Consider the following 72,089-nt stretch of genomic DNA (forward strand, 5'->3'; position numbering starts at 1 on the left):
GTGGAGGTGATGGAATTCCAGTTGAGCTCTTTCAAATCCTAAAAGATGATGCTGTGAAAATGTTGTCCTCAATATGCCAGCAAATCTGGGAAATGCAGCAGTGCCCACAGGAGGGGAATACGTCAGCTTTCATTCCAATCCCAAAGAAAGGCAATGCCAAAGACTGTTCAAGCTAGCACACAATTGCACTCATCTCACACGCTAGCAAAGTAACGCTCAAAAGTCTCCAAGACACGCTTCAACAGTACCTGAACTATGAACTTCCAGATGTTCAAGCTTGATATGGAAAAGGCAGAGGAACCAGAGATCAAATTGCCAACAACTGCTGTACCATGGAAAAAGCAAGAGTTCCAGGAAAACATCTACGTTTGTTTATTGACAACACCAAAGCCTTTGACTGTATGGATCACAACAATCTGTATGCAGGTCAAAAAGCAACACTTAGAACTGGACATGGAACAACAGACTGGTTCCAACTTGGGAAAGGAGTACCTCAAGTCTGTATATTGTCACCCTGCTTATTTAACTTATAGTATATTCATGAAAATAACCTCAGATGAATACCTCTATATATGGTTAAAAGGATACATGAATGTGTACAATTACAATAAGGCCATTTGTTTCACTATGCATGGGACGAAAGATGATTATATGAAATGAACTGAGGCACACAGAGAAATACAAATACCAAATGATATCACTTAAATATGGAATCTAAGATGTGATATAAATGAACATATGTATGAAACAGGAAAATAAAAAAAAAAATAAAAAAAAAACACACTCATGGACATAGAGAACAGACTTGTGGCTTCCAAGGCAGAGAGAATTGGTGGAGGGAGAGTAAGAGATTGGGGACTATACATATAAACTAGAGTATATGGAATGGACAGATTAGTTCCTACTGTAGGGAATAGAGAACTATATTCAGTATCCGATGATAAATCATAAAGGAAAAGAATATATATAGGACGTCCCTGGTGGTCCAGTGGCTAAGACCCCACACTTCCACTGCAGGGGATGCAGGTTCAATTCCTGGTCAGGGAACTAATCCCACATGCTGCACATTGTAGCCATTAAAAAAGATTAAATAAATGAATATATATGTATATATGTGTGTGTGTGTGTGTATATACACACAATATATGTTAAGACATATATGTAAATAAATGCATCACTTTGTTGTAAAGCAATAATTCACACAACACTGGAAAGGAACTATACTTCAAATAAAAAATAACAAGACTGGGAAAAAAAGATGGGTGTATTTCATTGTACATAAAGCTTATATTTCAAAGAAAACTACTGTAAACAAACATAGCTCACTACTGAATGGCAGGCTTGCTAAAATACTTATGGAGATGCATACTGATGTCTGCAATTTATCACAAAATGCACCAGGGAATAAGAGGGACTCACGGATGGATAGAGGGATGGACACATGGATAAATACATGGCAAAGGAAGTACCTTAAAATGGTTACAGTAGAATCAAGGTGGGAAGTCTGTGTCTTAGCTAGAAAAAATTTTCAACTTTGTGGAATGTTTGGAAGATTTTATAATAAAATATTCGGGAAAGTACAGAGCAAAGAACAATGAAAACCAAAATGCACATGAAGTGTAATTCCAACTTTAAAAATATGGGCTGAACCATGATGGGGAGGAAATGGGGTAGAATGTGCACTGTGGTGAAAGGAATCATGGTTTCTGCTTACTTTTTCACACTCCGTGCACCGACCAAGTTCTTTTCCCAATAGCCACAGACTACATTTTCCATAATAAAAGAAGCATCACTTTCCCACTGGCCCAAGGGAGACAGGCTAACTGGGCAGCATCATCACCCTGCTTGTGCTTCCCTCCTCGTGACCTTGGCTCTGAGCACATGCTAGGGCTCCTGAGTCCTCCAATCACAGCTCAAGAGACGCGTCCCTTTTGGCTTTACAGGACTGACCAAGCCTATGGCTGACTCATCTGTTTGGAGTCCCAGGTGCAGCACCACCCCGTCCTGGTTTCATCTTTGCCCATCATGGCACTACCTGCCTTCACTTACTGTTTTCTCTATATATATATGTATATTTCAGTTCAAAGTAAATAGTTTATTGAAAAGTACATGTGGAAAGGCACACAGGTGAACTCAGAGTGAGTTGCCCGCCACCCCATAATTCTTTTAGTGTACACCCTCTAGCACCCTGGAGTTCTCTCAGTTATTTAAATTTCTTAATTTAAGTGATCTTTGTCCAGAAGCTAAAAAGGGAAAATTTACACTGTGTAGTAAAATTCCTGTAAATAAATAATAAACAAGGAATTATAAAAAGAGAATTGAGAAATATTTGGAAGATACTGGACAGAGGGCTCATTTACCTAATTAATGCAGAGTTAAAAAGTCAAAATAAGAAAAGAAGATGAAAAATCCAATAGGAGACTACCAGGAAGTAAACATTCAGTACAAACAAACACAAATTACTCAAAAGAAAAAAGAGAAAAATTACCAAAAAACAGGAGGAAATGTTGAAACTAATTAGAAATAAAAGAAAGACAAGCCAAAACAATCATGGAATGTGATTTCTAACCATGCAATTTGCCAAAGTTCAAAGAGAAAGTTGAAAGATCCCAAATGTTTCCTCCAAATTGAGGATGAGGGATTGGAAAATGAGTGCTCATGCAGTGTTGTGAAAACATAGTGTGATGCAACTTTCTGAAGGATACTTAGACACTATTTAGTAAATTTATAAATACATGGAGCCACTTACCAAGACCCTGTTTGGAATTTACACTGCAGAAATATTTATGCAATTTCACCAAGATTATATGATGCTCAGTGCAATTTTTTCTCAGTATCCTAGAAAAGCTCTTTGGTACCCTTGCCCACTTCTCAGTTCCATTAGTAGAGATTGCTTTTGCCTCATCTAGAACTTCCTATAAATGGAGCCTACAGTATGTACACATGCAGTTGCTTTACAATGTCCTGTTACTTTCTGCTGGACAGCAACCTAAATCAGCTGTGTGTTTGTGTGTGTGTATATGCCCTATTTTTTGAATTTCCTTTGCATTTAGGTCACCACAGATCATTGAGGACACTTACCTGTGCTACAGAGGTAGTTCCCATTAGTTATCAAGGCAGTATTCTCCAAAACATAAAAACAGCTCATGTACCCAAGTATAAAAAAAAAAAAAAACCTCAAAAAACAAGCAGATCTAAACAGACATTTCGCCAAAGAAGACATTCAGACTGAGATAAAACACATGAAAAGAGGCTCAACATCAGTAATTATTAGAGAAATGCAAATAAAAACTACAATTCAGACACTATCATCAAAAATTCTACAAAGAATAAATCTAGGGAGAGTGGGGAGAAAAGGGAACCCTCTTGCACTGTCAGTGGGCATGTAAATTGGCACAGCCAATATGGTGAACAGTATGGCAGCTCCTTTCAAAGTTAAACGGAATTACCATATGACCTAGCAACCCCTCTCTTGTGCATATTCCTGGAGAAAACCTTATTTCCAAAAGGTACATGCACCCCAATGTTCATCGCAACATTATTTTCGATAGCCACGACTTGCAACATTTTTAAGTCATAGCAATGTCACACACACACACACACACACACACACACACACACACAAAAAAAAAAAAAAAAAAAAAACCTCCTTGCAACAAAGAGTCTCTAAACAGGGGGTCAAATTACTAGGCATTTGTAAAAATAGAAGCTTAAAGATAAGTAAACAAAGCAAGAATCATGTATCAGAACCAAGTTCTACGTTAGCATTCAAATAGCAGAAAAGATGATTTTATACTAAAAGAACTAGTGCACTCTCATCTTTTTATCTCCCCTTCCCAGGAACTCAGAATTCTGAGGCAATGCTATATGAAATCATGGGTGATTTTTTTCTGTCTTTGTATTTTTCTAGCAACTTCACATTTTCTGTTATGAGCATGTATTATTTTTTTTTAATGTTATACAGTATCATTTCCAACATGTAAAGAAAACATCTGGTTTTTATAAATTGCTTGGGCCTGGTGCACTGGGAAGACCCAGAGGAATCAGGTGGAGAGGGAGGTGGGAGGGGGGATCGGGATGGGGAATACGTGTAAATCTATGGCTGATTCATATCAATGTATGACAAAACCCACTGAAAAAATAAATAAATAAATAAATAAAGGAGAAAAAATAAAATAAAATAAAATAAAAATAAAAATATAAATTGCATTCATAAGCACTCTTCTATTTCTCCACCAGAGGGCAGAATAAGCACAGTATATGTTTATTCATACCCACATGTACTTATGAGAGAATATATCTGGATTTTATATATTACATTCCAAAGCATTCTTCTATTACTCCATGAGATGTCAGCATAAGCACAGAAAATATGCATTCATACACACATATACATATGAGTGAATACCTTGGATTTTGTAAATTACATTCATTAGCATTTTTGTTTATCCTCAAGAGGGCATCATATGCACAGTAAATATTTATTCATACCCACATATACATATGTGAGAACATCCGTATTTTATGAACTGCATTCATAACCATTCTTCTGTTTCTCCACGACAGGGCAGCAAAGGTACAGTAAGTAATTATTCACACCCACATACTTTGGCCAGCTGATGTGAAGAGCTGACTCATTGCAAAAGTCCCTGATGTTTGGAAAGACTGAAGGCAGGAGGTGAAGTGGACGACAGAGAATGGGATGGTTGGGTGTCATAACCGACTTAATGGACATGAGTTTCAGTAAGCTCCAGGAGAGGTGATGGACAAGGAAGCCTGGCATGCTGCAGTCCATGGGGTCACAAAGAGTCAGACACACTGACCGACTGAACTGGACTCACATATACATTTGAGAGAACACATCTGGATTTTATAAATTACATTCATAAGCAATCTCCTCTTTCTCCACGAGAGGCCAGCATAAGCACAGTAAATGTTTATTCATACCTACATATGCTCTGGGGACTCCCTTGGGCTGTAAGGAAATCAAACAAGTCAATCCTAAAGGAAATCCGTCCTGAATATTCATTGGAAGGACTGATGCTGAGCTGAAACTCCAATAATTTGGCCAACTGATGGGAAGAACTGACTCATTTGAAAACTCCCTAATGCTGGGAAAGATTGAAGGCAGAAGGTGGGGGGCACACCAGGGGATGAGAGGTTTGGATGGCATCACCTACTCGATGGACATGAGTTTGAGCAGGCCCCAGGAGTTGGTCATGGATAGGGAAGCCTGGTGTCCTACAGTGCATATGCTCGCAAAGAGTCAGACACGACTGACCGACTGAACTGAACTGACTGACAAAAACGTATAAAATGCTAATACAGCTTCAAAATGGACGTGCTATTCCACGAGTGGTGTACTACACAAGTTTTCATAATATATCCGGGAAAATAACCACAGATTAATACCTCTATGTGTGGTTAAAAGAGTACAAGAATTTGTACAGCTACAACAATAAGGCCATTTGAGTCAACATGCATGGACTGAGAGATGATCATACTAGCTGAAGTGAGGCACACAGAGAAAGACAAACAACAAATGATATCGCTTAAATGTGGAATCTAAGATATAACACAGAGTGAAGGAAGCCAGAAAGATAAACACCAATACAGTATACTAACGCATATGTATGGAATTTAGAAAGATGGTAACGATAACCCTATATGCAAGACAGAAAAAGAGACACAGATGTATAGAACAGACTTTTGGACTCTATGAGAGAAGGCGAGGGTGGGATGATCTGAGAGAATAGCATTGAAGCACGTATATTATCAAGTGTGAAACAGATCGCCAGTCCATGTTGGAATGCATGAGACAAGTGCTCAGGGCTGGTGCACTGGGATGACCCGGGGGATGGGATGGGGAGGGAGGTAGGAGGGATGTTCAGGATGGGAAACACATGTAAACCCATGGCTGATTCATGTCAGTGTACGGCAAAAACCGCTACAATATTGTAAAGTATTTAGCCCCCACTAATAAAAATAAACCAAAAAAAAGAGATATAACACAAAGGAGCACATGTATGAAAGGGAAACACACTTGTGGACATAGAGAACAGACGTGTGATTGGGGGAGCAATTGAGTATGAGATTGGGGTTAAGAGATATAGACTAGAGTATACAAAATGGATTGACAAGTTCCTACTGTAGAGGACAGAGAAGTATATTCAGTATCCTATGATAAATCATGATGGAAAAGAATATATATGGGATATCCCTGGCAGTTCAGTGGTTACGACTCCACACTTCCACTGCAGGGCATGCATGTTCAATTCCTGGTCAGGGAACTAAACCCACATGGTTAAAGTGTAGTCAAAAGAAAAACAAAAATTAAAGATGAAACAAAAGAATGCATACATACATATATATATACATATACACAATGTATATATACAATATATGTGTTTAACTGAATCACTGTGCTATAAAGAAGAAGGGAAATGGCAAACCACTTCAGTATTCTTGCATTGAGAATCCCAGAAACAGTATGAAAAGGCAAAAATATAGGACACTGAAAGATGAACTCCCCAGGTCGGCAGGTGCCCAATATACTACTGGAGATCAGTGGAGAAATAACTCCAGAAAGAATGAACGGATGTAGCCAAAGCAAAAACAACACACAGGTGTGGATGGGACTGGTGATAGAAGCAAGGTTTGATGCTGCAAACAGAAATATTGCATAGGAACCTGGTATGTTAGGTCCATGAATCAAGGCAAATTGGACATGGTCAAATGAAATGGCAAGAGTGAACACAGATGGACTGGAATGGATGAATTTAACTCAGGTGACCATTAAATCTACCACTGTGGGCAAGAATCCCTTAGAAGAAATGAAGTAGACATCGTAGGCAACAAAAGACTCTGAAATTCAGTACTTGGATGCAATCTCAAAAATGACAGAATGATCTCTCTTCGTTTTCAAGGCAAACCATTCAACATCACAGTAATCCAAGTCTATGCCCCGACAAGTAACACTGAAGAAGCTGAAGTTGAATGGTACTATGAAGACCTGCAAGACCTTTTAGAACTAACACCCCAAAGAAATGTCCTTTTCATGATAGGGGACTGGAATGCAACAGTAGGACATCAAGAAACACCTGGAGTAACAGGCAAATTTGGCCTTGGAGTACAGCATGAAGCAGGGCAAATGCTAATAGAATTTTGCCAAGAGAACGCATTGGTCATGCAAAAACCCTCTTCCAACAACACAAGAGAAGACTCTACTCAAGGACATCACCATATGTTCAACACCGAAATCAGACTGACTGTGTTCTTTGCAGCCAAAGATGGAGAAGATCTATACAATCAGCAAAAACATGACCAGATTACAGCCAATAATGTGATGAACAATAATGAACTCCTTACTGCCAAATTCAGACTTAAATTGAATAAAGTGGGGAAAACCACTAGACCATTCAGGTATGACCTAAATCAAATCCTTTATGATTATACAGTGGAAATGAGAAATAGATTTAAGGGACTAGATCTGATAGACAGAGTGCCTGATGAACTATTGATGCAGGTTCATGACTTTGTATAGGAGACAGGGAGCAAGACCATCCCCAAAATAAAGATTTGCAAAAAAGCAAAAGGGCTGTCTGAGGAGGCCTTACAAATAGCTGTGAAAAGAAGAGAAGCTAAAAGCAAAGGAGAAAAGGAAAGATGCATCCATTTGAATTCAGAGTTCCAAAGAATAGCAAGGAGTGATAACAAAGCCTTCCTCAGCAGTCAATGCCAAGAAATAGAAGAAAACAATAGAATGGGAAAGACTAGAGATCTTGTCAAGAAAATGAGAGATACCAAAGGAATATTTCATGCAAATTGGGGTCAATAAGGGACAGAAATGGTATGCACCTAACAGAAGCAGAAAATAATAAGAAGAGATGGCAAGAGTACACAGAAGGACTCTACAAAAAAAGATCTTCACAAGCCAGATAATCACAATGGTGTGATCACTCACCTAGAGCTAGGCATCCTGGAATCTGAAGTCGAGTGGGCCATAGGAAGCAGCAATATGAACAAAGTTAGAGGAGGCAATGGAATTCCAGTTGAGCTATTTCAAATGCTAAAAGATGATGCTGTGAAACTGTTGCACTCAATATGTCAGCAAACTGAGAAAACTCAGCAGTGGCCATAGGACTGGAAAAGGCCAGTTTTCATTCCAATCCCAAAGAAAGGCAATGCCAAAGAATGCTTAAACTACCAGACAATTACACTCATCTCACACACTAGTAAAGTAATGCTCAAAATTCTCCAAGTCAGGATTCAGCAATACTTGAACTGTGAAATTCCATATGTCCAAGCTGGTTTTAGAAAAGGCAGAGGAACCAGAGATCAAATTGCCAATACCCATTGGATCCTTGAAAAATCAACAGAGTTCCAGAAAAACATTTATTTCTGCTTTACTGACTATGGCAAGGCCTTTGACTATGTGGATGTCAATAAAGTGTGGAAAATTCTGAAAGAGATGGGAATACCAGACCACCTGACCTGCCTCTTGAGAAACCTGTATGCATGTCAGGAAGCAACAGGTAGAACTGGACATGGAACAACAGACTGGTTCCAAATAGGGAAAAGAGTATGTTAAGGCTGTATATTGCCACCGTGCTTTTTTAACTTATATGCAGAGTACATCAGGAGAAACGCTAGGCTGGAATGAGCACAATCTGGAATCATGACTGCCGGGAGAAATATCAATAAACCCACATATGCAGATGACACCACCCTTATGGCAGAATGTGAAGAAGAACTAAAGAGCCTCTTGATGAAACTGAAAGAGAAGTGAGTGAAAAGTTGGCTTAAAGTTCAACATTCAGAAAACTAAGATCAAGGCATCCGATCCCATCACTTCATGGAAAATAGATGGGGAAACAGTGGCTGACTTTATTTTTGGGGGCTCCAAAATCACTGCAGAGGGTAACTACAGCCATGACATTAAAAGACGCTTACTCCTTGGAAGAAAGGTTATAACCAACCTTGACAGCATATTAAAAAGCGGAGACATTACATTGTCAACAAAGTTTCATCTAGTCAAGGCTATGGTTTTTCCAGTAGTCACATATGGATGTTAGAATTGGACTATAAAGAAAGGTGAGCCCTGAAGCATTGGTGCTTTTAAACTGTGGTGTTGGAGAAGACTCTTGAGAGTCCCTTGGACTGCAAGGAGATCCAACCAGTCCATCCTAAGGGAGATCAGTCCTGGGTGTTCATTGGAAGGACTGATGTTGAAACTGAAACTCCACCACTTTGGCCACCTAATGTGAAGGGCTCACTCCTTTGTAGAGACACTGATGCTGGGAAAGATTTAGGGCAGGAGGAGAAGTGGACGACATAGTATGCGATGGTTAGAAGGCATCACCAACTCAATGGACCTGAGTTTGGGTAAACTCTGGGATTGGTGATAGACAGGGAGGCCTAGCATGCTGCGGTTCACTGGGCCGCAAAGAGTCAGTCATGAGTGAGCAACTGAACTGAACTGAGCTGAACAAAACATTGTAAATAAACTATACTTCAATTAAAAAGCAGCATGACTGGAAAAAAAAAAGATTGGGACATTTCATTGTATATAAAGTTAATATCCAAAGAAAATTGCTGTAAACAAACACAGCTCACTACTAAATGGCAGGCTTGCTGAAATACTTCCAGAGAGACACACTGATGTCTGCCATTTACCAGAAAATGCACCAAGGAAAAAGGTCAATTGATGACTGGACAGAGGCATCGGCAAATGGATAGCTACACGACAAAGGAAGTATTGTAAAATCGTTACAAAAGCAGACCCCTAAACTTGCTGTCCACAAGGGACCCACCTCATACCAAGGGAAACATACAGAGTGAACATACACGTTTGCAAAAAGGTATGTCATGCAAATGGAGACCAAAAGAAAGCAGGAGTATCAATACTCATATCAGATAAAATAGACTTTGAAAGAAAGGCTGTGTAAAGAGACAAAGGACACTACATAAGAATCAAAGGATCAAACCCAGAATATATATATATGTACCCAACATAGGAGAAGCTCAATATTCATAATGCAAATGCTAACAAGCAGGAAAGGGGAAATTAACAGTAACACAATAAGAATAGAAGACTTTAATACACCATTCACACCTATGGATAGATCAACCAAACAGAAAATTAGCAAAGAAACACAAATTTAAATGATACAATGGACCAGTTAGACCTAATTGATATCTATAGGACATTTCACCCCAAAACAATGAAACTCACCTTTCTCTCAAGTGTACATGGAATATTCTCCAGAATAGATCACATTCTGGGCCATGAATCTAGCCTTGGTAAATTCAAAATAATCCAAATCATTTTGAGCATCTTTTCTGATCACAATGAGGTAAGATGAGATGTCAACATCAGGAAAAAAACTATTAAAAACAAAAACATGTGGAGGCTGAACAACGTGCTTCTGAATAACCAACAAGTTACAGAAGAAATAAAAAAGAAATCAAAATATGCATAGAAACAAATGAAAATTAAAACATGAGAACCCAAATCTATGCCATTCAGTAAAGCAGTGCTAAAAGGAAAGTTGATAGCAATAAGAGCTTACCTCAAGAAATGAGAAACATCAAATAAATGACTTAACTTTACACCTAAAGCAACTAGTAAAAGAAGCAGTGCAGAACCCCAGGGTGAGCAGAAGGAAAGACAAGATAAAAATCAGGGCAGAAAGAAGTGGAAAAAAAAAAAAAAAAAAAGGAGACTATAGCAAAACTCAACAAAACTAAAAGCTGGTTCTCTGAGAAGACAAATAAAATAGACAAACCACTAGCCAGACCCATCAGGAAAAAAAGGGAGAAGAATCAAACCAGTCAACAAAATTAGAAATGGAAATGGAGAAATCACAACAGACAACACAGAAATACAAAGGATCGCAAGAGACTACTATCAGCAGCAGGAAGAAATGGACGAATTCTTAGAAAGTATAACCTTCTAAAACTGAACCAGGAAGAAAGAGAAAATTTTACCAGACCCATCAAAAGCATGGAAATTGAAACTATAATAAAAAATCTTTGGACAAACAAAAGCCCAGGACCAGTTGGCTTCACAGGTGAATTCCTCCAAACAATTAAAGAGCTAACACCTATCCTACTCAAACTCTTCTAAATTATTGCACAATGTAAACCCCCAAACTCATTTTATGAGGCCCCCATCACCCTAATCCCCAAACCAGAGAAAGATGCCACAAAAAAAGAAAACTACAGGCCAATATCACTGATGAACATACAGGAAAAGTCTTCAACAAATTCTAGCAAACAGAATCCAACAACATATCCAAAAGATCAGACATCATGACCAAGTGGGTTTATTCCAGGGATGCAAGGATTCTTCAATATCTGCAAATCAGTCAATGTGATAGATTGCATTAACAAACTGAAAGGTAAAAACCATATGGTTATCTCCATAGATGCAGAGAAAGCGTCTGACAAAATTCACGCATTTATGATAGAAACACTCAAGAAAGCAGGCACAGAAAGAACACAAATCAACATAATAAAAGACATATATGATAAAATCATAGCAAACTTTATCCTCAAAGGCGAAAAATTGAAAGCATTTGCCCTAAAGTCAGGAACAAGACAAGAGTGTGCACTCTCACCACTACTATTCAACATAGTTTTGGAAGCTTTAGCCATAGCAATGAGAGAAGAAAAAAATTAAAGGGTATCCAGATTGGAAAAGAAGAAATGAAACTCTCACTGTTTGCAGATAACATGATCCTCTACACAGAAAGCCCTAAAGACACCACCAGAAAATGACTGGAGCTAATCAATGAATACAGAAAAGTTGCAGGATATAAAATTTATACACATAAACCCTTTGCATTTTGATACACTAACAATGAGAAAACAGAAAGTGAAATGAAAAAGCAATCCCTTTCAGCAATGCAGTGAAATGAATGACATACTTAGGAATAAAACTACCTAAAGAAACAAAAGACCTATATATAGAAAACGTTAAGACACTGATGAAAGGAATCAAAGATGACAGAAATAGATGGTGAAATACACCTTGTTCATGGATCTGAAGAGTCAACATAGTGATAATGAGTATACTACCCAAGGCACTCATAGATTGAATGCAATCCTTATCACGCTATCACGGGTATTTTTCACAGAACAAGAACACATAATTTCATAATGTGGATTGAAATACAGAAAACCTCGAAGAGCCAAAGCAATCTTGAGAAAGAAGAATGGAAGAGGAGGAATCAATCTGCCTGACTTCAGACTATACTACAAAGCTACAGCCATCAGGACAGTATGGTACTGGCACAAAGACAGAAATATAGATCAATGGGACAAAACAGAAAGCTCAGAGATAAATCCACACACCCATGGACACCGTATCTTTAACAAAGGATGCAAAAATATACAATGGAGAAAAAAACAATCTCTTTAACAAGTGGTGATGGGAAAACTGGCCTACCAAATGTAAAAGAAGGGAACTAGAACATTTTCTAACACTGTACACAAAAATAAACTCAAAATTGATGAAAGATGCAGTACTAGACACTATAAAATTCCCAGAGGAGAACATATTCAAAACACTCCCTTACATAAATCACTGTAGGATCGTCTATGACACACCTCTGAGAGTAATGGAAATACAAGCAAAATTAAACAATCTGGACCTGATTAAACTTAAAAGCTTGGGAACAACGAAGGAAAGTATGAGAAAGGTGAAAAGACAGCCTTCAGAATGGGAGAAAATAGTAGCAAATGAAGCAACTGACAAAGAATTAATCTCAAAAATATACAAGCAGCTCCACACCAGAAAAATAAATGACCCAATCAAAAAAACGGAACAAAGAACTGAAGAGACTTTTCTCCAAAGAAGATATACAAATGGCTAACAAACACATGAAAAGATGCTCAGCATCACTCATCATCAGAGAAATGCAAATCATAACCACATGAGGGATCATCTCTCGCTGGTCAAGATGGCTGCTATCAGGAAGTCTACAAACAATAAATGCTGCAGAGGGTGCAGAGTAAGGGAACCCTCTTACACCGTTGGTGGGAATGTAAACTAGAATGGCCCTATGGAGAACAGTGTGGGGATTCCTTAAAAAACTGGAAACAGAACTGCCAAGCAACCCAGAAATCCCACTGCTGGGCATACACACTGAGGAAACCAGCACTGAAAAAGACATGAGTACCCTAATGCTCATCGCAGCACTGTTTACAATAGCTTGGATATGGAAGCAACCTAGATGTCCTTCAACATACAAATGGAAAAGAAAACCATGATACACATGACTCAGCTATTAAAAAGAATGTATCTGAATAACTTCTAATGAGGTGGATGAAACTGGAGCCTATTATAAAGAGTGAAGTATGTTAGAAGGAAAAAAACCCATAAAGTATATTAACACATATATATAGAAATTAGAAAGATGGTAATGATGACCACATACGCAAGGCAGTAAAAGAGACACAGATATAATGAAGAGACTTTTGGACACTGTTGGAGAAGGCCAGGGTGAGATTATTTGAGAGACTAGCAGCGAAACGTGTATATTACGATATGTGAAATAGATCACCTGTCCCAAATTTGATGCATGACATAGGGCACTGAAAGCCACTGTAGTGGGGAAACCCTGAGGGGTGGGATGGCAAGAGAAGCGGTAAGGGTTTCCGGATGGGGAAGACATGTATGCCCATGGCTGATTCAGCTCAATATATGGCAAAAACCACCACAATACTGCAAAGTAAGTAGCCTCCAATTAAAATAAATGCATTAATTTAAAAGAAAAAGACCCATGTACCTGCTGTCTATAAGAACCCCACTTCAGACCTAAAGACACATACAGACTGACAGTGTCAGGATGGAAACATATGTGCCATGCAAATAGGAATCAAAAGAAAGATGGAATAGCAATCCTCATATCAGACATTAAATGAAAGAAGATTACAATAGATAAGGAAGGACACTACATAGTGATGAAGGGATCAATACAAGATGAAGACATAGCAATTGTAAACATCTATGCCCCCAACAAAGGAGCACCTCAATACATTAAGACAAACATTAACAGACATTAAAAGAGAAATTGACAGTAAAACAATCATAGTTGACTTTAACACCCCACTCACAACAATGGACAGATCATCAAAAAAGAAAATTAATGCAGAAACACATGTCTTATATGATACATGATATGAGATGAATCTCATTGATATCTTCAGGACATGCCATCCAAATGGAGAAGAATACACCTTCTTCTCAAGTGCACAGGGAGCATTTTCCAGGAGAGACCACATCTTGGGTCCCAAATCAGATCTCAGTAAAATGAACAAAATTGAAATTGCATCAAGCATCTTTTCTTACCAGAACACTATTAGACTAGATATCAATTAGGAGAAAAAAAGAAAACTGTAAGAAACACAAACACATGGAGATGAAACAACACGTTTCTAAATAACCAACAGGTTGCTGAAGAAGTCAAAATGGAAATCGAAAATTTTCTAGAAAAAAATGACAATGATAAAACAACAACTCACAATCTATGGGATGCAGGAAAAGAAGTTCCAAGAGGGAAGTTTGTAGCAATACAGTCCTAACTCAAGAAACAAGAAAAGCATTGAATAGACAAGCTCAACTGACTCCTAAAACAACTGATAAAGAAAAACAAAACAAAACAAAATAGCCAAAATTAGTACATGGAAAGAAATAATAAAAATCTGAGCTGAAATAAATGAAAAATAAATGAAAGAAACAATAGCAAAGGTCAACAAACTAAAAGCTGGTTCTGTGAGAAGATAAACAAAATTGACAAACCTTTAGCCAGACTCATCAAGAAACAGAGAGAGAAGAATGAAATCAACAAACTTAGAAATGAAAAGGGAGAATTACAACAGAAAATGCAGAAACACAAAGAATTATAAGAGACCATTAAGAACAACTCTATGGCAATAAAAGAGATAACCTGGTAGAAATGGACAGATGCTTAGAAAAGCTCAATCTTCCAAGACTGAAACAGGAAGAAATAGAAATTATGAACCACCCAATTACAAGCTCCAAATCGAAGCTGTGATCAACAAATTCCCAAAAGACAAAATCCCAGGACCAGATGACTTCACAGGTGAATTCCATCAAACATTCAGAGATGAGCAAATGCCTATCCTTCTAAAACTCTCTCAAAAATATTTCAGTGGAAGGAACACTTCCAAACTCATTCTACAGGACTACCATCACCCTGATACCAAAACCAGGCAAAGACAAGACCAAATAAGAAAACTACAGGCCAATATCACTGATGAACATAGATGCAAAAAATCCTCAGCAAAATTTTAGCACACAGAATTCAACAACATATCAAAAACCATGATCAAGTTGGCTTTATTCCAGGGATGCAAGGATTCTTCAATATTCGCAAATCAATTAATGTGACACACCATATTAACCACAGGAAAGCTAAAAATCATATGATAACCTGAATAGATGCAGAAAAGGCCATTAAATTTAAAATTTTACAATTATTAAATTAAAAAATAATTTTAAAAAGAAATAAACTTGAAAAAGGAAAACAACATTGAAATAACTCAAATGACCATCAACTGGAGATCGAATAAATAAAACATGCAATACAAAATTATTTGGCCATCAAATGAATGGAGTTCTTATATAAGCTATAACATGTTAGAGCTCTGAAATGATCATGTTAATTAAAAGAAGCTGGGAACAAAAGGCTGTGTATTGCATTATTCTGTTCGTGTGAACACGTATGTCTTAGATTAGGTAATTCTCTGAAGACCGAAAATAGAGGAGTGAATGCAAGGGCCCAGATGAAGGGGGAAATGGAAAATGTCTGCCAGCAAAAGAGTGTTTACCAATTGGAATGATAAGAATATTCTAGAATGAGGCTGTGGTTATGGTTATTCAACCTATGAATAAGTTACAAATCAATGAATTATACAGCTTAACTAGTATATTCATGCTACAGGTACAACATTTCAATAAATCAAACGTATTTTTTTTCTTTTAAAATACTGAAATTAACTTCTACATCCAGGACTATTATCCTTCAAAAACAAAGGAGGAGGAGATATTTTCATATGAACAAAACATTGGGGAATTCATTCTCAGCAGATACCTTGTCTGTAAGAAATGTTAAAAGAAGTTATTTACACAGAATAAGATGATATTTAAGAGAAACTATGAGTTAAGAAAGACTGTTATGTTGAGGTTTGACAGAAAACAAAAAAAATTCTGGAAAGTAATTATCCTTCAATGAAAATTTAATTGAAAAAATAAATGAATGCAAATTGAAATGAAGGTTTTTATTCTTATTATTAATTGGTTAAAGATAAATGCTTTTTTGGGCTTCTGTATCTTTGTTTTTCACTGACTATGAATCTTCATAATTAAAGTGGGTTTCACGTATACAAGATCCAGTTTCACTCCGTGGTAAAGAATCCGCCTGCAATGCAGGAGCTGTGGCACATGCGAATTCCATCTCTGGGTCAGGAAGATCCCCTGCAGGAGAGAATGGAAACTGACCCCAGCATTCTTGCCTGGAGAATCCCCGTGAACAGAAGAGACTGGTGGGCTCACAGTCCATGGGGTGGCAGAGAGTTGGACACGACGGTGCAAGTAAGCAACAGCAGACACACATTCCTAACAGAAACTCTGAAGATACTAAATACAGATGAGAAAATTCTCAGCCTAAACAAAGGAAAACAAACAAACAAAAATCCTAGATTGTAGAGCTGAATTAGAAAAGGTTTTAGGCAATAAAATATCTTCCAACACTACTGTAAACAGTGTGTTCCACACAAAAGAGAGGAGTCATTTTTAATACTCACTCAATAGAAAAACATTCTAGTTACATTCATAAATTAAAGGAAATGGAAATGTCCAGAAAACATAGTATAAAATCGACTGCTCATTTTATATCTAATTAAGATGTTAAAACTGTAAGGGAATTTTTAAGAAAAAAAGTCTGTGAAAATTTAAGCAGCACCCAATGAAAATTGTTGGACATGACTGAGTGACTGAACTGAACTGAAGCAGTCCCAATGAATATAAATTTATTTTCTTTTCTCCATAGGCTCAAAATAATTGACAATTAAGAATGAATTTCACTTTAACACATATTTTTCAATTTCAGCAGGATGTTTTACAATCAAATATAAGATTTTTCAAGCTAAAAAAGTATGTACCTTGCAGTGAATATTTTGTTTCACTGACTTAAACATACATAAAATCACATCGTGTGTCTCTATCTTGACCATCTTTGTGGTATCACTGTGCATTAAGAATCAACTGTTTGAATGTGGGGTCTGTGAAGTTCTCGGGTCACATATTGTTGAAGCCTAGCTTGAAGGCTTTTGAGCACTATCTTGCTAGTATGAAATATGAGTGCTGCCATGTGGTAGTTTGAACATTGTTTGGCATTGCCCTTCTTTGGGATTGAAATGAAAACTGACCTTTTTCAGTCCTGAGGCCACTGCCAGGTTTTCCAAACTGGCTGGCCTATTGAGTGCACCACTTTAACAGCACCGTCTTTTAGGATTTGAAAGCTCTCAGCTGGAATTTCATCACCTCCATTAGCTTTGTTCATACTGCTGCTTCCTAAGGCCCACTTGACTTTGCACTCCTGGATGTCTGGCTCTAGGTGAGTCATCACACCATCGTGGTTATCCAGGATAATAAGATCTTTTTTTTTTAAATTTGCAGTTCTTCTGTATATTCTTGCTACCTCTTCATCTCTTCTGTTTTAGTTAGGCCCATAACGTTTCTGTGCTTTATTGTGCCTGTCTTTGCATGAAATGTTCCCTTGGCATGTCTAATTTTCCTGAAGAGATCTCTAGTCTTTCCCATTCTACTGTATTCCTGTGGTTCTTTGCTTTATTCAAATCCCATGTGAGTATACTCTGGAAGGGACAAATAGACCCAAGGGTTAGGCCTGGCACACACGGCACCAGAAGACCTATGGATGGAGGTTCCCAACATTGTGCAGGAGATGGTGATCAAAAGCATCCACAAGAAAAAGAATTGCAAAGTGGCAAAGTGATTGTCTGAGGAGGCCTTACAAATAGATAAGAAGAGAAGAGAAACATAAAGCACACACGGAAAGATATAGCCACTGCCATACTGCCTCCCCCATCTCCCAATCTGGGGGTCACTGTCTGCTGCTCTCGGTGCCAGGGGGAGGGGACAACACAGACTCTCCTACTGGGAAGCCATGGACCGGGTGTGTCTCCCTGAGGATGTGATTGTATAAATCATACACTCACCGTTAATCATCACCTCACACTCTGCATTCACCAAGAGACACACGGAGGACCTAGGAGACCATGGACCCTGCTATCTGGCCACACCCCTGCAGTCTCCAACGTTCAGTGGACGGGCGGACGGATGACCAGCTACGCAGGACAGGGCTGAGAATAGCCTCTGCAATGCCCAGCTCCTAAACATGCCGTACATCAGCACCAAAGCGGCTACCGGTTTCGGCCAGTGACGGCACAGGACGTGACTGAGACGGCAGCCTCAGTGACACCCAGCTCCACCCACGCGCCGTCCGGCGGCCTCGAAGCAGCTTCCGGTTCAGCCCAGTGACGTCACAGGATGTGAACCAGGAGTGGCCTCGCAATGCCCAGCCCCTCAGTGCGTCGTCCGTCAGCCCCGAGGCGGTTTAGTTTCATGCTGGTAACACGAACGTGACTGAGACGCAGCCTCCGTGATGCCCAGCTCCAGGTGCCATTTTTCAGCCCTGAAGCAGCTTCTGTTTCAACCTGATGACATCGCCAACAAACCCGACGGCCCAGATGAAGTCGCCTGCGATGGTGTTGGTATAGCCGGCAGCTGACCCCGGGCACTGGCCCCACACCCATGCGCAAAGGTAGTGGAGCCAGGGACCAGGCCGGGGGGATGAGGACAAGCTGCAGGTTCTCTGTGAGGTTGATGCCGGCCATGAACAGCCTGCCTGGGACAAGACAGGGGCTGCAGTTCATGGTGCCAGCTGTGGGGTCAGCCGCCTACATGTGAAGTCACTAACCCACAGAGTCATGTGACAAACCAGACCATGTGGTCACTGACTCACATGGTTGGTCACCCACCCATGGGGTCACTTCATAATGTGGTGATCCCTCCAAATGGCCACCAACCCACGTGGTCACCCACCCATGGGGTCACTAACCTGCGAGGTCATGTGGTCACCTGTCCACGTGATTACCCCCTCACACCATCACCCACCCACTCACCAGGTCAGCAACTCACATGGTAACCCACCCTGCTGTCAGGAGTTCAAACCAGTCACCCACCCACATGGTCACCCACCCACAGGGTCACCAAGCCACACATCTCCTGCCCATGTGACAAATAACCTATGGGGTCACCAGCCCATGCAGTCACCAAGCTGTGACATCGCCCCCCAGACTCTGGCCTCTGCAGGGGTCAGAGATTCAGATGTCCGACAGAGACCCAAGTTGACACAGCAGGGACTCACAGGGGTGTTGACTGATGAATTTCTCCTGTTACAGAGGGCAGGCGGGCTGGACAGTGACCCCAGAGATGTCCATGTCCTGGCCCCGTATAGTGGATACAATAATGTCCGCACGGATGTTCACATCCTGTCTACATCCTGACCCCCTGTGGTAGACACAGTAACATCCCCAAGAATGTCCATGCCCTGTTTGCCATGTGTTGAACAGAATAACGTCCCCTAATATGTCCTGTTCCATTTATCCACTTGAACTAGGACATCCCCTTGTGCTAGGACATGCGTGTGATCAGGTGTTCTGGTATGAAGGCGGCACTCACCTTGGTGGCTGCAGCTCTTCATGTGCTCCAGGTAGTGGACGAGGTCTAGGTGATTCACCTGGTTCCCCCACCAGTAGGGGATACCAGGCCACAGTTCTGCATGCTGACTCATGGATGCCCCGTCCTTGTATGGCAGGATGACCTGCTGGCCCCGGGACCATGGCTGGCGCAGAGTTGGCACCTCCTGTGGGGAGAATCATCCAGGTGCCCATGAGACGTATGCACAGGGGTTATTGGGGTGCCTTGTGACACGATGTGTTAGGTATTGGGGGTGTCCCAGAAGCTACAGCAGTGTGTGGATTATTGGGGTGTCTATGAGAAGTGATGGAATGGTTATTGGGTTCTCTGTGAGAAGAGATAGGAATGGGTGGAATAATGGCATGTCTGAGTAGAGACACTAGTGGGTAGATTACTGGGGTGTCTGAGTGGAGAAGGTGATGAGTGAGTTATTGGGGTGTCTTGAGCAGTGATTGGTAGATTTTTGGGGTGTTTGAGTGGAGACAGTGGTGGGTAGATTACTTGGGTGTCTTGAGCAGTGATGGGTCAATTATTGGGGTACATACCTGAGTGGAAACAGAGGTGGGTGGATTATTGGGATTTCTGATAGGAAATGGCAGGTGAATTACTGGGGCAACTTGAGGCGTGATTGATGGATTTTGGGAGTGCCTGAATAGAGACCAGGCAGGGTGGACTATTGGGCGTGCCTGTGACCAGTGATGGGCTGGTTACTGGGGTGTTTGAGTGGAGACAGTGGTGGGTGGATTACTGGAGTTCTGTGAGCAGCATCACCTGGAGTCTGAATCAGCTTCATGCAGCGAGCAGATAGTTGGATTACAGTGAAGCCTAGTGCTCCTGCTGACAAGAGTATGGGGAGCCTGTGGCCCCTGCTCACCCCACGGGGACACAGGATGTTCCCAAAGATATTCTTGATGCAGCCCATCAGGTTCTCGTGCAGGTCCTCCATCATGCCCTCGAAGTTCCTGCATGCCAGGATAACCACCTCCTGGGGGTTGTTCTCCAGCCACTCCGAGATCTCCAGGAGGGCATTCTTGGAGAGGGTGGAGGAAAGGGGCCTTGTATTGAGAGACAGATGGGCGTGGATGGGGACTTCCCCCAGCACAGCCATCTACAGACTGGTTGGGGAGTCCTGACTCACAAAGACATAAAGCATGGCGCCTGCTCCCAAGGGACCCAACCTCTTCTGAGTTGAAGTGGGGAACTGTGGCATTGCTCTGGGGGGTCTGTGTGTGTGTGTTTCTGTGTGTGTATGTACACGCTCCTGTAGGTACAGGTGCACACATATGTGTGCATGTGTTCAGGGTCTGTGTGTGCACAGATATGCATGTGTGTGTGTGTGTGTGTGTGCACAGCAACAGAGAGCAGTGCTTATAATACTGTGAGAAGTCTGTACTCCAGGGAGCATGGGAGGCCAGCAGGGTACATTCACAGTGAGGCCCAGGCCGGAACCTCCAAGGGTCATTAGGTTTTGTGGTGGGGGCACTGGGGGCCGAGGCCAGACTGAAACATTAAGTGACTTGTCCAGCAGCCGAGAGAATGGACTGGACACCCCAAAACGGGACACAGGAAAAGACGTGTCAGGAACCTGGTTTAGCCAAATTCTGGGAGACACCCCAGAGGCCAGGGCTAGAGGTGTGAGTTCAGAAATGCATGTTGGTCAGGAATTCTGAGTGCCTGATGCCAGAGGTCAGCCCTCTCCTGCCAGGAGGAGTGTATCCGTCCCCTTAGAGATCAATGTCTTCTAACGGGAGTGGACCTGTGTTGTCCCCTTAAAGGTCAGCCTCTCCTGCCTGGAGTGACAGTGTGTCCATCTGAGTGGACGTGTGTCCATCTGAGTGGATGTGTTTTCATTCCCTTAGAGGTCAGCATCTTCTGACTGGAGTGGACCTGTGTTTTCCCCTTAGAGGTCTGCCTCTCCTGCCTGGAGTGACCAGATGTCCATCTGAGTGGACGTGTGCCCATCACCTCAGAGGCCCTCCACGTCCTGCCTGGACCAGACGTGGGTGTCCCTGGCTGGCGAACCCCCATCCATACCCCCTGCCCCCACCCTTACCTCCACGAGGGCCATCGTGTACACCATGTGGTAGAGTGCAGGTTCCCCTCGGTGCCCTCTTCTGTGTGTGCCATCCGCAGGTCCTCACACCCAGCATCCAGCTGCTTCATGCTGCTCAGCACCTGCACACAGAAGTCGGTCACCTGTGCTGGGCACAGAGGGCAGCCCCCCGCTCAGGGGCTGGGCATGCACTGAGGATGCCCAATGAGGGCCACATCATCCACTGTGAAATCAACAGTGTTGGTGTTGCCAGGACTGAGGCCCTGCTTCTGGGAACAGGGTCTCCAGGGTCACTGGTCACATGGAGCACACAGCCCGGGTCCAAATTGTGGTTTTGGGGGGGTGTTCCTGCAGAGTCCAGCCTCACCCTCCTCTCAAGCAGTCCCTGGGTGGAAGCACCCTGTGGGTTCAACAGCCCAGGCTCCAAACACCCAAGCTGGACCCTTGAACATGAGGACACACAAGACCCACAAAGGTCTGTGCCCACCCCCAGAAACAGTACTAGGAAAGGCAAGAAGGAATCAAGCGGGGAGAACGAAAGGAAGAAACATCTGTCCGCCACACAAATAAGACAGGAAAAAGCAAAAAATAACTAACATAAATTGAAAAGTGAAAGTTGTTCAGTTGTTTCCAACTCTTTTCTATCCAGTGGACTGTAGCCCACCAGACCCCTCTGTCCATGGAATTATCCAGGCAAGATTACTGGAGTGGGTTTCCATTCCCTTCTCCAGGAGATCTTCCCAACCCAGGAATCGAACCCATGTCACCAGCATTGCAAGCAAATTCTTTACCAACTGAGCCACAAGGAAGCCCTAATATAAATTTGTAGCAGAAAATGTACTGTGTCCTCTACAAGGAGTCATAATGGAAAAACAAGAAAACATAAGGATTAAAAAAAAAAAAAAAGGAAAGAAAATAATAGATTCTCTCCATCCAAAATAAAAGAAAAAGCAAAAAACTAATATTAACATAAACTAGTAGCAGAAAATGGTACTGTGTTCTCTCTAGAGAGTCATGACGGACAAAAAAAATATGAGGATAAAACATGGGGAAAAAATGGGAAAGGAAGTCACAGTGCCCCCACTCAATCCAAATTAAAAGAAAAAGCAAAGACTCATATGAATATTGTCAGCTACACACAGGCACTTGCCATCCACCTCTACAAGGATTAAATTAGGTGCTGCTGCAGCAAATGACCTTCAACACCCCTTGAAAGACCACCACCCGTGTCCCCCACCCTGCACACAGCCCACTTCTTCTTGGCAACCATACCACTTGAGACCACTGCACTGAGGCCCCCCAGGATGGAGGGATCCTGCCCTGGAGGGACATAGAACAGAGAGACCCTGGCACCAAGGGACCCTCAGAGCAGAGGGACCCCAGTCCTGCAGGACTCCCAGGTTCTGGTGGACGCCCTACTGCTCACTCCCTCCTCTGGGTGTGAGCTCTTAAGGCCAGGCTGCAGGCACCTGATGCAAGCAGGAATGAGGTTTGCCCATATTCCAGCCCTGGCTCTCTGCCCATCAGATCCCCTGAGAAGGATTCCAGCAGCTGGGGATCTCCCAGGAGGAAGCAATTACACAAGGCAAGAGCTGTGTTTGACAGCCATCTGTCCCCTCCAGGTGGGCCCCTGCTCCTGGGGGCACCTGGGCCCAGGTGGGTTCTCTACCTCAGTCTACCGCATGAGGTCACACAGGGCCTCCTCCAGTGTCTCACTGTGGGCCGGCGGGGGCAGAACCTGACCTCACCGGCATGCGCCCCACCTGCTCACCTGAGTGGGCTGAGAACTCAGAGGGGGCGGCTGACTCACAGGAGGAAGCGCCATCAGGGTGTGCAGGGGCACCCGGCTTGCTCCCTGGGGTGCTGTCCGAGGCCTCATGGCTGGGTGGCACTACTGCTGAGCACTCCTGAATCTGCACTGGGAAACCAGACAGCTGGGGTTCAGAGACAAGGAAGAGAGGACAGGTGACCCACACCTATGTGCCTGGGAGATGGGAAAGTGTCTTGCAAGTACAGGATTGGTGTCCACAGGCGATGGGACATTATTCCTCCCATCACAGTGAACCCACCACCATCTCAGGCCAGTGCGAATGGGAAGATGAAGCCCTTGTGACACCCTGACCCGGATTATGACGGAACAGAGGTCCAGGGATGTGGAGATAGGACGACTCGGGAGTGGGCAGGTGACCTGTGCTAGGTGGAGAGTTGTGGAAAGGACACCCAGGAGGCAGGTGACCTGTATTATGGGGAGGTCTCCTCTGTGAGGGGAAGACAGACACACACCCTCAGGTGTCCCCAGGATGGTGACACAGACACACCAAAGGAGCCCTATGTGGCGGGGCACACACATCCACAGGGGTCCCCATGGCGTGGTGCTTGGGGTTCTGACATACTGTTTTGCTGTGTGTTCTACTTGCATCTTGTTGACTATTCAGATTAGAGAAGAGACTTTTATTCTGAAAGGTTATTGTGACGAGGAAAGGGGAGTATTACAGGAGGATGAGCTCTTCAGGGAGAAGGACTATTATTCTAGAGAGGGGGTGATTACATAGAGGTAGGACTTTATTTGCACAAGGGGCACCATTACTGTAGAGAGCTGACTAATATGATAGAGGGGAGATACAACAATAAATAGGGCTATGACCATGTAGGGGGGATGTCACTGTGGAGAAAGTGAAAGTTGATCAGTCATGTCTGACTCTAGACAGGCCATGGAATTCTCTAGGCCAGAATACTGGAGTGCATAACCTTTCCCTTCTCCAGTGGATCTTCCCAACCCAGGGACTGAACCCACGTCTCCCACAATGCAGGCAGAATCTTTACCAGCTGAGCCACCAGGGAAGCCCTACTGTGGAGAGGGGATTCATAATCAAGGAGGACCCTTACTGTAGTGGGGGACTATTACTGTGGAGGGGGGAAAGTTATAATAGGATGACTCTGATACCATGGGTCTTGTGTGTCCTCATGTCCAAGGGTCCAGCTTGGGTGTTTGGAGCCTGGGCTGGTGAACTCACAGGGCGCTTCCACCCAGGGACTGCCTGAGAGGAGGGTGAGGCTGGACTCTGCAAGAACACTGCCCCCAAGACCACAATCTGGACCTGGGCTGTGTGCTCCATGTGACCAGTGACCCTGGAGACCCTGTTCCCAGAAGCAGGGCCTCAACCCTGTTCCCAGAAGCAGGGCAGCACAAACACTGTTGATTTCACAGTGGACGATGTGACCCTCATTGGGCATCCTCAGTGCATGCCCAGCCCCTGAGCGGGGGGCTGCCCTCTGTGCCCAGCACAGGTGACCGACCTCTGTGTGCAGGTGCCGAGCATCATGAAGCAGCTAGATGCTGGGCGTGAGGACCTGCAGATGGTGCACACAGAGGAGGGCACCGAGGGGAACCTGCACTCTGGCCACATGGTGTACACAACGGCCCTCGTGGAGGTGGGGGCGGGGGCAGAGGGTATGGACAGGGGTCCGCCAGCCAGGGACACCCACGTCTGGTCCAGGCAGGACATGGAGGGCCTCAGAGGGGATGGGCACACATCCACTCAGATGGACATCTGGTCACTCCAGGCAGGAGAGGCAGACCTCTAAGGGGACAACACAGGTCCACTCTAGTTAGAAGACACTGATCTCTAAGGGTACAGACAGACGTCCACTTCTGGCAGGAGAGGGCTTACCTCTGGCATCAGGCACTCAGAATTCCTGACCAACATGCATTTCTGAACCCACAGCTGTACCCCAGGACTCTGGGTTGTCTCCCAGAATTTGGCTAAACCAGGTCCCTGACACATCTTTTCCTGTGTCTACCAGTTTTGGGGTGTCCAGTCCATTCTCTCGGCTGCTGGACAAGTCGCTTAATGTTTCACTCTGGCCACTGGCCTCCCACGCTCCCTGGAGTACAGACTTCACACAGTATTATAAGCACTGCTCTCTGCTGCTGTGCACACACACACACACACATGCATATCCGTGCACACACAGACCCTGAACACATGCACACATGCTTGTGCACCTGTACCTACCACAGCATCTGCATACACACACAGAAACACACACACACACACACACACACACACACACACACACACACCAGAGCAATGCCACAGCTCCCCACTGCCACTCAGAAGAGGCTGGGTCCCTTGGGAGCAGGCACCGTGCTTTATGTCTTTGTGTGTGAAGACTCCCAACCCGTCTGTAGAGGGGCTGTGCGGGGAGAAGTCCCCACCCACGCCCCTCTGTCTCTCACTACAAGGCCCCTCTCCTCCACCTCCGTCCAGAACGCCCTCACAGAGATCTCAGAGTAGCTGGAGAACCATCCCCAGGAGGTGGTCATCCTGACATGCAGGAACTCTGAGGGCATGATGGAGGACCTGCATGAGTACCTGATGGGCTGCATCAAGAACATCTTTGGGGACATGCTGTGTTTCCATGGGGTGTGCAGGGGCCACAGGATTCCCATGCTCCTGGCAGCAGGAGCACTAGGTTTCACTGTAATCCAACTATCTGCTTGCTGCATGAAGCTGATTCAGGTGATGCCGCTCACAGAACCCAAGTAATCCACCCACCACTGTCTCCACTCAAACACCCCAGTAACCAGCCCATCACTGGTCACAGGCACCCCCAATAATGCACCCTGCCCGGTCTCTATTCAGATACTCCCAAAATCCATCAATCATGCCTCAAGAGCCCCAGTAATCCACCTGCTATTTCCTATCAGAAATCCCAATAATCCACCCACCTCTGTTTCCACTCAGGTATGTACCCCAATAATTGACCCATCACTGCTCAAGACACCCAAGTAATCTACCCACCACTGTCTCCACTCAAACACCCCAAAAATCTACCAATCACTGCTCAAGACACCCCAATAACTCACTCATCACCTTCTCCACTCAGACACCCCAGTAATCTACCCACTAGTGTCTCTACTCAGACATGCCATTATTCCACCCTTGACTGTCTCTTCTCACAGAGAACCCAATAACCATTCCATCACTTCTCATAGACACCCCAATAATCCACACACTGCTGTAGCTTCTGGGACACCCCCAATACCTGACACATCGTGTCACAAGGCACCCCAATAAGCCCTGTGCACACGTCTCATGGGCACCTGGATGATTCTCCCCACAGGAGGTGCCAAGTCTGTGCCAGCTGTGGTCCCGGGGCCAGCAGGTCATCCTGTCATACAAGGACGAGGCATCCATGAGTCAGCATGCAGAACTGTGGCCCGGTATCCCCTTACTGGTGGGGGAACCAGATGAAGCACCTAGACCTCGTCCACTACCTGGAGCACATGAAGAGCTGCAGCCACCAAGGTGAGTGCTGCCTTCATACCAGGACACCTGATCACACGCATGTCCTAGCACATGGGGCTGGGTTTGGGTTCAAGAGGAGAAATGGAACAGGACATACTGGGGGATGTTATTCTGTTCACTACCTGGGGACCATGGCATGGACATCCTTGTGGATGTTACTGTGTCTACCACAGTGGGTCAGGGTGTAGACAGGACGTGAACATCCGTGCGGACATTTTTGTGTCCACCACACGAGGTCAGGACATGGACATCTCTGGGGTCACTGTCCAGCCCGCCTGCCCTCTGTAACAGGAGAAATTCATCAGTCAACACCCCTGTGAGTCCCTGCTGTCTCAACTTGGGTCTCTGTCGGACATCTGAATCTCTGACCACAGAGGAGGCCAGAGTCTGGGTGGGTGATAGCACAGCTTGGTGACTGCGTGGGCAGGTGACCCATGGGTTACTGTTCACATGGGCAGGAGATGTGTGGGTTGGTGACTGCGTGGGTGGGTAAGTGTGTGGATGGGTGACCGGTTTGAGATCCTGCCTGCAGGGTGGGTTACCATGTGAGTTGCTGACCCAGTGAGTGGGTGACCACATGGGTGGGTGATGGCGTGAGGGGGTAATCATGTGGACAGGTGACCACATGACCTCTCAGGTTAGTGACCCCCATGGGTGGGTGACCAATCATGTGAGCCGGTGACCACATGGTTTGGTTGGCCACATGACTCCATGGGTTAGTGACTGCACACGTGGGCACCGGACCCCACATCTCGCACCATGAACTGCAGCCCCTCTCTTGTTCATGGCCAGCATCAACCTCACGGAGAACCTGCACTTTGTCCTCATCCTCCCTGCCTGGTCCCTGGCTCCACTACCTTTGCGCATGGGTGCGGGGCCAGTGCCCGGGGTCAGCTGCCGGCTATACCAACACCATCGCAGACGACTTCATCTCGGCTGTCAGGCTTGTTGGTGATGTCATCAAGTTGAGCCGGAAGCTGCTCCAGGGCTAACAGACTGGTGCGTCTGGAGCTTGGCAGCGCTGAGGCTGCGTCTCAGTCACGTTCTGTGATGTGACCAGCCTGAACTGGAAGCCGCCTCGGGGCTGACGGACGACGCACTGAGGGGCTGGGCATTGCGGACGCCACTCCTTGTTCAAATCCTGTGACGTCACTGGGCTGACCTGGAAGCTGCGTCGAGGCCGCTGGACGGCGCGTGGGTGGAGCTGGGCCTCACGGGGGCTGCGTCTCAGTCACGTCGTGTGCCGTCACCAGCCTAAACCGGAAGCCGCCTTGGTGCTGATGAACGGCGCGTTTAGGAGCTGAGTATTGCGGAGGCTATTCTCAGCCCTGTCCTGCGAGGCTGGTCATCTGTCCGCCCGTCCACTGAACGTTGGAGACTGCAGGGGTGTGGCCAGATAGCAGGGTCCTTGGTCTCCTCGGTCCTCCGTGTGTCTCTTGGTGAATGCAGGGTGTGAGGTGATGATTAACGGTGAGTGTATGATTTATACAATCACATCCTCAGGGAGACACACCCGGTCCATGGCTTCCCAGTAGGAGAGTCTGTGTTGTCCCCTCCCCCTGGCACCGAGAGCAGCAGACAGTGACCCCCAGATCGGGAGGTGGGGGAGGCAGTATGGCAGTGGCTATATCTTTCCATGTGTGCTTTACGTTTCTCTTCTCTTCTTATCTATTTGTAAGGCCTCCTCAGACAATCACTTTGCCACTTTGCAATTCTTTTTCTTGTGGATGCTTTTGATCACCATCTCCTGCACAATGTTGGGAACCTCCATCCATAGGTCTTCTGGTGCCGTGTGTGCCAGGCCTAACCCTTGGGTCTATTTGTCCCTTCCAGTGTATACTCACAAGGGATTTGAATAAAGCAAAGAACCACAGGGACACAGTAGATTGGGAAAGACTAGAGATCTCTTCAGGAAAATTAGACATGCCAAGGGAACATTTCATGCAAAGACAGGCACAATAAAGCACAGAAACATTATGGGCCTAACTAAAACAGAAGAGATTAAGAAGAGGTAGCAAGAATATACAGAAGAACTGCAAATTTAAAAAAAAAAAAAAAAGATCTTATTATCCTGGATAACCACGATGGTGTGATGACTCACCTAGAGCCAGACATCCAGGAGTGCAAAGTCAAGTGGGCCTTAGGAAGCAACAGTATGAACAAAGCTAGTGGAGGTGATGAAATTCCAGCTGAGAGCTTTCAAATCCTAAAAGATGGTGCTGTTAAAGTGGTGCACTCAATAGGCCAGCCAGTTTGGAAAACCTGGCAGTGGCCTCAGGACTGAGAAAGGTCAGTTTCCATTTCAATCCCAAAGAAGGGCAATGCCAAACAATGTTCAAACTACCACATGGCAGCACTCATATTTCATGTTAGCAAGATAATGCTCAAGATCCTTCAAGCTAGGCTTCAACAGTATGTGACCCGAGAACTTCACAGACCCCACATTCAAACAGTTGATTCTTAATGCACAGTGATACCACAAAGATGGTCAAGATAGATACACACAATGTGTCTTTGTGTCTAAGTCAGTGAAACAATATAGTCACTGCAAGGTACAAACCTTTTTAGCTTGAAAAATCTTATATTTGAATGTAAAACATCCTGCTGAAATTGAAAAATATGTGTTAAAGTGAAATTCATTCTTAATTGTCAATTACTTTGAGCCTATGGAGAAAAGAAAATAAATTTACATTCATTGGGACTGCTTCAGTTCAGTTCAGTCAGTCAGTCGTGTCCAACTCTTTTCCTTGGAGGCTGCTTAAATTTTCACAGACTTTTTTTCTTAAAAATTCCCTTAATTTTTTTTTTTTTTTTATTAGTTGGAGGCTAAAATTAGATACAAAATGATGAGTAGATTTTATACAATGTTTTCTGGACATTTCCATTTCCTTTAATTTGTGAATGTAACTAGAATGTTTTTCTGTTGAGTGAGTATTAAAAATGACTCCTCTCCCTTGTGTGGAACACAATGTTTACACTAGTGTTGGGAGATATTTTATTGCCTAAAACCTTTTCTAATTCAGCTCTACCATCTAGGATTTTTGTTTGTTTGTTTTCCTTTGTTTAGGCTGAGAATTTTCTCATCTATTTTTAGTATCTTCAGAGTTTCTATTAGGAATATGTGTCTGCTGTTGTTTACTTGCACTGTCGTTTCCAACTCTTTGCCACCCCATGGACTGTAAACCCACCAGTCTCTTCTGTTCATGGGGATTCTCCAGGCAAGAATGCTGGGGTGAGTTTCTCCTGCAGGGGATCTTCCTGACCCAGAGATGGAATTCGCATCTGCCACAGCTCCTGCATTGCAGGTGGATTCTTTACCACTGAGTGAAACTGGATCTTGTATACGTGAAACCCACTTTAACTATGAAGATTCATAATCAGTGAAAAACAGAGAAACCCAAAGAAGCATTTATCTTTAACCAATTAATAATAAGAAGAAAACCTTCATTTCAATTTGCCTTTATTTTTTCAATTAAATTTTCATTGAAGGATAATTACTTTCCAGAATTTTGTTGTTTTCTGTCAAACTTCAACATAACACTCTTTCTTAACTCATAGTTTCTCTTAAATATCATTTTATTCTGTGTAAATAACTTCTTTTAACATTTCTTACGGACAAGGTATCTGCTGAAAATGAATTCCCCAATTTTGTGTTCCTGTGAGAATATCTCCTTCTCCTTTGTTTTTGAAGGATAATATTCTGGGACAGAAGTTAGTTTCAGTAGTTAAAAAAAAATTTTTGATTCATTGACATGATGTACCTGTACCATGAATTTACTAGTTAAGCTGTATAATTCATTGATTTTTAACTTATTAATAGGTTGAATAACCATAACCACAGCCTCATTCTAGAATATTTTCATCAGTCCAGTGGGAAACACTCTCCAGTTGGCAGTCATTTTCCATTTCCCCCTTCATCTGGGCCCTTGCATTCACTCCTCTATTTTCGGTCTTTAGAGAATTACCTAATCTGAGACACACGTGTTCACACGAACAGAATATGCAACACACAGCCTTTTGTTCCTGGCTTCTTTTAATTAACATTATCTTTTCAGAGCTCTAGCATGTTATAGCTTATATAAGAACTCCATTCTTTTGATGGCCAAATAATTTTGTATTGCATGTTTTATTTATTCATTTTGATGGACATTTGATTTATTTCAACGTTTTTTCCTTTTTTTAGTTTATTTCTTTTAAAGTTTATTTATTTTTAATTTAATAATTGAAAATTTTAAAATTTAATGGCTTTTTCTGCATCTATTCAGGTTATCATATGATTTTTAGCTTTCCTGTGGTTAATATGGTGTGTCACATTGATTGATTTGCGAATATTGAAGAATCCTTGCATCCCTGGAATAAAGCCAACTTGATCATGGTTTTTGATGTGTTGTTGAATTCTGTGTGCTAAAATTTTGCTGAGGATTTTTTGCATCTATGTTCATCAGTGATATTGGCCTGTAGTTTTCTTATTTGGTCTTGTCTTTGTCTGGTTTTGGTATCAGGGTGATGGTAGTCTTGTAGAATGAGTTTGGAAGTGTTCCTTTCTCTGCAGTTTTTTTGAGAGAGTTTTAGAAGGATAGGCATTTGCTCATCTCTGAATGTTTGATGGAATTCACCTGTGAAGCCATCTGGTCCTGAGCTTTTGCATTTTGGGAATTTGTTGATCACAGCTTCGATTTGGAGCTTGTAATTGAGTGGTTCATAATTTCTATTTCTTCCTGTTTCAGTCTTGGAAGATTGAGCTTTTCTAAGCATCTGTCCATTTATTCCAGGTTATCCATTTTATTGCCATAGAGTTGTTCATAATAGTCTCTTACAAGCCTTTGTGTTTCTGCATTTTCTGTTGTAACCTCTCCTTTTTCATTTTTAAGTTTGTTGATTTCATTCTTCTATTTTTCTCCATGAATCTGGCTAAAGGTTTGTCAATATTATCTTCTCAAAGAACCAGCTTTTAGCTTATTAATCTTTGCTTTTGTTTCTTTCAATTATTTTTCATTTATTTCAGCTCAGATCTTTATGATTTTTTTCCATGTACTAATTTTGGCTGTTTTTTTCTTGCTGTTGTTATTGTTCTTCGTTATCAGTTGTTTTAGGAGTTAATTGAGGTTGTCTATTTGATGCTTTTCTTGTTTCTTGAGTTAGGATTGTATTGCTATAAACTTCCCTCTTAGAACTTGTTTTCCTGCCTCCCATAGATTGTGAGTTGCCGTGTTTTCTTTGTCCTTGTTTTCTAGAAAATTTTCGATTTCCATTTTGACTTCTTCAGCAACCTGTTGGTTATTTAGAAACGTGTTGTTTCATCTCCATGTGTTTGTGTTTCTTACAGTTTTCTTTTTTTTTCTCCTAATTGATATCTAGTCTCAGTGTTGTGGTCAGAGAAGATGCTTGATACAATTTCAATTTTGTTCATTTTACTGAGATTTGATTTGGGACCCAAGATGTGGTCTCTCCTGGAAAATATTCTTGTGCACATGAGAAGAAGGTGTATTCTTCTCCATTTGGATGGCATGTCCTGAAGATATCAATGAAATTCATCTCATCTCATGTATCATTTAAGACATGTGTTTCTGCATTAATTTTCTGTTTTGATGATCTGTCCATTGGTGTGAGTGGGGTTAAAGTTGACTATGATTGTTTTACTGTCAATTTCTCCTTTAATGTCTGTTAGTGTCTGTCTTATGTATTGAGGTGCTCCTGTGTTGGGGGCAGAGATGTTTACATTTGTTATGTCTTCATCTTGTATTGATCCCTTCATCACTATGTAGTGTCCTTCCCTATCTATTGTAATCTTCTTTCGTTTAAGGTCTGATATGAGGATTGCTATTCCATCTTTCTTTTGATTACCATTTGCATGGCATATATGTTTCCATCCTGTCACTTTCAGTCTGTATGTTTCTTTAGGTCTGAAGTGGGTTTCTTGTAGACAGCATGCACATGGGTCTTTTTCTTTTAAATTAATATATTTATTTTAATTGGAGGCTTCTTACTTTGCAGTATTGTGGTGGTTTTTGCCATATAAGGAGTTGAATCAGCCATGGGAGTACATGTCTTGCCCATTCTGAAACCCCTACCACTTCTCTCCCCATCCCATCCCTCAAGGTTTCCCCAGTACAGCAGCTTTGAGTGCCCTGTGTCATGCGTCAAAGTTGGACTGGTGATCTATGTCACATATCATAACATACATGTTTTGATGCTAGTCACTCAAATCATCTCACCCTGGCCTTCTCCCACAGAGTCCAAAAGTCTCTTCTTCATATCTGTGTCTCTATTGCTGCCTCGTGTATGCAGTCATCATTATTATATTTCAAGTTTCCATAGATATGTGTAAATATACTCTATGGGTGTTTCTCCTTCTGACATACTTCACTCTGTATAATAGGCTCCAGTTTTACACGTTCTCATATTGCATTTGATTCTTTCATCCATTTTGAGTTTATTTTTGTGTATGGTGTTAGAAAGCACTCTGGTTCCCTTCTTTTACATTTGGTAGGCCAGTTTTCCCATCACCACTTGTTAAAGAGATTGTCTTTTCTCCATTGTATATTTTTGCATGCTTTGTTAAAGATACGGTGTCTATGGGTGCATGGGTTTATCTCTGAGCTTTCTGTTTTGTTCCATTGATCTATATTTCTGTCTTTGTGCCAGTACCATACTGTCCTGATGGCTGTAGCTTTGTAGTATAGTCTGAAGTCAGGCAGATTGATTCCTCCTCTTCCATTCTTCTTTCTCAAGATTGCTTTGGCTCTTCGAGGTTTTCTGTATTTCAATCCACACTGTGAAATTATGTGTTCTTGTTCTGTGAAAAATACCCGTGATAGCTTGATAGGGATTGCATTCAAACTACGAGTGCCTTGGGTAGTATACTCATTATCACTATGTTGACTCTTCAGATCCATGAACAAGGTATATTTCACCATCTATTTCTGTCATCTTTGATTTCTTTCATCAGTGTCTTAACGTTTTCTATATATAGGTCTTTTGTTTCTTTAGGTAGTTTTATTCCTAAGTATGTCATTCATTTCACTGCATTGCTGAAAGGGATTGCTTTTTCATTTCACTTTCTGTTTTCTCATTGTTAGTGTATCAAAATGCAAAGGGTTTATGTGTATAAATTTTATATCCTGCAACTTTTCTGTATTCATTGATTAGCTCCAGTCATTTTCTGGTGGTGTCTTTAGGGCTTTCTGTGTAGAGGATCATGTTATCTGCAAACAGTGAGAGTTTCATTTCTTCTTTTCCAATCTGGATACCCTTTAATTTTTTTCTTCTCTCATTGCTATGGCTAAAGCTTCCAAAACTATGTTGAATAGTAGTGGTGAGAGTGCACACTCTTGTCTTGTTCCTGACTTTAGGGCAAATGCTTTCAATTTTTTCGCCTTTGAGGATAAAGTTTGCTATGATTTTATCATATATGACTTTTATTATGTTGATTCGTGTTCTTTCTGTGCCTGCTTTCTTGAGTGTTTCTATCATAAATGCATGAATTTTGTCGTAGGCTTTCTCTGCATCTATGGAGATAACCATATGGTTTTTACCTTTCAGTTTGTTAATGCAATTTATCACATTGACTGATTTGCAGATATTGAAGAATCCTTGCATCCCTGGAATAAACCCACTTGGTCATGATGTCTGATCTTTTGGATATGTTGTTGGATTCTGTTTGCTAGAATTTGTTGAAGACTTTTTCCTGTATGTTCATCAGTGATATTGGCCTGTAGTTTTCTTTTTTTGTGGCATCTTTCTCTGGTTTGGGGATTAGGGTGATGGGGGCCTCATAAAATGAGTTTGGGGGTTTACATTGTGCAATAATTTAGAAGAGTTTGAGTAGGATAGGTGTTAGCTCTTTAATTGTTTGGAGGAATTCACCTGTGAAGCCAACTGGTCCTGGGCTTTTGTTTGTCTGAAAATTTTTTATTACAGTTTCAATTTCCATGCTTTTGATGGGTCTGGTAAAATTTTCTCTTTCTTCCTGGTTCAGTTTTAGAAGGTTATACTTTCTAAGAATTCGTCCATTTCTTCCTGCTGCTGATAGTAGTCTCTTGTGATCTTTTGTATTTCTGTGTTGTCTGTTGTGATTTCTCCATTTCCATTTCTAATTTTGTTGACTGGTTTGATTCTTCTCCCTTTTTTTCCTGATGGGTCTGGCTAGTGGTTTGTCTATTTTATTTATCTTCTCAGAGAACCAGCTTTTAGTTTTGTTGACTTTTGCTATAGTCTCCTTATTTTTACTTTTCCACTTCTTTCTGCCCTGATTTTTATCTTGTCTTTCCTTCTGCTCACCCTGGGGTTCTGCACTGCTTCTTTTACTAGTTGCTTTAGGTGTAAAGTTAGGTCATTTATTTGATGTTTCTCATTTCTTGAGGTAAGCTCTTATTGCTATCAACTTTCCCCTTAGCACTGCTTTACTGAATGGCATAGATTTGGGTTCTCGTGTTTTAATTTTCATTTGTTTCTATGCATATTTTGATTTCTTTTTTATTTCTTCTGTAACTTGTTGGTTATTCAGAAGCACGTTGTTTAGCCTCCATATGTTTTTATTTTTAATAGTTTTTTTTTTCTTGATGTTGACATCTCATCTTACCTCATTGTGATCAGAAAAGATGCTCAAAATGATTTGGATTATTTTGAATTTACCAAGGCTAGATTCATGGCCCAGAATGTGATCTATTCTGGAGAATGTTCCATGTGCACTTGAGAGAAAGGTGAATTTCATTGTTCTGTGGTGAAATGTCCTATAGATATCAATTAGGTCTAACTGGTCCATTGTATCATTTAAATTTGTGTTTCTTTGCTAATTTTCTGTTTGGTTGATCTATCCATAGGTGTGAATGGTGTATTAAAGTCTTCTATTCTTATTGTGTTACTGTTAATTTCCCCTTTCCTGCTTGTTAGCATTTGCATTATGAATATTGAGCTTCTCCTATGTTGGGTACGAGTATATATTCTGGGTTTGATCCTTTGATTCTGATTACACCATTTTGTTTATCTGGGTCATGAAGATCTTTCTTGTGTAGCTCTTCTGTGTATTCTTGCCGCCTCTTCTTAATATCTTCTGCTTCTGTTAGTCCATCCTCTTTCTGTCTTTTATTGTGTCCATCTTTGCATGAAATGTTCCTGTGGTATCTCGAATTTTCTTGAAGAGATCTCCAGTCTTTCCCATTCTGTTTTCCCCCTCTATTTCTTTGCATTGATCGCTGAGGAAGGGCTTCTTATCTCTCCCTGCTATTCTTTGGAATTCTGCATTCAAATGGGTATACTTTTTTTTTTCTCCTTTGACTTTAGCTTCTCTTCTTTTCTCTGCTATTTGTAAGGCCTTCCCAGAGAACCATTTTGCCTTTTTGCATTTGTTTTTCTTGGGTATGGTCTTGATCACTGCCTCCTGTGTAATGTCCCAAACCTCATTAGTGGTCAAGGCATTATTCTCCAAATTATACAAAAGGCTTAGGTAGGCCAGTATAAAAAAAAAAAAAAAAAAAAAAAAAGCAATCAAAAATGGGCAGATCTAAGCACACATTTCTCCAAAGAAGACATACAAGTGGCCAAAAAACACATGAAAAAATGTTCAACATCACTAATTATTAGAGAAATGTACATCAAAGACGGGATAGAAGGGGACGACACAGGATGAGATGGTTGGATGGCATCACAGACTCAATGGACATGAGTTGCTAGATCACGAAAGGGTGTGTGTAGGTATGATGTTATTATTTTACTCAAGATAATGAGGGAAAGTCTCCCTGAAAGATGGCAATTAAGCAGAGATCTGGAGGAAGTGAGGGCAGGCCGTAGTGTTACCTAAGGGAAGAGGATTCCAAGCAGAAGGAACAATAAAGACAACACTTTAATGTCCTGGCAGGGAAATACACCTGACATGGTTCTGAATGTCAAGGATTCCTGTGATACTCTGGGTTTGGCATGTTTCAGTGGGCTTAGCACTCATTGAAAGTGGTCTGGAGCTGCTGTCTCTTGTTTCACCCACAATTTGTGGTCATCCAAATTTCACAGATGAAGGACTCAAGGCTCCAACATATGCTCTGCCCAGTCTCTCCTAGCTATACCTGAAATTAGGAGTGAAACCTTCTGGTATGATGCGATACAGAGAGCTTGAGTATACCAGCTGCAGGGGATGATAGCATCCATGCTGAATGTCAGTCAGCCAGTGGATATCAGTTTTAATGTGGGAATCATGCCTCATAACCGTGCTACTCTTGATGGAGGGCAGGACTTAAGAAGGTGAAAGCAACTAGGGCAAAGGAGGGAGGCAGGACGTGGAAGCTGGAGGACAATGAGAAAATAAAAGCCAATGGCTTCATCACATTGCTTGGATTTGGCTCAAATATCTTGAGTGACTGATTGTATTAGAATATATTCACCTTTTTCTGTCCCTACCCACTTTTTCCCTCCCTTTCTCTTTTGTGCCATGGGTACCACATGGGCCTGGAGATTTCTGCAAATTTTTCAACTACAAGCTCGGTTTTTAAACAGATTATCAATTTCTTTTTTGCTCAACATAGTTAGTTATTTCCTTTCACCAAAATTGCCAGATGTAGTTATGTAGAATCAGTCATAGAATCCTTGTAATCTCTGTGGGATCTGAAATCTATTTTACTCCCAATATTTGTAAGTGTCGTCTTTAGTTTTCTTGCCTTTTTTGGCCTATATGAGTAGAAGTTTATGAATTTGTACTGAACTTTTTACATTGCCACCTTTGAGTTTTGTCGATAATCTCAATTTTTTTTCTAATATCTGTTCTGATCACTATTTCCCTTATTTTGCTGACAGTCTCGGTACTAAAGGGGTTTAATAAAGTCCCTGAGAGTTTCCCAAGCTGAGTGAAAACTCACAGATTCTAGGGCACTCTTGGAGCTGTGAGATTCTCTGAGTGAAGGTCGTGAAATCTGCAGTTTTTTCTTTCTTTTTTTAAGAATCCCTCAGTTCTGATTGGCAAGGACAACTTGTCTGGGCACTACCAGAGCAGAGGAATGGTCTTATGTTGCCTACTTCCATGCTCTGTCTCCATTAGGAGCTTGTGTAGGTGACAGGGGTTTACTGCCTTCTCTGACACACAAACCCAAGACCTCCAGTCTAGCAGACTCACTGCCATTCTGTCTGCTGTTCTCAGGAGACTCTCAGACCATCATTTCTACAAAACATCCTGATTCCAGTCTTGCCAAGCCTGTATCTGAAAGATTTCTGAAGAAATCAGATTTCTATTTAGTGTGTTTTTCCATAATGTGATATATATTTGTGTTATGTGGTAGCTTTCTGCATATTTTGCCATAGCCGTTGGATCTTACCCTTGACTGAATAAATAGAAGCACACAATGTTCCACAACGCATCCAGAACAGTGGCTCCGTTATTGCTGGGTGACACTGAGCTAGTTACTTAGCGTCTCTGTGCCTCATTCCTCCATTAGCCCCATGGAAACACTAGCTTGGAGTAAATTTAACTACTTCATGGGGCAGTATAGAACACTGACCATGTTAAGACATGGGAAATCATCAGAACAATATTTGACATATGGTACGTTCCAGTCAATTCTAGCTGCTGTCATTACTGTTGTTAATATTATTGCTGTTCCACATTTCCCTGTTCCATGGACGCAGTGTCAGCAGCACCTTTGACTCACCGCATGGACCTAGCACTGTCAATTCAGCCCTTCAGGGCCTCAAGAACCGAGTGTATTAGGCATGGGGGAACGAGGGAAGGATTTTTCTTTTTCAGCATAATGAGTATTCGCCTCTTCTTATGGGGATATTGTGAAGCCTAAATGCAACACTGAGGTTTCATTGTGTGCTCGTAAGGAAACGTTTAGTGCATATTCTCTATGAAGTTACAGGTCTATTGACCCCTTCACATGATCTGTATAATGATAGGAAATAAGTGGGCATGGGACAGTAGTAGAACATGAGTATATAAAGTTTTAAAAACCTTGTAGAGGGATATTTAAAGGCCAAGAAACCTCATAACATCATTTTTTATTTTTATTTTTTGCCATTATTTCTATCAAGTATAATTCTCTTGTATCAAATTCTGAAAATCTGAATCTGACGAAGATATGAAAATGTTCATAGTCAAACTTTCACCAACAATGCTTTATTTCTTGTGTAGTTTTCACACTGCCAGTTTTAGTGGGTTTCTGATTTCTTCCACTAATATTCATGATTTTTGTAATCCAAGGGTGATGGTATGGATATTTTCTGAGGTAAATCATGAGATTTACAGCCATGTTTTTGGATGTAGAGTCTCAGGATGGGGCACAGGTGAGAGAGAGTGGAGTTTGGCTGGGAGGGGGAAAGGGTGGGGCAGGGACAAGGGAATGTGAGTACAAGCAGAAATGGAAGTGAAGAGAGGCAAGGAGATAAGCTCACCCTTCTGAACTGTGGTTAGCTCTCCATGTGTACACGTATAATAAAATCTTTTGAGTACTCAGAGCAACACTATGAGGTTAAGCATTTTTACTGCTACCATCCTTTTCAGCAGCTGGGGAAGCAGAAACACATAGCGGTTAACGGATGAATGAATTTGCCCAAAGTCACCTTCCTGGCAAGAGCTGAATCAGATCGGTGCCCAGGCCAGCGAGAAACAGAGACGTGTTGTATCTGACCCCCAATCTGGAATACAGTGCCATGTCTAGTGTCCTCTCGATCAAAAGAAAGATCAACATGTCCATCTGCAGGAAACTTTACTGTGTATGAATCTGTGTATGGATTGAACACAGTGTCTCCTAACTGAATGAAATACCATGGGGTTTCATGTCAACAGGCACACATCACAGAGAAGAGTTCCTGGTCCAAATGAAGGCCTCAACATGTGTTTCCTGTGACCAACATTAGTGGAGCACGCTCATTATTATGGAAAGTGGCATAACCATTGTATAATGATAAACAGAACAGCAGAGACAGTATCATGAAGACATTAACTCCCGTATCTCGTACTTTTTTAAAATGAAGAGAACAGAACCTGGAAGGCAATAGACCACTTACTAAGTTTTATTTTTTTCTCACAACTGTGACATTCTAAATAATTTCCGAATAATGATTTTTTAGCTTTTTAAAAAATATTTTTTCATTGATTGATTCTTATTTACAGTATTGGTTTGATTTCTGTCATACATCAACCTGAATTAACCATAGGTGTAGGTGTCCATATGTCCCCTGCCTCTTGAATCCCTCCCACTTCCCACTCATTCCCACCCCTCTTATTACAGAGCCCCCATTTGGGTTCCCTGAGACATCCAGCAGATTCCCATTGGCTCTCTATTTACATATGTTAGTGTATATGCATCCATGCTACTCTCTTTCCATTGATCTCACCCACTCCCTCTGCTCCCCCACATTTGTGCCTAAGTCTGTTCTCTAAGTCTGCATCTCCATTGTTGCTCTGCAAGCAGGTTTATCAGTACCATCCTTCCATAGATTCCACATATGTGTGTTAATGTATATTTGTTTTCTCGTTCTGACTTACTTCACTCTGTATAATAGGCTCTGGGTTCATCCACCTTCTTAGAACTGACTCAGATGCATTCCTGTTTTTCTATGGCTGAGTAGTATTTCTTTGTATATATACACCAAAGCTTCTTTCTCCATTTCTCTGTCAATGGACATCTAGCTTACTTTCATGCCTTGGCTGCTGTAAATAGTGCTGCAGTGAACACTGGGGTGCGTGTGTCTTTTTAGCTTTGGATTTTGAAGGATGTATGCCTAATAGTGGGATTGATGGGTCATATGGTGGTGTTATTCCTAGTTTTTTGAGGAATTGCCATACTGTCTTCAATAGTGGCTCTATCAATTTACATTCCGACCAGCAATGCACGGGGCTTCCCGTTTCTCCACACCCTCTCCAGCACTTGTTGTTTGGATTTTTTGATTATGCCCATTCTGTCTGGTGTGAGGTGATACCACATTGTAGTTTTGCTTTGCATTTCTCTAATAATGAGCTTCCCCGATGCCTTAGGGGGTGGAGAGTCTTCTTGCAGTGTGGGGGACCCGGGTTCAGTCCCTTGGTCGGGAAGATCCCCTGGAGAAGGAAATGGCAACCCACTCCAGTATTCTTGCCTGGAAAATTCCTTGGACAGAAGAACCTGACATGGGGTTGCAAGGAGTCGGACACGACTGAGCGACTAACACTCATTAATAATGAGTGATGTCAAGCATCTCTTCATGTGTTTATTAGCCATCTATATGTCTTCTTTGGAGAAATATCTATTTTGGACTTTTGCCCACTTTTCGACTGGGTTGTTTGTTTCTCTGGTAGTGACGTGTATGAGCTGCTTGTATGTTTTGGAAATTAATACTTTGTCAGTTGTTGCCTTTGCTGTTATTTTCTCCCATTCCATGGGCGATCTTTTCACCTTGTTTATAGTATCCTTTGCTATGCAAATCTTTTAAATTTAATTAGCTCCCAATTATTTATTTTTGTTTCTATTTCCTTTATTCTAGGAGGTTTGTCATAGAGGATGTTGCTATGATTTATGTCCTTCAGAGTTCTGCCTATGTTTTCTTCCGAGTTTTATATTTTCTGGTCTTACATTTAGGTCTCTAGTCCATTTTGAGTTTACCTTTGTGTATGATTTTAGGAAGTTTTCTAATTTCATTCTTTTGCACTTACTTGTCTAGTTCTTCCAGCACAACTTCTTGAGGATGCCGTCTTGTTCCCATTGCGTATTCTTGCCTCCTTTGTCAAAGATAAGGTGCCCATATGTGTGTGGGTTTTTCTCTGGGCTTTCTCTCTTTTTCCACTGGCCAATACTTCTGTTTTTGTGTCAGTGACATACTGTCTTGATGACTGTATCTTTGTAGTATAGTCTGAGATCAGGTAAGTTGATTCCTCCAGTTCCATTCTTCTTTCTCAAGGTTACTTTACCTATTCAGAATCTTTTGTGTTTCCATACGAACTGTGAATTTTTTTAATTCTAGCTCCATGAAAAATGCCATTGGTAATTTGCTAGGGATTGCATTGAATCTGTAGATTGCAGTTGGTAGTACAGTCATTTTCACAATATTGATTCTTGCAACCCAGGAGCATGGAATATCCTTCTGTCTGTTTATATCATCTTTGATATCTTTCATCAGTGTCTTATACTTTTCTGTATACAGTGTTATTGCCTCTTTTGGTAGGATTATCCCTAGGTATTTTATTCTTTTAGTTGCAATGGTAAATGGGATTGATTCCTTAATTTCTCCTTCTGATTTTTCATTTTTAATATATAGGAATGCATGTGATTTGTGTGTATTGATTTTGTGTCCTGCAACTACTAAATTCGTTGATTAGTTCTAGTTATTTTCTGATGTTATCTTTAGGGATTTCTATGTACAGTATCATGTCATCGGCAAATAGTGTGAGTTTCACCTCTTCCTTTCTAATCTGGATTCCTTTTATTTCTGTCTTTTCTCTTATTGTTGTAGCTAGCACTTCCAAAAGTATTTGAATAATAGTGGCTAGCGTGGGGACCCTTCTCTTGTTCCTGATCCTATAGGAAGTGCTTTCATTTTCTCACTAGTTAGAATAATGTTTGCTGTGGGTTTATCATGTATGACCTTTACTATGTTGAGTCAGGTTATGTCTATTCTCATTTTTGACGAGTTGTTTTCATAAAAGGGTGCTGAAATCGGTCAAAAGCTTTTTCTGCATCTATTGAGATTATCACTTGGATTTTGTCTTTCAGTTTGTTAATATAGCTTATCACATTGATCAATTTGCATATATTGAAGAATCCTTGCATCCCTTGGATACATCTGACTTGATCATACTTGTGATCTTTTTAATGTGATGTTGCATTCTGTTTGCTAGAATTTTGTTGATGATTTTTGCATCTATGTTCATCCGTGTCATTGGCCTGTTATTATTATTATTATTTTTAATGATATCTTTGTCTGGCTTTGGTATCAGGGTGGTTGTGCTGTCATAGAAGGAGTTTGGAAGTGTTCCTTCCTCTGCATATTTTGGGAAGAGTTTCAGAGGATAGGTGTTAGCTTTTCTCTAAATGTTTGATAGAATTTACCTGTGAAGCTATCTGTCCCTGAGCTGTGGTTTGTTGGGTGTTTTGATCACAGTTTCGATTTCAGTTTTTGTAATAGTCCTGTTCATAATTTCTATTTCTTCCAGGTTCAGTCGTGGAAGGTTGAACTTTTCTAACAATCTGTCCATATCCTCTGGATCTCCACTTTATTAGCATACAGTTGCTCATAATAATCTCTTATGATCCTTTGTATGTCTGTGTTGTCTGTGGTAAACTCCCCTTTTTCATTCCTAATTTTCTTGATTTGTTTTTTTCCTTTGTTTTCTTGATAATTCTGGCTTATTATTTGTCAATTTTGTTTATCTTCTCAAAGAACCAACTTTTAGCTTTGTAAATCTTTACTGTTGCCACATTCCTTTCTTTTTAATTTATTTTGACTCTGATTTTTATAATTTCCTTCCTTCTACTAACTTAGAGTTAGGATTTTTTAACTTATTTACAAGCTGCTTTAGGTGTAGAGTTAGGCTGTCTATTTGATGTTTTTCTTGTTTGTTGAGGTAGGCTTGTATTGCTATCAACTTCCCTCTTAACACTGCTTTTACTGATTCCCATAGATTTTAGAAGCAGACAGCCCATAAACTAGATAACAATTATCCCAAAGAAGTCCTCTCACTGTTATGAAAGTTCTAGGACCCAAAACAGATTTCCCACCCTGTGGATCCAGCAGAGGGACTGACAACTCCCAGCGTATTTGATTCTGGAGACCAGTGGGTTTGGTTACAGAACTTCCACAGGACAAGGGAAACAGACGCTTGGAAGGCACAGACACAACCTTGTGTGCACCAGGACACAGGAGCAAGGAGCAGTGAGGCCACGAGAGAGGCCAGTGAGTGTTCAGGAGTCTCTGGTGGAGCCGAGTGTGGACAGTGGCCTGCCATGGCTTCAGGAGCACTGACTGTAACAGTCCTGGCATAAGTCCTTTTGAATGAGGTCGCCATGACCACCATGAGCATCACTGTTTCTTCATGAAATATGGAATTCTTTGTATTTCTCACACATATACCAAGACAATTTTCCGCCATGAGATATGGAATTCTCTGTATCTCTTATATAAAAATCTCGGTGCTAATACTCTTTCATAAAGTTGGGCTTCTCTGTATCTCACATTTGAAGATCAGAATGGGGAATTTCCCATAAGAACTATGGAAATCTCTGTATTTCGTTTTAACCACTGGTTCTCAGGCACTGAAACATGTGTTCTCTGTTATGGTTCTCTCCCTGTGCCTCGCACGTGAGCGTGTACAGGTGTGTGTTCATGTCGCCTGTGTTTGTGGATGGTGCGTTGTTCTGGCCTACTGCAGACGCAGAGATGAGGGTGACAGAACATGAGACGTGGAACAATCAGAAGAGGAGGCCCAACGCATCCACAGCCTAGGGGAGACTGGTCCACGCATCTGTGTGGTGCCCATGCCCAGGACAGCAACGAAAGAGGGATGGCCAGGGACAGCTCCTGACAGTGAGACCACAACTCTGCAATTAGAGAAAGAGACATAAACAAGCTCACAATTTCTGCTGTGTTGTTTTGTCTGTGTGTGTTGTTAAGCAGGGTTAGAGGGTTTGAGGAGTCACCCAGAGTAGATCAAGTGGTGTGGGGCTTTAAAACCGCTGCCTGTGGACCCCTCCGTCTGTGGGGCATTGGCTGCCATGGGAAGGGTAGGTATGGCTGCTGCAGGACCCAGGATTGTGAAGAGACAAAGGTCCTTGAGAAAAAGGTAGAGACTGGGAGGAGGAGGCAAGGAAAGAGAGCCTGCTTCACTGGAGACTTACTTCTCTCACACATGTGAGAGGGAGATAGCTGGAGGCCCTGGGCTAGTGCTGCCTAGCACCAGCCTGTCAGCCAGCACCCTCCCGTCCCCAGGGTGGCACACATTGGCACCATGCAAGACAAATAACATGCTAAGGTAAGCGTTCAGTTTGCAAGCCCAAGCATCCCAGGAGAGACACGGCATGGGTATGGCCTCCATCTGGGCACTTCCTGGTTAATGGCCATGCAGAAAGGTGAGAAAAGCAATGGTGTGGGGTGCATGTGTGTGCCCCTGTGCTGGTGTGTGTCTGTGAGAGAGAGAACAGCGATGAAGCATGGTTGGTGGGCCGTTTGTATGCAGGGACCCTGGGGCAGTGAGAGACAGTTGGCAGTTCGGAGCCTGCTGGTTTTCAGGCTCCAGGGTTTATTTCATAGCAGTCCTGCAAAAGAGGCCCCATTGCTTGCTCCAGAAGTTTTGACATTAATTTCCTCCTTTCTTGGCAGTTTCCTCCTTGGCCATGGATGGCAAAGGGTTAAACGTGTCAGTCTGCACCTGAAGGAGAATCCTGAAAGCCTCTCAGGAGCAAAAGCTCTGCTTTCTTCATAGAGTTCCTGAAGGAGACCTGCACCACGTTACTCCCACAGGGACCCTGGATTCTAAATGAGTGTCTTGGATGTCCCCCAGCCCAACCATTAGCTGGGTTTGGTGGCCCACAGTGTGTAGAAGAGTGAGGGAATGCCTGAGCTGTAGGCAGACCTACGACAGGCTAACGAGGGCAGCAGAAAGAGAGCCTTGCCATTCAGCAAGTCAGTGAGGCCTGGTGGAATTAACACCTCTTGGTGCATTTAGGAGAGGAATGCTGCTTCCTGTACAAGGGAGAGGAGAGCTGTGGGGGTAGGGCGGGCAGACATGCCAGGGTGCCTTTTGTGTGGGGCTCTCTGTCTGTTGGTAGTAGTAAACTGTAGAGCCAACAAGAAGGGAGGCCAGCTTACCATTTCAGCTGTGGGTTCACTGCTTCGTTTTGGCAGAGCCCCTCTGGATCCATGTGCACCTTCTTCATGGCACTGTATCAGAGTGAGAGGCCTGTCACATTCTCTGTGACCTTTTGGGGGACCCGGCATCGATTTGGCCTTTTCCTGCTACAGGAAGATAGCAATTGGGTGAAAAGGAAAACAGTTGCAAACAGAAAAGTACAGAGTTAGGAAGAGCAGGGGAACCTCGCTCAGAAGGTGTCAGCCCCGGGGAGGGCATACTGGCCCTGCGACGAGCATGGCATTGGGAAGGAATGATCTTGAGAGGTGCACGCTGAGAAAAGGATGCTCTAAGTCAGCTCCATGTCCGTTGTTCCACGTCCGGTCCTAACTGGTGCTTCTTCACCTGCACACAGATTTCTCATGAGGCAGGTGAGGTTGTCTGCTATTCCCACCTCTATAAGAATTTCCCACATTTTGCTGTGATCCACAAGAAAGGCATTGGGGTAGTCATTAAAGCAGAAGTAGATGTTTTCTGGGAACTCTCTTGCTTTTTTGATGTTCCAACCGATGTTGGCAATTTGATCTCTCTGGTTCATCTGCATTTTCTAAATCTAGCCTGAACATCTGGAAGTTCACGGTTCACAAGCTGTTGAAGCCTGACTTGGAGAATTTTGAGCATTACTTTCCTAGAGTGTGACATGAGCACAACTGTGTGGTCATTTCAACGTTCTGTGGCATGGCCTTTGGGATGGAAATGAACACTGACATTTTCCAGTCCTGTGGCTACTGCTGAGTTTTCCAAATGTGCTGGCATATTGAGTGCAGCACTTTCACAGCAGCATCTTTGAGGATTTGAAATAGCTCAATTGGAATTCCATCAGTTCCACTAGCTTTGTTGGTAGTGACGCTTCCCAAGGCTCACTTGACTTTGCATTCCAGGATGTCTGGCTCTAGGAGAGTGACCACAGTATCGTGGGTATCTGGGTCATGATGATCATTTTTTTTTATAGACCTTCTGTGTTCTTGCCACTTCTCCTTAATATCTTCTGCTTCTGTTAGGTCCAAACCATTTCTGCCCTTTATTGTGCCCATCTTTGCATGAAATGTTCCCTTGGTATCCCTAATTTTCTCGAAGAGATCTCTAGTCTTTTCCATTCCGTCGCTTTCCTGTATTCCTTTGCATTGATCACTGAGGAAAGCTTTCTTATCTCTCTGTGCTAATTCTTTGGCACTCTGTACTCAAATGGCTATAGCTTTCCTTTTCTCCTTTGCCTTTAGCTTTTCTTCAATGCTCAGCTATTTGAAAGACCTCCTCAGAAAACCATTTTGCCTTTTTGCATTTCTTTTTCTTGGGGATGGTCTTGATCACTGCCTCCTGAACAATGTCATGAACTTCCATCCATAGTTCTTCAGGCACTTTGTCTATCAGATCTAATCCCTTGAATCTATTTGTCACTTCCACTGTATAATCATAAGGGATTTCATATAGATCATACCTGAATGGCTTGGTGGTTTCCCCTACTTTCTTCAATTTAAATCTGAATTTTGCAGTAAGGAATTCACGATCTGAGCCACAGTCAGCTCTTGGTCTTCTTTTTGCTGACTCTATAGAGCTTCTCCATCTTTGGCTGCAAACAATGTAATCAATCTGATCTTGGTATTGACCAACTAGTGATGTCCATGTGTAGAGTCTTCTCTTGTGTTGTTGGCAAAGGGTGTATGCTATGACCAGTGCATTCTCTTGGCAATACTCTGTTAGGCTTTGCCGTACTTCCTTTTGTACTCCCAGGCCCAATGTTGCCTTTTTCTCCAGGCATCTCTTGATTTCTTACTTTAACATTCTAGTCCCCTATGATGTAAAAGAGATATTTTTTGGTGTTAGTTCTAAAAGGTCTTGTAGGTCTTCCTGGAACCATTCAACTTCAGCTTCTTCAGCATTGCTGGTTGGGGCATAGACTTGGATTACTGTGATATTGAATGGTTTGCCTTGGAAATGTGCAGAGATCTTTCTGTCGTTTTTGAGATTGCGCCCAAATACTGCATTTCAGACTCTTTTGTTGATTATGAGGGCTATGTCATTTCTTCTAAGGGATTCTTGCCCATAGTAGTAGATATATTGGTCATCTGAATTAATCCACCCAATCAAGTCCATTTTAGTTCACTGATTCCTATAATGTCAATGGTCACTCTTGCCATCACCTTTTTGACCACTTACAATCTACCTTGATTCATGGACCTAAGATTCCAAGTTCCTATGCAATGTTGTTCTTCATAGCATCAGATTTTCCTTCCAACATCAGTTACATTTTTCTTTGGCTCTATCTCCTTATTCTTTCTGGAGCTATTTCTCCACTCTTCTCCAGTAGCATATTGGGCACCTACTGACACAGGGCGTTCATTTTTCAATGTCACATCTTTTTTGCCTTTTCATACTGTTTGGTTCCGAATTGGAAACGGAGTGTGTCAACGCTATATATTGTCATCCTGCTTATTTAAATTATATGCAGAGTACATCATGCGAAATTCCATGCTGGATGAAGCACAAGCTACAATCAAGATAGTCAGGAGACATATCAACAACCTCAGATACGCAGATGACACCCCCCTTATGGCAGAAAGCAAAGAAGAACTGAAATGCCTCTTGATAAAAGAGAAAGAGGCGAGTGAAAAAGTTGGCTTAAAAGTCAGCATTCCAAAAACTAAGATCATGGCAGCTGGTCCCATCACTTCATAGCAAATAGATGGGGAAATGCTGGAAACAGTGACAGACTTTATTTGGGGGGTGCTCCAAAATCACTAGAGATGGTGACTGCAGCCATGAAATTAAAAGACTCTTGCTCCTTGGAAGAAAAGCTATGAGTAATCTTGACAGCATATTTAAAAGCAGAAACATTACTTTGCTGATGAAGGCCCATCTAGTTAAAGCTATGGTTTTTCCATTAGTCATGTATAGACATGAGAGTTGGACTATAAAGAAAGGTGAGTGCTGAAGAATTGATGCTTTTCAACTGTGTTGTTGGAGAAGACTCTTGAGAGTCCCTTGGACTATAAGGAGATCAAATCAGTCAAACCTAAAGGATATCAGTCCTGACTATTCAATGGAAGGACTGAAGCTGAAGCTGAAACTCCAATGTCTGACCACCTGAGGTGAAGAACTGACTCATTGGGAAAGACCCTGATGCTGGGAAAAATCGAAGGTACAAGGGGAAACATGACAGGCGATGAGGTGGTTAGATGGCATCACTGACTATTGGACATGAGTCTCAGGAAGCTCCAGGAGTTGGTGATGTTCAGGGAAGCCTGGAGTGCTACAAGTCCTTGGGGTCGCAATGAATGGGACACGACTGAGAGACTGAACTGAACTGAACTGAAGTCAGCCAAGTGCAAAACCCCTGGCCATCTCTGTGTGGTTCCTGGAAGGAAAGCCCAGGGAAAGGAAGCATGCCAAAGTGATGGGCAGTGTGAACCTGTCCAACATAATGGGAGGACACAGAACACAGGTGCACATCACTCAGCTCTATATGGGGAGAACTCCCAAACCCACCTACCTCTTTATAGGTCGCTTCCCCTCACGAGCAAATCCAAGGACTGTATAACCTTCCAGGGAAAGTCATAGAGGTCGAAGAGGACACTGACTTGATTGAAGAGTGAATGAAAGAATGTGATCAGGAAAAAAAAAGAGGGGTGCTTATAAATTCCCTTATTCTTGATAAGTAGACCTATAGTTCTGTATATGTTCAAGTCTCCTTTAAGGTTGCATGTGTGTGTCTCTGTATGAGCTATCAGAACGGGCTGGGGTGGGATATGGAAGAATGGACACCAAAAACGTGAAAGAACTTGTGTAAAGTACACAGACCATGGGACAGTTGAAGCATGGAAGCCAGGGAAATGAGCCCAAGGATCTCACCAAGCAAGCAAGCTGTAATTGGAAACGAGCTGCTGCACCCTGGATCCCTGCCAGAAAGGAAAGGCTGGGAGAAAGCAACTGGGGGTGGTCAGGGAGAATGCAAAGAATATGAAAAAGAGAATGGGGTAGATTCCCAGGCACAGAAGAGGCAGAGCCTACAGCCCTTGGACGCCCAGCTACAGAGACCTTTCTGTCCTTCTCAAGTGTAGGAACATTCCCTGGCATGACCAGGCACATGAGCACACCTTGCCTTTTTTGTGAGCTTTGGGAGACAGACAGGCACTGCAACATAAGCCGCTGCTACCTGCAGAGTTTGCCAGTTTGAAACATCACTCTTTGTATTCTTCGCAGAACCCTTGGGTATCAGGACTATGCAAAGCATGGATTAGGTTGATTCTCTCACTGCTCCCATCCCCACAGGGCTGGGGAGACAGGGTAGGCTGTGATGTGTTCTCATGTGGAGGCTGGATGAGAACAGGACAACTTGCAAAGGGCCTCTATATGGTAAATGGGCAGGCTTCAGTTCCTCTAGTACCAAAGAATCATGGCCCTTAATGCAGTGCTGTCCTTAGTATCTCACTGACTGGCATTCCAACAGGGTTCTGGGAGTTCCTTCATGCCAGGAAGAGCATGCCCTGTTTCTGCCTCTCTCCAAAGTGTGGCCAAGTCGCCTTAGTCCTGTGCAGTGTTCATGTCTGTAATGCAAGGGACGGAAGGACGCCTGTTCCCTGCTGTGGTTCAGCAGAGATTGCCTGTGTTGGCCTCTCAAGTTTGAGAAAGCATCGTCCGACTGTGTGGACTGACAAAGTCGGATCTCCCCTGGATGCACCTGACACATTGCCCCCCTGCCTTTCATTAGACACATTGGGAGAGCTCCCAATGGTTAAAGGTCCTCTGGGACACGGGAATGTGCTTTTTCGATATGGAAGCAAGGAACTCGCGGTTTGAATTTCCGGAGGCCAAGTAAATTGCCGTTGGCACCCGGGAGGTGACAGATACAAGGCAGGGAAAGTATGTGGACAGGCACTTTGACTGGAGCAAAGGCAGCTACGTGTGGGCGCTGGAGCCCAGGACCCCCTGGAGCAATTCCCTCTGGGCTAGGGGCGTGTCCCTGGAAGTTGCCTCCATTACCTTCTCTGTGATTGGCCGAGATTTTTGCCCAGTAACCTGGGCATGACTCACAGCTCCAGCAGCCTAGGGGGCCCGAGTGCCTGGGTGATTCAGGCTGGAATGTGCGCCCTGCGCCAGGCCATTCCGCACCGCTTTCTTCAGTCTCAGAACACCCCCAGAAGAATCAAGCTATCTCCAGAGGGTGACGGCAGCCTGTGGACAGGCTGGGCATGCCACCTGCCATGTTGTTATGTCCAGCCCCTTAACTGCTGCCCCAGCTCGGGGTCAAGGCCAGGGCCATGTGGAGAGTGAGACAGCCAGAAGAAGGCCGGAGCTGTGGAGGACTGTGGAACTTTGTAGTTGTGATCCCAGGTTCAGGGGGCAGGGCCCCTGCAGCCTGCCAGCACCGTGGGGTCATCAGGGACGTTGCAGGCAGCAGGACACGTTCCAGGCGAGGTTGTTGCTCTCTTCAGTTTGAAGACAGTGTGGAAGTCGCGGACCTGGAGGGGGCAGAATTGGTGGGGATCGTGCTACTGCTGGTTCCAGCTGCTGGTGGTAGACATTATGTAGGAGATGGAGGTGGTGGTTGACAAGGAGAAGGAGCAGGTGTCCTCGTAGGTGTGTGAGGAGAAGCCAATGGGGTAGAGCCAGGAACATTCAAGGCCAGGAGCCCCAAGTGACTGGCCTGCACTGGAGGGAGTAGATTCAGTGACAGCCCGGCAGGTGGGAATGAGCTCTCAGGATGAGAAAGACCACAGGACCTGCACTCCTATCAGGAGGAAGAACCAACAGAGGAAGAAGGCTCACGTGGCTGGAAGAAATGCCATCATCCAGGGCATCTCTGGCTTCTGTGCCAAAGCCATATCCTGACCTCTACTCCATGGGTTCGGCTTCTCAGGAGGAAGACATGGAGGGGTGGCAGGAGGAAGTTTTGTGAAGAGGGCACAGGCAAGGTGAGGGAGCTGAGGGAAGAGGGGGTGGTGGAGTGGCGGTCTCCAAAGGCACCTCGAGAGGAATGCCTGGGCAGGGCCACAACAGCTGTGGGTGTCAGAGGCATGACTCTTGGTGCCTCTTTTACTCCTGCATCTGAAGAGCAGATGCACAGGAGTCTCCTGACGGGGACACTATGTCAGGAGTTAGCAGTGACAGTAGGCCAGAGGAACATTCCCAGAGAGCTTTCATCGCAACTGTGGATAATCCTGGAAAGTAGTAGAGACAGCAGAAGTCTCACAACCCATCCCAGTCAGTCAGAGCCCCTGACGGCTTCCCCACAAGTGCAGTGCAGAAGCACGGGGGTGTCCACCATTGTGGAGCTGGAAGGGACTGCTGTCCTTGTATGCTACGAGTGAAAGATTACTGCAGACACATCCTTGCCACCTCTTTTTTTTTTTTTTTTTTCTTGCCACCCCTTTTGAAGACAGGTAGCAGACCAGAGACCCAGGGCTTTCTTGCTAAACAGACACAGAGACACAAAATGATACCCACACACAACACACACACTTACCGCAGACAAGACGTGCTGCAGAGACTGCCGTTCCTGACATTCTAAACAGTGACATGGCGCTACCTAACAAACACAGGCCAGGCAGAAATCAGGAGCAGTCAGAAACACTCTCCCTAGGTGGATGCAGATAGCCTCAGATGCAGGAGACCACGGGGGACCGAGACTCATGAGTGTGCCTGATGGTATGGCAGGGGCTGGGGACAGCGGTGGGGTGGCTGGGCACGAAGGAGTGCCCAGAGCCCTTGCAGATGCCTGTGTCAGCGTCATTGTTCTGCCCCAGACAAGCCCTGTTGCTCGTGGCACTCCCTTGCCCAGCATTTGACATGACTGGCTCCTTGACGTAAAGCAGCTTATGAACCACCCCCAGGTGTCCATCATTATCAGTAACCAACATGAAGACTTGGTTAACGGCATGATGGATTTGAAGGTCTGTGAGGGAGACTCAGAGGACTTTTTGTAGGGGAGCTGAATGGGTAAGGATGAGGGGGAATCATGTTATCCCTGTGCATGTGATGTGAGCATTCGGAGAGGAGTAGCAGAAGCTGTTGATGCCTGCCTGGCAGGCAAGCTGAGGCCCCTAGAAGCTTGCACCTTTTCCCTCTTCCTGGGCCTGAAATGTGCAGGAGCTGAGACATCCCTGGTCTTGCTGCAAGCTGATATTTTCCTTTTGAAACAACCCCTACTTGTGGAAGACAGTGATCATTAAGGAATACCACCTTGACATTGCTGTCACAACTTAGCTCCCAGTGCAGTGTGAGTGGGTGGGGGAGGGAGTGCATGCCCCTCTGCATGATCCTACCCTGTCTCCCCTGTATTCCTCCAGGATTCCTACAGGATTCCTCCAGGGTGCGTCATTCGCCTCTAGGCCACTAACTCTGGGATTATGAAAGGGGAGCTCCCAGCCAATGGGCTGCACAGCAGCAGCCTTAATTTCCTCAACTGGCTGTCAGACCACAACTGCCCAGGATCAAACAGGATTGCTGAGGTGGAGTCTGTCTGGGCCTCTGCAGAATTGATGATTGCTATTAGAGTTCTTGGCTTCTCATGGGAGGGTTTGGGTCCTGGCCAGTCCAGTGCTGGCCTTGTTCATGTTGCCAGCAGATCATCGACAAAGACTTGTTGATGGATCCCCTGCAGCACTACCCAGGTAGAAGGTTCTGAAACGAGAGGTAACTGGGAGAACATGGTTTGTGAGGCTATCAGCAGCTGGGCCCTGAAGGCACAGCCGTGTAGAGGCCAGGACACTCCTTTCCCACATGGGGAATCTCAGGCTCATGCAGGCTGGATGTGGAGCCTGGATTCGTGTCATGCACATAGACTGCATGATTGAGGACCTCATCCTCAAGTCATGCTCAAGTCACTTCATCTCCAACTCCTACACGACGCAGCTGTACTTACAGCATGAGAGTCCTATGTGATTCTGATAGAGGCAGGGTTAATCTAGCTCCTTGGACAGAATCTTCCTTCCCTGGGTACTGCCATCCACAGGCCTCCTGCTGCTCATTGAGTTTGAGATTCCTTTGGTCATTCACCCCCACCGCTTCTCCTGGGAAGCCCCACCATTTGCAATGGGCTTCTGTCTGCTGTCACATTGCACTTTTGTGCTGAATTTGGAGTCTTCTCTAAATTTCCACATCCACCGCTTGTCCTCTCACCACCAAGACACAGTCAAACCTGGAAATGGCTTAAGAGTGGATGGTGATAATACTGAAGGGCTGGGGAAGAAATGGACAGGGAACCCAAAAGGGCAGGACATGGAGCCTCCTGACATCGTCTCCCACATTGCTGGAGATGCGCGTCTTCAGCTGCTGAAACACCTGTGTTCTCTGTTTGTGTTTATGTCCCTGTATCTTGCACAAGTATGTGTACATAGGCGTGGTTGTGTTGCCTGTCTTTGTGCATGTGTCTGGCCCGCTGAAAACACAGAGATGAAGGCGACAGAACGTGAGACGTGGAGCAACCAGAAGAGGAGGCACGAGGCATCCACAGACTCGGGCAGAGTGATCCTGGTATCTCCACAGTGCCCATTTCCAGGAGAGAAGTGAGGAAAGGATGGCCAGTGACAACAGTCCTGCAAGTGCCAGCCAATCACACACATAGTATCTCCTGAACTAGGCCATTGCACTGCAGTTGGTGTAGTCTGGTATTCTGCCATCTCATGGAGAAATAGAAGAATGCTTATGAATGTAATTTATAAAATCCAGATGTATTCTTTACATGTTGGAAAAGATATCGTATAATTTGGATGACCACAAATTGTGGGAGAAACAAAGACAGCATCACCAGACCCCTTTCAATGAGTGCTAAGCCCACTGAAACATGCCAAAACCAGAGTATGACAGGACTCCTTGACATTCAGAACCATGTCAGGTGGATTTCTCTGCCAGGACTGTGGCATTTATTGTTCCTTCTGCTTGGAATGCTCTTCCCTTAGGTACCAATACGGCCTGCTCCCTCACGTCCTCCTGATCTCTGCTTAATTGCCATCTTTCAGGGAGACTTTCCCTCATTATCTTGAGTAAAAGAATAACATCATACATACACACACCCTTTCTGTGATCTAGCAAGTCATGTCCATTGAGTCTGTGATGCCATCCAACCGTCTCATCCTCTGTCAAACCTTCCCCCCCATCTTTGATGTGCATTTTTCTAATAATTACTGATGTTGAGCATTTTTTCATTTGTTTTTTTAGCCACTTGTATGTCTTCTTTGGAGAAATGTCTGTTTAGATCTGCCCATTTTTTTTAATGAGTTTTTTTTTCTTTTTTGGATACTGGCCTACCTAAGCCCTTTGTATGTTTTGGAGAATAATGACTTGACAACTAATTAGGTTTGGGACATTACACAGGAAGCAGTGATCAAGACCATACCCAAGAAAAACAAATGCAAAAAGGCAAAATGGTTCCCTGGGGAGGGCTTATAAATAGCTGAGAAAAGAAAAGAAGCTAAAGTCAAAGGAGAAAAGGAAAGGTATACCCATTTGAATGCAGAATTCCAAAGACTAGCAGGGAGAGATAAGAAACCCTTCCTCAGCAATCAATGCAAAGAAATAGAGGAAAACAGAATGGGAAAGACCTCTTCAAGAATATTCGAGATACCAAGGGAACATTTCATGCAAAGATGAGCACAATAAAAGACAGAAAAGGGATGGATTTACCAAAGCAGAAGATATTAAGAAGAGGTGGCAAGAATACACAGAAGACCTCTACAAAAAAGATCTTCAAGACCGAGATGATAATAATGGTGTGATCATTCACCTAGAGCCAGGCATCCTGGAATCTAAAATCGAGTGGGCCTTAGGAACCATCACTACGAACAAAGTTAGTGGAGGTGACGGAATTCCAGTTGAACTATTTCAAATCCTAAAAGATGATGCTGTGAAAGTGTTGCACTCAATATGTCAGCAATTTAGAAAACTCAGCAGTGGCCAGAGGACACGAAAAGGCCAGTTTTCATTCCAACCCCAAAGAAAGGCAATGCCAAATAATGCTTACACTACCACACAATTGCACTCATCTCACATGCTCGTAAAGTAATGCTCAAAATTCTCCAAGTCAGGCTTCAGCAATAGGTGAAGCGTGAACTTCCAGATGTCCAAGCTGGTTTTAGAAAAGGCAGAGAAACCAGAGATCAAATTGCCAATACCCACTGGATCCTCGAAAAAGCAAGAGAGTTCCAGAAAAACATCTATTTCTGCTTTATTGACTATGCCAAGGGCTTTGACTTCGTGGATGACAATAAACTGTAGAAAATTCTGAAAGAGATGGTTACCAGACCACGAGACCTGCCTCTTGAGAAACCTGTATGCAGGTCAGGAAGCAACAGTTAGAGCTGGACTTGAACAACAGACTGGTTCCAAATAGGGAAAAGAGTACGTCAAGGTTGTATATTGTCACTCTGGTTATTTAACTTATATGCAGAGTGCATCATGAGAATCGCTAGGCTGGAATGAGCACAATCTGGAATCAAGATTGCTGGGAGAAATATCAATGAACTCAGATATGCAGATGACACCACCGTCATGGCAGAACATGAAGAAGAACTAAAGAGCCTCTTGATGATACTGAAAGAGGAGAGTGAAAAGTTGGCTGAAAGTTCAACATTCAGAAAACTAAGATCATGGCATCTGGTCCCATCACTTCATGGCAAATAGATGGGGAAAGAGTGGCTAACTTTATTTTTGGGGGCTCCAAAATCACTGCATGTGGTCACTGCAGCCATGAAGTTAAAAGACGCTTACTCCTTGGAAGAAAGGTTATGACCAACCTTGAAAGCATATTAAAAAGCAGAAACATTACATTGTCAACAAAGGTCCATCTAGTCAAGACTATGTTTTTACCGGTAGTCATGTATGGATGTGAGATTTGGACTATAAAGAAAGGCGAGCCTTGAAGAATTGGTGCTTTTGAACTGTGGTGTTGGAGAAGACTCTTGAGAGTCCCTTGGACTGCAAGGAGATCCAACCAGTCCATCCTAAGGGAGATCAGTCTTAGGTGTTCATCAGAAGGACTGATGTTGAAACTGAAACTCCAATGCTTTGGCCACCTGATGTGTAGAGCTGACTCCTTTGTAAAGACACTGATGATGGGAAAGATTGAGGGCAGGAGGAGAAGCGGACGACAGAGGATGAGATGGTTGGATTGCATCACCCACTCAGTGGACATGAGTTTGGGTAAACTCTGGAGTTGGTGATGGACAGGGAGGCCTGGCCTGCTGTGGTTCACAGTGTCACAGAGACAGTCATGACTGAGCGACTGAACTGAACTGAACTGAACACAACATTGTAAATCAACTATACTTCAATTAAAATTAGCATGACTGAAAAAAAAGATTGGTATATTTCATTGTGTCCTCTGCATCAGCAGGCAGATTCTCATTCACTGTGCCACCATCTATTCCCTTAGGTTATTAAAACTAGTATAAGAGACATCAAAACCATAGGCTTTGACATGAAGAGAGATACTTCATAGGGAATACATGCCCCATGGTTCACCATACCTGTACAGAACTTTATTGACCTTCTTAACAATTTCTGAGTGTAGGGTACACTCTTGCTAACTCCGTACACGTTGCTCTACAACAAATCTGTAGAAAATTTGCATCTTGCATGATTGAAGCCCTATACCCATTGAGCAACAATTCTCCAATTCTTCCTCCTCACAGACCTTGGCAACCAGAATTATATTTTCTGTTTCCATGGATTTGATTACTGTAGATACTTCATAAAAGTGGAATCATGCAATATTTGTCATTTTTGATGGGTTCATTTCACTTAGCATAATATCATCAAGGCCCATCCTTGATGTAGCATATGACAAAATTATTTTTTAGGGCTTCAAAACATTCCATTGTGTGCATGTGTATATAATATATATATAAGGTATATATAATCTTTATCTATTTATCCACCAATGAACCTTTAGACTGCTTTCACATCTTGCCAATTGGGAATAATGCTGCAATGACCATAGATGTGCACACTATATATTCAAGATCTCGCTTTCAATTTTTATGGAAATATACTCTAGAGTTGGATTGCTAGATCATACAGCAGTTCCAATTTTCTGAGGAAACTCCATACTGTTTTCTATAAAGGTTGCAACATTTTACATTTCCAACAAAAGTGTATAAGGGTTCCAATTTCTCCATATCCTTACCAAATTTGCTATTGTCTTTTTATTCATATTGGCCATCACGGAAGGTATGAGATAATTTATGGCGTGGTTTAAATTTGTATTTCCCTCTTGATTAGTAATATTGAGCATATTTTCATATGTTTGTTGGCCATTTGTGTATCTTCTTTGGAGAAATGTCTGTTCAGTTCCTTCTCCCACTGGGTTAGTCAGCTCAGGCTGCCATAACAAAACAGACTGCATGGCTTAAACCACAGAATTTGTTTTCTTCCAATGCTGGAGCATGGAAGTTTGATATCAGGGTGCCATCGTGGTCAATCTGGTTCTTTTCCTGGCTTATAGGTAGTCTTCATATTGGTGTATGCTTATCAACCCCTTATCAGAAACATATTGTACAAATATTTTCTACAGTCCTGTAGGTGGTCTGTTCACCCCTTTCCTTTGTTTCACTCTGTTCCTCTTGTTTCACTCTGTGTCTTTTGCTGCACAGAGGTTTTAAGGTTAATGAAGTCTCATTTGTCTATTTTTACATTATTACTACTTGTGCACTTGGTGTCAGATCTAAGGAATTGTTGCTAATTCAATGTCATGAAGCTTCACCTTTATTTTCTTCTAAGAGTCTTATCAAGTCTTATATTTAGGTCTTTAATCCAGTCTGAATTGATTTTTCTTCATGATGTAAAATCTTCATTATTTTGCATATGGATAGTTTGTTTCCCCGGGACCATTCATTACAGGGATTAAACTTTCCCTGATGTCTTGACACCTTTGATGAAGATCATTAGACCATGTATCCAAGAGTTTACTTCTGGCTGTCTATTCTGTTCCACTGATTGGTATGTCTGTTTTTATGCCAGTGGGCTTCCTCCATGGCTCAGCAGGTGAATCATCTGCCTTCAATGCAGGAGACACAGGAGATGTGGGCTCAATCCATGAGTTAAGACGATCCCCTGGAGAAGGAAATAGCAACCCTCTCCAGTATTCTTGCCTGAGAAATCCCCTGGACAGAAGAGCCTGGTGGACTACAGTCCAAAAGGTTGCAAGGAGTCAACACGACTGAGTGACTAAGCATGCACTTTATGCCGAAACTGCACTCTTTTGGTTACTGTACGTTTGTAATATGTTCTGAAATCAGAGGCCTCCAGCTTTGCTGTTCTAAGTTTGTTTTGCCTATTTGGGGTTCTCTGAGATTCCGTATTAACTGTAGGATAGATTTTCTATATCTGAAAAAAATTCCATTTGGATATTAATAGGAGCTGCATTGAAGCTTTAAATTGCTTTGGGTAGTATGAACAGCTTAATAATATTGTCTCCAAATCCATAACCGTGAGACACCTTTCTATTTACTTATGTCAGATCCCTTTCAGTAATACTTTGTAGTTTTCAATGTATAAGTCTTTTATCTCCAGAAGGTCACTCCCGATTATTTCATTCTTTTTGATACTATTATAAATAAGGTTATCAGGGTTTCTCTGGTGGTCCAGTGGCTCAGACTCCACAGTCCCCATGCAGAGAACTTGGGTTTAATCCCTGGTCTGGGAACTAGATCCCACATGCTACATCAAAGACCTGGCACCAATAAATAAACAAAAATAATTTTTTAAAAATTTAAACTCAGCTCCTGACTATAGCTTTAAAAAATAAAAAATAAATAGAATTATTTCCTTATTTTCCTTTTTGGAATGGTCATTGTTCATGCATGGAAAGATATTTGCATGTTGATTTTGTATTGTGCAACTTTGTGTGCAGGTTTTGTGTGTGTGTGTGTGTGTGTGTGTGGAATTGTAAAGATTTTCTGCACATAAAATCATGCCCTCTGTGAACAGACATAATTTTACTTCTTTCTTTCCAAATGGAAGCCTAATCTAATGCCCTGGCTAGGACTTCTAATATTATGTTGAATAGAAGTGTTGAGAGTGGGCATCCTTGCCTTTTTTTTTTCTTGATCTTAGAAGTTTTCAGCTTTTCACTGATGACTATGATGTTAGAGATAGACTTTTCATATATGATCTTTATTATATTGCAGTCATTTCCTTCTGTTTCTACTTTGTTGAGTATTTTTGTCATGAAAGGCTAGTGAATTTGTTAGATACTTTATTGACATAAGATGGAACACAGATGAATTTTCATTTTTTTTTAATTTTGAGATAATTATGTAATGCTCCCATTGGAAGCATAGAGTTTATGATACAGAAATCACTTTCCATTCCTCCTTTGGTAATCCTTGTCCTTGTCACTCTCTGGCTCAGAATCCTATGTCCTTAAATAGAATGTCCAACCAAAACACTGATTCTCATCATTTTTTAGGTAAATGCTCTTGGATGCCCTTCAGAGTGGAGCACAGCAAACACCAGAAGGTGAGTATTTCCCAGATCCTGTTGACAAAAATCCTCCTCATGGATTCAGTCCCAGGTGAGAATAGGAGAAAACACAGAGATCCCGGAGACTGCTGCCTCCTGTCCTGGATCTTGAGCACAATGTCTGATATCATCACCATCTTTATAGTTAGTAAGAACAGCAACGATAGTAGGCTGTTCTATTGTTACCTTATTTTCACAATATTTCAGACTTTAAGTATTTTATGTGAATAAACTTACTTAAAAATTAAAACAATCCTACAGTACCTCTAAATAGGTATATAGCTATCACCATTATAGATCATGAAATTGAGGTAAAAATGTGTTTAATTATGTATCACTGGTAGTGCAATCTAATCCAAAGCACCTTCTCCCAACTGGTTGACACTTCCACAGTTCTATAAACTTTATTCATATATCTTATTTATACATCTTTATATCATTCATCTGAGAGATGTTTTCAACCTCAGTTCTTTTGTGCTGTGCTAGTGTGCAAAGACATCTGACTAAGGGAAGCTTAAGGACGTGTTGAGCAGTTTGTAAAGTGGACGGTCCAAGATGAAGAAGCTTAAGGACATGCTGGACAGTTTGTAGAGTGGATGGTCCAAGATAAAGAAGGTGACATGATCCCTACCTCACAGCCTCCCACTCCAATAAGAGGAAGCAACTCTCAGCCCTGACAAGCCTCAGGCTTATGCCTAAAAACAACAAATAAGAAAATAACTGAAGGACTTCACATAGGTTACCTGCTTTTGAGTAGAAACTCAACATCTGGACATGAATTCAAATGCTCATTCTTGTAGGAGAAAGTAACAAGTCCTTCCTCTGAGCTCTGATTAGACAACTCTCCTGTTTGGAATCATTTGTTTAGCCTGTCCCTGTGTTGTGAGCTTTGAGAGCTAGCCCATACCCATTAATTCTCAGAAGTCCAGGTCCAGCTCAAAGTCCCTGAGGGCCCCCTAAATGTTTTGTGAATGAGTGACTCCACATTTAAACATTCACCTAGAAATAAGAAGGTCAAGGAATGCTGAAGATAATATTTAGTACAGTTTTAGTATATATTTATATATTCATTTAATTATTAAATTATATTTAATTATTAAATTATTATAAATTATTTAAATTATAATGGTTAATTATTACAATTAACAATTAATATTAACTTTAAAATAATGTGACTATAATTAAAAATTAATTATACACTATAATATAATATACTTAATTATAAGTATACTTAATTAATAAATATAATCAATTATTAACCACTAATTATTAAATTATATTGTTAATTACATTTATTAATATATATATGTTTATATTTTAGTATATATTTATATTTAGTATATATTCAAATATAGAGGCAGTTGAGGGGATATATTGATGGGAAGGATGTAGGCTCAAATTCATACTGTATTAAATAGCTCACACAACGATTTGTTGAACGTTATTACATTTCATGTTCACTATAACATTAAGAATTAGAATATATACCAACTTATGGATCAGAAAACTGAGGAGAACCAACTATTCATAAAGCCTTGTTCAAGCAGATTTGATGAGGCCAGCTACTTTAATTCCGAACATTGTCTCCAAGAGGACATGGCAACCTGAAACTTTCAACTCATTTTCTTTATTGTCTAAATGAGTTTCTGCTGATTGTCTTTTCTTTTCTCAATCTCAGTGCTTTGTCACCCTATTTTCCAGATGTGTTTTGTCCCCTCTGTAATTATCCATAGTTCCTGTTCCATCAAAGCTCCAATAATTAATAGAAAATCCACCAGATTTCTCTATAAACCCTTACCTCCAGCTATTCTCCCTGCCTTGCTCTCACTTTTATGCAGAAAGTTGAAGGGAAAGAACCTTAAGATATGAATTCTAGTTTTGATTCACTACCCGCTTAGGTCCTTGTTTTACACTCCAGTGTTCAGACCACACCCTCCACCACCTATTTCCAAGAATTTTCAAAGTATTAACTAAAGTCATGCATGTAAAAACACTTCATACAGTCCTAAAGAACTAAAGAAATGCATGTTGTCTTTTACTCACACAGAAGGCAATGTCCAGAGGACCATTAAATAAGGTTTCTAGTTTGAAAGAATTGCCTGGAGCAGCAAAATTGCTGAAGACGAGTAGCTCCAAGCAGGCTCAGAAACCAGTACCCCCTCCCAGAGAAGCAAGGACCCATGGACAGCACCCCAGACAAAAAGTCAGTAAGAGAAAATTTGGGGAGTTCCTCTAATTAGTTCCTCTAATCCCTGTAGAAAAGCTAATAAGTATGGCCTAGGTGTGTGGCATGGACTTTGGGTAGGTGTGGCTTTAAGCTGGACTGATCTGAGACATGAAGTTAGCACTGGGGCCTTGGGAAAATCTTATACTTTCTGCGGTCCTGTCTGCTTCTCTGTAAAATGAAGATAAGAATACATAGCTCATACAGTGTTTGAAAGCATTATATTAAATGCAAAAGTGCTGACACCTACAAGTAGTTCAATAAATCCAGTTGTGATAACAGGGACCATAGTATGTTAGTGTTTATGCCCAGACCTCTGCTTAATCCCTCACGTGTCATGTGCCCTTAACATTTATTTTCTGAGTAGATGTTTCAGTGAACTATTTTCTAAATAAGAAGGTTGGGGAATTAAACCTACTAACAGGAAGTGCAGGAAGCTAACGCTGAACTGGGCAGCTGTGGTCAGTGTGGAGCCTCAGTCTCCTGAACCAGTAGTTAAAGACAGAATAAACAAAGTATAAAGAAGGGACTTCCTGGTGGGAAAGTGGTTAAGACTCCATGCTTCCACTGCAGGAGGTGTGGGTTCCATCCCTGGTCAGGAAACTAAGATCCCACAAGCCATGCAGTGTGGCCAATAGATAAATAAGGTAAAAGTAAAACATAAAAATACAAAAGTAAAAGCTTGAAAAATAAATGTGAAAAAAGTTTTAACAAAGTGTATAGATGGACAAGTACGAGATCTCACACTTTCTGATAAAACATGTACTAACTCTCCAGACCCCACCAGCCTTGCTTTGCTTTTGTTCTCCATTGTAGAACTCAGAAGAAAGGAGACTGGAGTAAAGAGGTACAGTCTACAAAAAAGGGCCATGTGTACCAAGAGGTCAGCGAGCCCCAGGATGACAACTATTTCTGTGAGTGACCCCGGTGGCCCACTCACAGAGAAGGGGTTATGAGGGCTTGGTACAATAACCTCACCTCACCAATCATCCCCTTCCTCTATGATTTCAGGTACAGGAACGAGGCCAAATGCTGTGAGTACCCCAGGTCGTTCAGAAGGTCTTTACCACCAGCAACATCTCATACATATACTGGATGTGATGTCATACATACAGTCATTGCGATATCATCAATACAGTGAGTGTGATGACAAAGATACAGTGGATGCGATGGTATATAGAGTGAGTATAATGTCATGAATAGAGTGGATGCCGTGTCATAATTATTGTGGTTTGATGCCATAAAAACTGGATGTGATGCTTGTAAAGTTCATATGCTTTAATATATATGCACAGTGTGATGTCACATATACAGAGGGTGTGATATTATTAATAGAGTGGGTGTGATGACACAGATACAGTGGATATGATGTCATATACAGTGGGTGTGATGTCATGATACAGTGACTGTGATGTCATTAATACTGAGGAATGATGCCATAAAGTGTGGATGTGATGTCTTTTATAGTGCATATGATGTCATACATACACAGTTGATGTCTTACATACTTGGTGTGATGTCATCAATACAGTGGGTGTGATGAGACAGCTTCAGTGGAGGCAATGTCAGATATAGTGGGTAATATGTGAGATATAGTGGTTTTGATATCATAGACTGGTGTGATATCTTAAATAGAGGATGTGATGCCATATGTAGTGCATATGATGTCATACATATAGTGGCTGTGATGTCATATATACACTGGGTTTAATAAAATTGACACATTGGGTGTGATGACACAGATACAGTGGGTGTGATGTCAGACATAGTGGCTGTGATATTACACAATGGTTGTGTTGTCATAACACTATGTGTGATGCCATATAAAGTGGATATGTCATAAACATAGAGTGTGTGATGTCATAGATACAGTCATTGTGCGATGTCACACATATAGTGAATGTGATATCATATACAGTAGATGATATGTCATATATAGTGCATGTGATGTCATGAATACAGTGCATGTGATGTCATAAATACTAAGGATTGTTGTCATAAAGTGTGGATATGGTGTCATGTATAGTGCATATGATGACATACATATGCCAACTGTGATATCTTACATAGTTGGTGTGATGTCTTTGACACAGCGGGTGTGATGACATATACAGTGGATGTGACGGCAGATATAAAGGGTTTCAAGTCAGATATAGAGCTGGTGTTGTCATACACACACTGTTTGTGACATCATATATAGTGGATATGATGTCATAAACATAGTGGGTGTCATGAAATACAAACAATGGTATGATGTCATCAAGAGTGGATGTGATGTCATATACAGTGCCTATCGTGTCATACATGCAGTGGGTGTGATTTCATACATACATAGGGTGTGATATCATCAATCAAGTGGGTGTGATTACACAGATACAGTGGGTATGATGTCAGATACAGTGGTTGTGTTGTCATTCATACACCATGTGAGATGTCATATATACTGAATATGATGTCATAAACATAGTAGGTGTCCTGTCATAGATACAGTGGCTGTGATGTCACAAGTATAGTGTATGTGATGTCATATACAGTGGATGTGATGTCAAATACAGTGGGTGTGATGTCATGAATAGAGTGGAGGTGATGTCATAAATACAGTCTTGTGATGTCATAAAGAGTGGGTGTGATGTCATATAGAATTCATATGATGTCATACATATAGTAGATTTGACGTCACACATATAGTAGGTGTGGTATAATCAATACACTGTAAGTAATGACACAGCTACAGTGGATGCGATGTCAGATATACTGTGTGTGATGACATGAATACAGTGGGTGTGATGTCATAGAGTGGTGTGATATCATAAAGAGTAGATGTCGTGTTATATGTAGTTCATATGATGTCATACATATTGTGGCTGTGATATCATACATACAATGGTGGTTGTATGATCGATAATCTGGGTGTGATGACACAGATACAGTGGATGTGCTGTCAGATATAATGGGTGTGATGTGAGATATAGTAGCTTTGATGTCATGAATAGAGTGTTGTGATGTCATAAAGCATGAATGTGATGTCATATATAGTGCATATTGTGCCATACATATAGTATGTGTGATGTCATACACACTGTGTGTGTTATATCATTGATACAGTGGGTGTGATCACACAGATACAGATATGGAGGGTGTGATGTCAGATATAGTGGTTGTATTGTCTTAACACAGTGCGTTTGATGTCAAATATAGTGGATATGAATTCACAAACATAGTGGGTGTGATGTGAAAGATACAGTGCTGTGATGTCACAGGTATAGGGGATGAGATGTCATAAACCGTGGATGTGATGTGATATATAGGAGATCTGATGTCATGAATACAGTGGCTGTGATGTCATAAATATTAAGGATTGATGTCATGAAGTGTGAATGTGATGTCATGTAGAGTGTGTATGATGTCATACATATGCCAAGTGTGATGACTTACATACTTGTTGTCATGTCATTGATACAGTGGGTATGATGACACAGATACAGTGGCTGTGATGTCAAATATAGTGGGTGAGATGTCAGGTATAGTCGTTATGTTGTCATGAAAGCAGTATGTGTGATATCATATATATTGGATATAATGTCATAAATATACTGGGTGTGATTTCATACATATAGGGGTGTGATGTCATAAAGAGTTCATGTGATGTCATACATACTGAATACGATGTCATACATACAGTGTGTGTGATGTCATACAGAGAGTGGGATAATTGATACACTGGGTTTGATGACACAGATACAGTGGATGTAGTGTCAGATATAGTGGGTGACAAAGCAATCTATAGATTCAATGCAATCCCTATCAAGCTACCAACGGTATTTTTCACAGAACTAGAACAAATAATTTCACAATTTGTATGGAAATAGAAAAAAACCTCGAATAGCCAAAGTAATCTTGAGAAAGAAGAATGGAACTGGAGGAATCAACCTGCCTGACTTCAGACTCTACTACAAAGCCACAGTCATCAAGACAGTATGCTACTGGCACAAAGACAGAAATATAGATCAATGGAACAGAATAGAAAGCCCAGAGATAAATCCACAAACCTATGGACACCTTATCTTTGACAAAGGAGGCAAGGATATACAATGGAAAAAAGACAACCTCTTTAACAAGTGGTGCTGGGAAAACTGGTCAACCACTTGTAAAAGAATGAAACTAGAACACTTTCTAACACCATACACAAAATGGATTAAAGATCTAAATGTAAGACCAGAAACTATAAAACTCCTAGACGAGAACATAGGCAAAACACTCTCAGATATAAATCACAGCAAGATCCTCTACGACCCACCTCCCAGAATATTGGAAATAAAAGCAAAACTAAATCAATGGGACGTAATGAAACTTAAAAGCTTTTGCACTACAAAGGAAACTATAAGTAAGGTGAAAAGACAGTCCTCAGATTGGGAGAAAATAAAAGCAAATGAAGAAACAGACAAAGGATTAATGTAAAAAATATACAAGCAACTCCTGCAGCTCAATTCCAGAAAAATAAATGACCCAATCAAAAAATGGGCCAAAGAACTAAACATACATTTCTCCAAAGAAGACATACAGATGGCTAACAAACACATGAAAAGATGCTGAACATCACTCATTATCAGAGAAATGCAAATCAAAACCACAATGAGGTACCATTACATGCCAGTCAGGATGGCTGCTATCCAAAAGTCTACAAGCAGTAAATGCTGGAGAGGGTGTGGAGAAAAGGGAACCCTCTTACACTGTTGGTGGGAATGCAAACTAGTACAGCAGCTATGGAAATCAGTGTGGAGATTTCTTGAAAAACTGGAAATAGTACTGCCAGCAATCCCACTTCTGGGCAAACACACTGAGGAAACCAGATCTGAAAGAGACACGTGCACGCCAATGTTCATTGCAGCACGGTTTATAATAGCCAGGACACGGAAGCAACCTCGATGCCCATCAGCAGATGAATGGATAAGGAAGCTGTGGTACATATACACCATGGAATATTACTCAGCCGTTAAAAAGAATTCATTTGAATCAGTCCTAATGAGATGGATGAAACTGGAGCCCATTATACAGAGTGAAGTAAGCCAGAAAGATAAAGAACATTACAGCATACTAACACATATATATGGAATTTAGAAAGATGGTAATGACAACCCTTTATGCAAAACAGAAAAAGAGACACAGAAGTACAGAACAGACTTTTGAACTCTGTGGGAGAAGGTGAGGGTGGGATGTTGCGAAAGAACAGCGTGTTTATTATCTATGGTGAAACAGATCACCAGCCCATGTGGGATCCATGAGACAAGTGCTCGGGCCTGGTGCACTGGGAAGACCCAGAGGAATCGGGTGGAGAGGGAGGTGGGAGGGGGGATCGGGATGGGGAATACGTGTAAATCTATTGCTGATTCATGTCAATGTATGACAAAACCCACTGAAAAAATAAATAAGTAAATAAATAAATAAATAAAAATATATTGGATGTGTTGCTATTAATATAGCTAGTGTGATATCATATATACAGTGTGTGTGATATCATCGATAAAGTGGGTGTGATGACACAGATACAGTGGCTGTGAAATCACATGTGTACTGGACGTGATGTCATAAATACAGTGGTGTGATGTCATACAGAGTGGATGCGCTGACATGTATAGTGCATATGATGTCATACATATAGTTGGTGTGATGTCATACATACAGTGGGTGTGATATCAATACTGTGGGTGTGATGACACAGATACAGTAGATATGATCTCAGATATAGTGGGTCTGATGTCATGAATACAGTGAATGTGATGTCATGAATAGTGCTGTTTGATGTCATAAAGAGTGCATATGATGCCCTGTGTAGTGCAATGATGTCATACATATGCCAAGTGTGATGTCATAAATAGTGTGTGTGATGTCATCAATATAGTGGGTGTGATGACACAGATACATTGGCTGTTATATCACATGTATAGTGTACGTGATGTCCTATATAGTGAGTGTAAGGTATTAATACAGTGTATGTGATGTCAAGAAACAGTGGTTGATGTCATAAAAAGTGGATCTGATGTCATATACAGTGCACATATTGTCATACATATACTGGGTGTGATGTCATACATACAGTGAGTGAGATAATATTGATACAGTGGGTGTGATGACACAGGTACAGTAGATGTGATGTCAGAATTAGCAGGTGTGATGTCAGATATAGTGGTTGTGATGTCACGAACACAGTGTGTGTGATGTCATATATAGTGGATACGATGTCATAAACCTTGTGGTGTGATGTCATAGATACAGTGACTGTGATGTCACAAGTATACTGACTGTGATGTCATATATACTGGCTGTGATGTCATGAACACAGTGGATGTGATGTCATAAATAGAGTGGTGTGATGTCATAAAGAGTGGATTTGATGTCTTATATAGGGCATAGGATGTCACACACGTAGTGGGTATGATGTCATACATACAGTGGGTGTGATATCAATACAGTGGGTGTGATGACACAGATAAAGTGGGTGTGATGTCAGATATAGTGGGTGTGATGTCAGATATAGTGGTTGTGTTGTCATTAACATAGCGGGTTTGATGTCATATATAGTGGATATGATTGCCTTTCAATAAAGTTTCCTGAAAGTTTGAGCTGAGTCTCGTCTCTGCTCTGGACAGTGGAGGGGAGGGGTTCCAGGGGTAAGGGGAGTGACAGTGGACTGGTACCCTGAGTCGGTGCTGTGGTGCAGTCCTGGCAGGGTCTGAGAACAGTCTGTGTGGCCCCCTGGGCTGGATGGAGCTGGGAGACAGGGACTGTGGCTGGTTGGTGCCCCCAGGAACCTCAGGGAGCCGCCAGGAACAAGTGGATTTGATGTGTCCGAAGAATAGATTTAGCAGGAAGGACACCAGGCTCCAGGATCCCTGGAAGCTCTATGGAGGCTCCAGGCACCCAGATGGTTCAGAGATCATGTGTGCCATCCCAAGAACCAGCCAGCCACAGAAAGGTCGTGTTATGAGGTCAAAGGCCGCTGTCAGGATTGTGGTGCAGGATTTCAGGGCTCGGGTGTTTGCCCACCTTCCAGAGATCAGTCTACCCCTGCTGGCCAATGACAGCCAGCCCAGGTCTGGGCACCCAGGGGTGGTGGGGGCGGTGGTGTGATGTCCAAGGAAAGGAGGGTGGGCCAGCAAGAGTTCCACAGCCCCCTTTCCTCAGAGGCGGGGAAAGGCTGGCAGCTCTGTCCTCCACCTTGAGTCCAGGGCAGGGTGGCCTGCTGAGAGTCACGGGCACCCCTCTCCCTGTCCTACTCTCCGCACTAGTCCTGTGTTCTGGGAGCAGGCAGGAGGCAGGGTGCGGGGCTGTGAGAAGGTGGCTGCAGACAAGGGCCCGGAGATGGCCTCTTCCTGCCCAGAGGCTAATTCTGGGTCCGCAGCTCCCCCAGAGACCTCGGTGAACAGTGCATTCGCCAGGGTGGAGGCGCTACTGATCCAGGAGACACATTCTCTAGCATGAGGCCGTCCTGCATGTGCCTGCATGTGTGTGCCACGTGAGGTTGTGCTTTTACGTCCAGGGCCTGTGCGCTTGTGCGCGTCGCAATTTCCTGCAACCAAGAGCTTGCCTTGTGGTGCTTATCGGGAAATTCGACCATCCACGCTTCAAAATGGCTACCCTGGGCGTGAGAAGCCTCAGCGGCAGTTCCCACGACGGCCGCCAGAAGGCACGCGAGGACCACAATTGGGCCTGGCCGCCTATCTTGGGCGCCCTGGGCTCTTGCTGCCCAACCCCCGATGGCCTGGAGGAGCTGGGTGGTCCCACCGGCCTGCAGCTGACACAGGCCCCGTGAACCCCAGTGTACCATCACCGTAGTGCATGTGGAGGCGGGAGAGAGGAACGGAGCTGGATGCCCACAAAGATCCAAAGGGGCTGTTTGGCGAGCTGCTCTGGTGGTCTCTGGACACAGGACGCAGGTCTTCAGAGCTGGCCACGGCCAGGACCCGTGGACACACAGGGAGGCCAGCAGGAACCTTCAACCCCAAGGGTCCCTGGGCGGACATGCCTGCTTTGGGCGCCGGGGCTCCATGCGGAGGGAGCGTCTTCATCAAGAGGTGGAGGAGGGAGATGGACCGGTTGGGTGGTCCAATCTGCAGAGCAGTGGCGCCTTTCCTTTTTCAGTGGTAGAAAGTGAGTAGAAGAGAACTGAGAGGATTACCCTGGTTACCAAGTTGTAGACCTATGCTTAAGCCTGTGACCTGTGTTACTTTGATCACAATATATACTGCTTCCAGTTTGTGGGTAGTTACTACTGCTAAGGCCTTGGTGAACTTGGTGGACATGGCTCTCAGGCAGTCGGTTCAGCCATGAGGGAGGGGTGCCTCTTTAATTGTCCTCTTTGTTATCTAACATCCTGCCTCCCAGATGCTTATGTGAGTGCACCAACTCTTCTTTGTAGACATCACATCCACTGTAAATGACATCACATCCACTATACATGTGACATCATAGCCACTGTATCTATGATATCGCACACACCCACTGTGTTTATGAGAACACAACAACTATGTATGACAGCAAATCCACTATATCTGACATTGCATCCACTGTATCTGTGTCATCACACCCAAAGTATTGATGCTATTACACACACTTTATCTATGACATGAGACCCACTATATGGATGACATCATATGCACTTTATAGGACATCAAATCCACTCTTTACGACATCACACCACTGTATTCATGACATCACATCCACTGTATTCATGACAACACACCCGCTGTATATGACATCACATCCACTGTATATGACATCACATCAACTATACATGCGATATCACAGGCACTGTATCTATGACATCAGTCCCACTATGTTTATGACATCATATCCACTATATCTGATATCACACCCACTGTGTTAATGACAACACAACCACTATATGTGACATCACACCCACTGTACCTGAGACCACATCCACTATAACTGTGTCATCACACCAACTGTATCGATGATATCACAAAAATTGTATGCATGACATCACACTCACTATATGTATGGCATCATATGCACTACATATGATATCACATCCACTCTATGACATCAAACCACTGTATTTATGACATCACATCTACTGTATTCATGACATCACACTCACTACAAATGACATCATATTCACTGTAAATGACTTCACAGCAACTATACAAGTGATGTCACAGGCACTGTATCTAGACATCAGTCCCACTATGTTTATGACATCATATCCACTATATATGATGTCACACCCAGTTTGGTAATGACAACACAACCACTATCTATGACGTCACACCGACTGGATCTGACACCATTCTATATGTCATTACACACACAACATATGATATACACAGCTTATGAAACCATGCCCAGTAGAACTATGATATAACAGCCTCTGTATTTATAATATCACACCCACTGTTTTAATCACATCTAACGCA

General features: G+C 42.6%; 2 pseudogenes; one reads left to right on the forward strand and one right to left on the reverse strand.

The window, feature by feature from the left end:
• Positions 1-18,737: 18,737 nt before the first annotated feature.
• On the reverse strand, positions 18,738-23,742 carry LOC133052953 (PI-PLC X domain-containing protein 1-like; annotated as a pseudogene).
• A 250-nt stretch (positions 23,743-23,992) lies between these two features.
• Positions 23,993-28,167, forward strand: LOC133052954 (PI-PLC X domain-containing protein 1-like; annotated as a pseudogene).
• Positions 28,168-72,089: the final 43,922 nt, after the last annotated feature.

This window comes from Dama dama, chromosome X (assembly GCF_033118175.1).
Source record: "Dama dama isolate Ldn47 chromosome X, ASM3311817v1, whole genome shotgun sequence".
Lineage (NCBI taxonomy): Eukaryota > Metazoa > Chordata > Mammalia > Artiodactyla > Cervidae > Dama > Dama dama.